We start from the raw sequence: 60,948 nt of genomic DNA on the forward strand, positions 1-60,948 counted from the left end.
TTTGCAGTGAAAATCAAATGGGATAGCAATTGGCAGAATGTTGAGAAATAATGTAGGTATTCAGATGTCTAAATTAACGTCCCGTAATCAAGATATCGATAATTTCACAAAACAGTTTTTTCCGAGGCAAGATTCTCGAAAATGTTCCCCCAAAACGGGCTTTTAAAATTTAATCGGTACTGTATTTGGTTCTTCCCCATGGCAACATTATCTTTAATCGATTTTTAGTACAATACAAAAAGGAAGAAAACAATCACTCGGCGTGGTTTTATACGGAGCGCACATTTGAAAAAAACGTCATGGAAGGTGTTTTTGATCTTGTGAACATGGTGCGTAAAACGGCTTTAAACGAAGGATTTTCAAATTTATTCTAAAAATTTGTATAAACACACAAGAAAAATGTTAAGCTACATGAAATGCACCAACATTTCACTTGCTGCGATATTTGATTACTGAGAAAACTCTGTTTTAGAGAACAACTTTATACGTCTTTTATACGTTTTTTATACGTTTCTTCGTGTAACCTTAAGCTATTAAATAAGGTTAGTTTTGTTTTAATGAAGTAGTCTAAAGCAGCTTGGACCACTTTTGTGTGTTTGTGTAGCAAAAGTGACTGAATTGAATTGAATTATGAACCATCTAGTCGGTGCTCATAAGATGGGTCATTTTAAGCAATCATTAGATTTTACTGCCTGAACAGAACTCTTGTCAGGCGGCAAAACTCACTTCCTGGGACATAAATATCACACAAGGTCATTTTTATTGAACTCATTGATGAACCATGTCAGCCTGAGGGAATTCAATTTCTGATTCTCTTAAGGTTGTGAAACGTAATGATTGGGCATTTAAAGCGGTATTTTAATTTATGATTAAAGTGAAAGAAAAACATGAAAAACCTTTGCTGTTATTCTGAGATCTTTGATGTCAATACGGTAGTGGGATCCTTATAAATGTTACTGATTTTCTGATTCACCCGCTCAATGTTGGAGATCTAATTATACTGACATCTCATTGACCATGTCGGCTGGTAAGGCAAAATTGTGACTTGGACAACTTCGTAAAGAACACTAAAATGTGAAGTCTACTGCCTAGATCATTTTAGTTCAATTTGCGGGTTTCTAAATTAAGCAAAATGATCGACGTATCCATTAAAGACCCATATTTGATTAAAGCAAGCATGTGTCTCCATAGACTATAATGGCCTCATCCCCAATGGCATTGTATAATAACCTCCAATAAACACAACATTTGACCTCAACTTGCAGTATGAGTTTGGTAACCAAATTTTCAAAGGTCATTCTATGAATGTACAAGTATATGGGCGTTAAGGAACTGTGTCCTGACAGATGAGTGTGTTACATGATATCCTAGTGCTACCTGCCAGTCATTGACACAAAACTGACACCGTCTATCATTTGCAAAGTGCAAATACGAGAGTTCTTTATTTTTAATTCACTCTGTCAATTTAAATCATACATTGCTCCACAGTCTATTATAATTGTACGTATAATTGTAAAATAATCGTAATTATCTGCAATACAAATGGTTTAATTAATGAACAGCTGGCATATTTCAAAATTAGTTCATACATAATTTGGATTCCATAATCTTGATCATTGTTTTGGAACTGATAATACAAAGGTGCAGGGGATAACTCAAAAATGTACTCGAATGAGTTTAAACTCGTTGGCGTACTTCTATCGAACACTTATCATGCTTATGATGTAGGTTAATTCGTAGTTTAAGAATGTCAAAATGAATTATCACAATTTAGATCAATGGTCTTCCTGGAAGGAGGAAAGTAAATAAATTAATTATCACCCAGAGCTTCTTTCATCAATTCAACTGCTTTTCAAAAGATAATCCAATATAGTCAAATTCTTATGGTAATTTACAAGATGGAGAAAAACAAGTGTCACTTATTACTGACACGTATATCAGGAACACGGTACTGGACGTACGTCTGTTATCTTGATCTAAAATCTGACACTTAACGCGGTAAAACTCAAATAAAAAGCTTATTTATTAATACACTTTTAAGACAATAAAGGTTCATCCTAAAGGCACTAGCAGTGATTTGTTAATCCAGTGCACTGTAAAATTCTGTACACATCAAAATTCCGATTTTTGCATTTTTGAGTTGATCGAGGGGCGGTGAATCGGTAGATTCGGCGGCCTTTCTAACACAGTACCCAGGGCACGTACCCCCTTTGCACTACCCAGCTACGCCCTTGAGTATTGTGTTAAGCCTACACCTTATAAAACAAAATATAGACGGACAACAAATAAGGTAGCTTTGGTTAGCGACATTTAAAAGTTATCGATTCGTAGTAAAGATTGGATTCTACATGTAAACTACTTTACCGCAGTATTCGCTCAGCAAACACATCTTTGGAGAGATGAAGTTGGTGAGTTAGTGCTTCAACCCCGGGAATACTATATAGACTGATATATACCTATCTTGTTAACTACAGGAAAGGTCCTACTTTCCTATTATTGATGTTTATGTTTACATACTTTCATAAAGTGCAGAAACCTCGGTGTATTAAAAGGCAAACCATATAACTACAAACACGAATTCAGGCTCGTGAGATAGGTTGCATACTTAGTATATTCAGTGCGCATGCGCACATATAGCCACAAAGGATAAAAAAGAGAGAATTTTTGTTGTCTTATAGTTGACAACTTCATTGGCCTTTGTCATCATTTTTTTGTTCGTAGGAATATATCTTTGCAACGTTATTGCTTGTAAGTCGTTGTGCAATCTTTTCGTTGGGTGTCACTGAGATTCACAACACATTAATTTTATTCATTATTCTCTCTTCATCTCACCGTCAACTCCCTCCTTCATCACCTATTTCTATTTCTTTATATCTATCTTTCTCCTTCTCTCTCTTTCACTCTGATGCACCGTATGTCTCACGTGATCACGTTCTCTCTCTTTTGACCTTTCTCATCCACTTTGTTTTTACATTATTATATTACTTTGGATGTAGCGGCTGTGGTCTCTGCATTATCATCATTATCTGAGTGATAATCTGGCGAAAGCAATAATGATGACATTAATCACAATAATAGTATGCATTAGCAGCTGTATTGATATTGCATATTTTGCCATACTTTTCTTGCAAAAGTAGCCATATACGAGAAGATACCAAAATGAAAGTGATTACTATCGATGACTTTTTAAGGTAGTGAATGATTAGGATATTGAACGAGTTAGTTTATCAGAGCGTAGACGTAGCAGCCAGATGTACATGATGTAGGCTAATCATTAGCAATCAACGCTGTGTTTTGGCCAATCATTTGGCTTGTACGTCGTATACTTTGCAGCACAAGAACTAAACGACCCAACAACCTTATTCGTCAGACGACCCCCTCCAAACCACCAAAGCTCAAAGTTGAACCGAGTTATGTGGGCATGTGTTTTTGTAATCAACACATTTAATGGTCATTTCAAGACTGTAATATCAGGTTCGCGGAAAATGCGAATGTAGTAAATTGAAAGCATCTGAATATTTCAATTTCAATTCAATTTATTTCATCAATCATCAATCAATATAATAAAATCAATAATACAGAAACATGATACACAATAGAGTGATTAATACAGTAATATTACAATGGAATCAATCAATTAATATATTATAGAGAAAGTAGTTGCATTTTGATACAAAATGAGTACAACAGTAATCAATTAATATATTTTTGGGAAATAGTTCCATTTTGATACAAAATGAATACAATAGTTAATATTGTTAAAATTAATGATACATACAAGTACGTACCAGAATGAGCTATATGGACATGTGCGCGAGAAGCGTGCGAAAATATGCCATTTCAATGCTGAAATGGGCCGAAATAGGGATAATTGTGGTCTAAAAAGGCCAAACGAACGATCTCGGCGAAAGATGAACATCACAAATGTGGTAAATGTTGTTCCTGTAGGTTGTCCCTGTGGTCGGTACGCCACTACATGTCATGTCAGGGCGTCCAATGGATGGGCTGGTTAGAAAAATAGCACTTGCGAAAGAAGACAAAGTAGCCCGTCTCGGACGTGCGGACGGGCTCTATTCTACACGCTGCCATAGGGATATGAAAACAACAAATCGAGTTGTGTAAATTAACCAAACATGGAATATTAGCAGACATTACACCTGTTTCATGTGATATTTATTTCTAAAAACGTTTGATTTAGTCTTAATATGGTGATAGTTCTTCCGATACGCCAGTGTCAGAGTATTGTCAATCATCTGAATTATCATGTTATTACATTTTGTAATGGCTTATGCATCGATAAACTTATTATAGCCAACAATACATTATGATCGTCAAGTATTGTATGTCTATAGGTAGTTGGCACCACTTTCTTGAGGTTTGGATAATATCGCTATAATATTAAAGATCTATGACATAACAAACAAACAAACAAACAAAACACAATATAAAATGCACTTTAAAAATAAACATGATAAAGAATGTGAAAATAATTTGCTTAAGTAACGAATAAGTATTATTAAGTTATTAAAAAGAGAAAAGTCTAGCGTTTTGGACATCTGCGGCTTAATTGGACAGTTTCCGATCAGTAGATGTTAAGATGCAAGTATGGATGCCGAATAATTCCGTAATGGCGAGAAAAGTGTTTACGTAAAGAGAATTTGCAGACCAAAGCTGCACTATGAATGTTAGTTGTTTTGGACATCTGCTGCTTGAAGGGACAGGGTTTCCGATGAATAAGTGTTTTAGAGGTTAGTTAGTATGCATTCCGAATGATTCCGTAATGACGTGAAAAGTGCTTACGTAAAGAGAAAATATAAGTTGTTAGAAAAAGAAAAGTATTTTGCAGACCAAAGCTGCACTATGAATGTTAGTTGTTTTGGACATCTGCTGCTTCAAGGGACAGGGTTTCCAATGAATAAGTGTTAAGACGTTAGAATGCATTCCGATTGATCCGATGATGAGAAAAGTGACGACATATTAATGTGAGTTGTTAGAGAGGGAAAGTGTTGCCAACCAAGGCTGGACGCTGAATGTTATGTATTTTGAACATTTGCCGGTCGAAGATGATGTTTCTCACTGGTAGGCAATTTGAATAATTGCATTGACCTTCATATAGTTTAGATTGCCAGTTTAGTTGGTTAAGTTATCTGCACATCATGAATGCATACCAGGTGGAAATGTAATTCTAAATTATTCAAAAAGAATATGTATAATAATGGTCCTGATGCGTTCAACCAGAGCCGAAAACACGTGTTGCGTATTTCGTTGTGAACTCGGTTTTCCCTGTTTGTAATATTTTGGAATTTGAATGATCCCCTAACAAAGGGCATTATAATGATTGACCGATTATTGACGCTAGGAATAACTACTTATATAGCAAAAATACTTTCCGATTCCTGTTCATTCGCATCTTCAACTGAATGATCTTTTCTAATAATCCTTAGCCGCACAAGTAGACATACGTCTACCATGTCTATATATCAAATAGGTTCCAATCCATTACTATTAGACTTGTTTTCGCTAATTAGCTAATTTTCCCGTTGAGTTCATTTAACTTTTTGCAACTCGAATTGAGTAAAAACGGATATGCACGTCTTTATAAATAATTGTTGTTTTACGTTAAAACCCATTTCCAAGCTTTGAAACCAAGCTTTAATACACCGGTAAGTGATGATAAATTAGTACTATACCCAATTAAAAATATCGGCAAACAAAGCCTTGTGGATTTTGTTGAATATAATTCCCGTCAATTTCAGCAATACCTCAAAGTGATACAAATTCTATTCTAAGGTCTAATCATTATTTATGACTCCTTTAAAGTTTGACTGTAGGGGAAAGAGTTGAATTTTTTTTGACATTGATTGACATATATCCTCGCAGCACGCAGCTGCTGTTATTGGGATCCATGTATTCAAGGCAGAGTCCTCACCATTCTGACCCAAGGGTGGTCCTACTCCCTGTACATAGGCAACGAAGTGCGCCTGATTGCCCTGGACATCAAAGGCGCATTTGACAAGGTCTTGTCTGGCATAATGGCCTTTGCTCAAAACTCATGGCAAAAGGAGTATCTGGCAACCTTTTATCGCATGCGTAGTTCCTCACTGACTTGTTTCGAGAATTGAGACGCGCTCAACTAATCTTCGCTCAACTAACATGATACGAAATATATCTAGTCAGCAAGTATTTGCCAATTTTAATCAAATTAAATCCTACATTTTACAAGGAATTACCTAGGGGTTAAAATCGATCAGTCCCGTTGTTGCTATGCGCCTCCGATTGGTTCAAATAGCGAGTCTAAGTATCGCGTCGACATGCACGCGCTAAAGTGTGCGATATCGTGTCCTAGCACACGAGTAAGAACCAATAAGATTGCAGCAACGTTCTCAAGTGTTTTTAAATTCTTAAAAGAATATGAATTATTATCTCTGACTAATCATTTTGACTTGATGGTCAGGGTGCATTTGCGTATAATTGGAAAAAGTCTGTGACAATGATGTTCATTAAATATGATTTATGATGGGTTGTCATTTCAGGACACCGTTTTGGTCAACTTGGTATAAAGAAAAAAACCGGTAGGAAAACTAAAATGCGAAACATGTTGACTAGATTCTTTTTCAATTTGTGAGTGTCTAATTAAATAAAATGTATCACTAAAAACTATATGGAATCATCCCTAAATTTAACTTCAAGCTGTAGAGTGTGCGTTTTTGTATGCAACACATTCAATGGTCATTCTATTTACAAACATATTGAGGTAAGAGAACTGTGCCCTGAAAAATGAGCATGTTTAAGGCAGCTGTGTACTCTCAGACATGCATGTAGTAAAAGTGCCATAACTTTGTAATTATTCACGCAAGACATATAAAAGTATACATTTTTATATAGGCAATACATCAATGAATCTTAATATAAATATAGATTTGGTGTAAAACAACAATTATGAAGAAAATCACAAAAAAGTGAGTTTTTGGCAATTTTTGTTCGGTACATCATAACAAAAAAACACTCTTTCCAAAAATGTTTGTTTTGTTTTTTTCTTAATCTTCAGACATCATTCCAAAAACGGTTTTTTTAGTTTTTGGATATTGGCCTTATTTTTTTAGATATTGACCATATAAGGCATCAAAATGAACTTTTTACAATTCACAAACGCCTATTTGCACAAAATGATGCCTAAAATCGGAAATAGACCAAATATAAAAAAATGAGAAAACCGTTTCTTAAGTCGATCATGCTTTTTATGATGAGCATAATTGCTTACCTATAGATGCTGTATATATTGAGTTATCGTGTACCTAAATCGTCATTTTACCGAGAAAATGAACATTGAAATAAAGGCCGTTGAAGTTTAAAGAGGTCACATTTTGCACTTTGATCGAAGCTCACAGGAGAATGCGGCAGTTCTCGTTTTTCTACCTAACATTACGTGAACATCGGGTAAATCCACAGCCCCTTGAGAAGTTTGGGCGAAATCTATTCATATCTTGTTGTTTAAATCGGGGGAAAGAACTTGAAAAAATTCACATTTTATCAGCTAAAACGGAGCCATTTGACCGCAAGGTTTTTATGAAATCAGTGCTTCCGTGGTGCTTCCATAAGATGCGCCGCGCATGCAGATAAGCGTTGCGTATGCGTAGCGTATCTGTGCGTTAACAAATTGCGCGTCTACAAAACGCGATGCGTTGTTGCGCGCGTATACCCTGATGGTACAACAAAGATTTTCTTTCCTTTTAAATTGCAGAAACGAGTGAAATAGTGAAATAAAATCCATAAAATAGAGCATTTGGAGTTAACAAATCTGGATTTTCTTTCCTTGTATTTATAAAAAACATAACAAAGTAAATACATTTCAAAAAAGCTCAATTTCGCGAAAAAAACAAAAATTGGATTCCATAATCATTTCAGAAGTGATCATACAAAGGTGCAGGGAAAACAATTTATACTAGAGTAAGATTATTACTTATATAGGTAGGTTAGTACGTAATTTAAGAACAGCTGGATGAATGATCACAATTTAGATCAAAGGTCTTCCGAGAAGGATGTAAGTAAACAACTTAATTATCACCCAGAAGTTTGTACGCTTCTTTCATGATCGTTTCAACTTTTCAAAGGATAATCTAATAAAATCACATTGTTATGGTAATTTACAAAAAGCAAGCGTCACTATCTTTTATCGTCACTGACACTTAAATACCGTATCACGAACACGACATCGCACGCATTTGGTTATCTTTATCTCACACTTACAGTGATTAACGTAATTAAATAAAAAGCCATACTTGTTCAAGACATTATAAAGGGACTACCGGTCATTTGCTAAACCAGACCACAGTTCAATTAATCAAATTGCAGATTTATGCATTTGTGGATATGCTAAATGCTATTTATAGAGAAATTGACGTGAAATCAGAAAGACAAAATTCCGACATTCAAAATTAAAAGAAGCGTACTTTTATTATGCTTAACGGACGTATGCGAGCACGCTGGGTACAACAATTTGTACTCAGAGAACAGGTCATTTACAATGTTTTATGAAATAGATATGAAATACTAGTATCATGATGAAATTGCCCTATATATGATTGTTGAACGTTTGGTGGAGAAGTCGACCAAAATTGCAAAGAAAATCCATGATTGTTACTTGTTTAAATGAACACCTTTTCACCCAGCAGCTACAATTTTGCAGAATTTTGTTTAAGAAAATCACCCTGCACGTATACCTATATCACAATATAATAATGGGCAGTTAATTTTGGAAGACAATAATGATGATGATGTTACCTTTCATGAAAAAATACAAGTCCACCTGATACTGTCCAGCGATCCACCTTTACAAGTTTTGCAGAAATAGATCTCATTCAGGTGGGTTGGAACGAATTTTGATAAGTAAGACGATTGCTCTATTTTGATTGACTAATTCGATCGAATCCCACCATTTCAGTGAGTACATGTGAATTTGCAGGCAACCGTGGCAAGTTGGTTAAGCATTACAATTGTATCTTATCTAAGATTAAACTTGTCTTTAAGTGTGTCATAGTATACTGCTTGGGGAAATCTTTAAAACCATTCATCATTTTGAGGGAATTGTGATCAGCTTTAGGCACAGTGTCTCATGGGTCTTGGTTTAGATGTATGATTTCCATTCCATCGGCAATTCAGGAAAGAACAAACCAAGTACTACTTCTATCTATTTCTTGCAAGATTAGTCAAATAGTTATGGCATTTCTCGAATTTAAGTATCTCATAAATATAGACAAATATTCTACCTACCTATTTCAGAGAAGGAATAAGTGAGATTTTATTTCGTCAACTGATGCAGCGTAGACTGGCACACAACTCGATCGTTAGGCCGCGCGCATGTTACCATACGTCGTTATTGTTAAAATTGCTAAAAATTCAGTGCTCAGTGTACCGTACAAAGCATTGTTATGTATTAATATCCATGTGCAGCTTTGGTTTATAAACTGGGCTCAAAAAGAAACTTTTCACAAGGTCATATTTAAAAATCCTGTCCATAAAAATAAACCAGCATTGCACACATGATTACTTCAATACTCTACTCTAAACACTGTTCAGTATCCAAATAGTTGCCCAACTGACACAACAACAAAATGCACTGACATGGAACAGCTTCCTGGACCACATTCACAGCCCAATAATTGGCACCCAACACAAGAAATCTGTGAGTAAGTGGAGTTGCATGGAACAAGACCTGTTTCTTGAAGAAAGTGTTTGAAAAGCAGAAGCATACTATTCCACTTACAGGAAATTGTCACCTGTGCAAGGATCGTTTACGTATTCTTACAGATTTCTTTTGCTGGGTGCCAATTATTCTTTTTTAAAATTTTTTTTTTAAAGATTTTATTTCAAACTCTAATGGTGACCCGCAGGTCAAATTGCTAGAATTGTACATTAAACACACGTAAACAGCCACAATGCAATTTGCAGGCAGCAGCTTAATCAGCGCCAATATTGCCACATTGAAACAAACAACTATACAAACATCCAATCCAACCCAACCCCATCCCCCAGTAGGCAATGAGGATAAAGTGCCTTGCTCAAGGGCACAACACGTTGGCACGAGCGGGGGTCGAACTCGCAACCTATGGATTATGAGTCGGGCGCCTTATCCACTCGGCCACACGTGCTCCAATATGCGTACGCATTTATTGCTGCGTAAAATCTTGCGGATAAAGATGAATATTCGCCTGTGAATGTGGTCCAGAAAGGTGTTCCGTGTCAGTGCATTTTGCTGTGGTGTCTGTTGGACAACTGCTTGGTTACTGACATGTGTTTAGAGTAGAGTATTGAAGTAATCATATGTGTAATTTTGGTTCATTTTTATGGACAGGATTTTAAGATATGACCTTGTAAAAAATTATAAGTTTCTTTTTGAGCCCAGTTTATAATATAGAATGGCGACGTTATCGATTCGTATTGAGATTATATTCTAAATCATTTAGCCGCAGTCTATATAGTATACACAACTTCAAAAAAATGTTACCGTTTCAAAGTCACCTCGGAAATATTATGATTATATACCTATTTTGTCAACTATGTTTACATACTTTCATAAAGTGCAGAAACTTCGGTTCATTAAAGGCAAATCATATAACTACAAACACGATTTTATGCTTGTGAGACACGTTGCCTATATTCCTTCCGTGCGCGTACGCATTAGGCCGTATAAAATTAATGTTTTGGTTCTCGTCCAGAGGATTTTCATGAATTGATGAGGGAGGGAGGTGTTTTTTTTTTTTTTTTTTTTTCAATGTAAAATTAGCATTGTCAGTAGTTTTCGGTCTTCTCCAACAGTGCTCGAGGAAACGATGAGGCCCTTTTTTTTTTTTTTTTTTTTTTATTCTGAGGCATAAACCCCCTTGAGTTCCTCAAGAAGACTTGGAAGTGATGCTTGTTCTCTAATAAACTTATTTATATGTATGAAGATTTCATAAATCATTCCAAAGTCTAAAAAATTGAAAAATCTAAAAAAAAAAAAAAAAAATCTGACAAATCCCAGAAATTGAGGAGGAGGGGGACGAGAACCAAAATATTAATTTTACACGGCCTTATAGCCACAAAGGAGGAAAGTAGAGAGTAACCTCCGTTCAAGTAGATTGTTCTCCTAAAGTTGACAGCTTCGAGGGCTTTTGTCATCCGTTTGTACACAGCTATCAATTTATTGGTTTTTATCCGTATGAATCAATCTTTGCTTAGTTTAATATGATGTAGATTTAATATGAGTATGCTTTTTGTATTGCTGCGTAAAATCTTGCGGATAAAGCTGAATTTATACTCTATCGCTGAGCGACGAGCGATTGGTATTTGACCAATAAGGTAGTGTGCTTTTCGCAACGCAACAAAAAGTGGTCTACCTCATTGGCTAAAAACTAATCGCTATCGCTTAGCGGAATAGTATAAATTCAGCTTAAGTGTCGTTTAAGGAAAGTAACATATTACTTTTTGTCAAAAAACAACTGCTTCTGATCAGTTGTCGATTTTGACAGAAAGTAATTTTTCTTCGGGAATTCTTCCCTCTTACCTCTGCCTCTGTTCATCTTCCTTCGATTTCATTATTTATCGCGTCCGTTAGTCAATATGTCTGCTTTCTATTATCATTCCAGCTTCTAGCTTGTGTCCTGCTTATGAGGTTAAAGATATTATCGTTGTGAAAGTAACATCAATCATTTAGCACGGTCACCCAAACCTTGGTAAAACTACTTTATTACTTGTAAGTAATTTTACGCTAAAATCATTGGGTGCTTTCATTGAGATTATCCTCATGTTATCTTTCATTCCCTATTCTCTCTACATCTCACCGTCATCCTCACCTTCCGTCCCCGGGCTTCCGTCCTTCACTCATGTCTTTCTTTCTATGCATCTTTTTCTGTTTGTTCCGTATCCCTCTCCCTCTCCCTCTCTCCCCTGCCTCTGCCCATCTCCTCTACCTGTCTCATTTGATCACGTTCTCTCTCTCTCACTCACTCTCTATCTCTCTCCCTCTGGCTTTGTGTTTCTCATCCATATCATTTACAAATTATATTACGTTGTGTGCAACGGATGCGTTCTCTTGCATATCATCATTATCTGAGTGATAATGCGACCAAAGCAATAATGATGACATTAATCATAATAATAGTATGCATTAGCAGCTGTATATATTACAGTATTCTCCCATACCTCGCTTGCCAAAGTAGCCATATAAGAGTCGATATCAAAATGAACGTGATTAAGATTCGATGACTCTTTTATATGGTAAAATGATCTAAACGCTCCAAACTAGAGTTAGGAAATTTAACGAGTTAGTTATTAGTTTATCAGAGCGTAGGTTTTCAATAAAGACGTGTACATCGTCGACTACAGTCTGCTTTATACTAGGCTTGAAACCCGCACAAATAGGCCTACACCTTTAACAATGATAACACTTTCTCAAAAGCGGCGCTTACACATGATTTTCTATTCATTACTTATTGACAGTCATCTGCCATCAAAGCGTTAATATGCTGTTAGGTCAGTAACCAATCAATTTAATGGCCGAAGCCTTTTGCCCGAAGTATTGGTACACTTTTATCAATAGCCTATCGCACAGTGTCATCGACCCTATATCTTCATGGCAGAAATCGCCATGGTAGGTTGAATCCACAGCCACGATTGGCCATTTGGTTCAGACCTTTGAGACGAATAATTAGTCGAGGGACATGACTAAGGCTACTCACAATAGGCGGGTAATTGATCTTGGTTGTGCGTGAATAAGCTTGTATACCCCATTGAGGTCAATGGTCATCGACTTTTATACTGCCTAGTGAGTGCAGCTGTACTACACGATGTAGTCCATACAGGACCAACGCAATATAAAATTAGAGTTTTGGTCCGATTTTGAGTTCAAAGCGCACGGCCAATTTTCAAAGCGCATTCTAGCGACCATCATATCTGTTCAACACGTATTTTCAAGTGTATGAGACCACATCTGGTTTCTTGAGAAAAATTCATTTACGGGAGATATTCATCATTTTCTAACCCGGTATCCGAAGATTTTCGTCTGATATCAAAATCGTGCATAGCAATTCACGTGTATCGATCCGTGTATTCATTTTAGTGTCTCTGCTGCACCAAATAATTATTAGCCAGGCGGTGTCGGTGTGTATCGGCTATTTTTGCATCAACTTCAAGGGAAAATGCGTTAAGTGATCTATTCTTTTTAATTTAAGGAGCCAGAATCCGCGTATTCCACGTAATTGACAGCATGTATCACAGTAAATTGAACACATAGCCACGCGTAACGCTCTACGTGGAACCCGACACGCTGTGTTGTAAATAATGTACCCGTATGGACAAATCAAACAACGCGTATTGGAATATTATACCCTCGGGACATTTAAATAGTACTGTAATGAATGACTACTTATCATGCTTATCGAGTTATTATTCAATCGACAGATCATTAAACAAGTCGATTGACCTCAACAAGAGTTTTACCATAATGAGACTGTTTATGATCACCATGATAATTAAGCACACCATTAGGCCAAAAAAGAAAGTTGTTTGCTTGTCCTCGTCCGACTGACCGCCTCGGCAGTCCCGACCGTAGAACATGTTTTTTTTTTTAAGTGGTTTTTTTTTACAATTTCCCCGAAAATGTCATGAACTTTCTGTTTGAAAAACTGAAGATTTACTTGATATGTTGTAAAAAACCACTTTCTGCATGTTTTCCCCTGTCAATTCGTACCTGTCTGAGGGTTTCAATATTTCGTATTATCATTCTCAACGTCTATACAAGTAAAACACTGTTGAACTTAAAAATGCGGTATTTTAAGTCTGCCAGACACGTACATGTCAAATAAAGTTGGGTTTACCTTAAATTTGTCTTCGGTGGAAATTCTGTGGTCAGTGAGTGTTTTACATACAAACAAGTACTTCACATTATACTTTGGTGCATGAAAATAAAATATAAGAAAAAAAAATCTCGACCGATCGACCCAACTTCTGAAAGTGATCTATGGACAAGCAAACATTTTTTTTGCCTGAACTGTGAACTTAGATCTGAAAACATGGACCATATTATGAATGCAGTAAATCTGACACTACGATCTCAAATATTACAATCTGTGGAACGCAGCGATTAATGCTTGTACACTCATGCAATGACCTTTGAATGTGTCGAGTACAAAAACTCATACTCCATAACCCGGGTCAACTTTTGAACTATGTTTATTTGGAGGGGTTATTGAACGACGTCATTAGAAATGCGTCCATTTTGACGTAACTAACAGTGCGACGCATGTAGCTAGGCAGGTATCAACCTAAATGGGAGTTAAAACAACATGATAAGCCATAAAGATATGAAAACAATCGCGTTGTGTAAATTAACAAAACAAGGAATATTCGCATGGTAGTACACATTATTATTAGTGCTTCCTATACGCTAGAATCAGAGTATTTTCAATCACCTAAATCATCATTTTATTACATTTCGCGATGAATTATGAATTACTAAACTTATTTTATAGCCACTATTGCATTAAATATTATTTTAATGTGGCATGTCTAGCAAACAAGCATCGCTTTCATAATATTGCTATAATATTATAGATGTCCGACACAACAAACTGATTATTTGCACAAGTACTAAAACCTTTTAAACCTTTTAAACATATAAACATACCAGTACAAAGCAATAATAAAATGCACTTTAAAAACAAATAATGTGAAAGGAATGTGCTTAAGTAAATACTTGTAGTTGGTAAAAGGAGAAAAGTGTTGCTGTTGCCAACCATATTATATGAGCTGGGTGTAAAATAGATTGAAGTAGGTCTATAACAGCCACCCAAAGTCACCATTCAATTATTCAGATCGTTTTCAAATTTGCATTAAATTGCGAGTCAAAATAATCTTGTTGTCAGGATTAAGTCAGAAACAAGTGAAATGAAAAGAAAAAAAAAATGATATTTCTCCATTATTTACAAACACGTGACTATTGCTGCCATATTTTGTTTCTTATTATAACTGATACATGTTCCATTGCGACTGAAGAAGCTTCCTAAGTAGCTTCCTAAGTTTCATCAATTAGTCGGAGAATTAACTCGTTCGAAATGAAACCAATTACATTTATCTTGGATAAGAGATTTGAATTATTCACGAAGCATTCAATTCGTGGGTAGATTCACAATTTAAAAAAATGCACTCAATATTTATAATAACGCATTAGCACAAGAGACGAAAACAATGATCTATATTTCAGCGTATTTGTTTCCGGGCGTAATGATGCCGTGTTTTGTAATAACATGATTTAAAGGCCCTTTCAGTGATTTCACAGGAACATTAAAAAAAACGGAAATTTGTCAGAGTTGCTTAGAAATAAAGAATAAGTCTACAGAATTTCATTAAACCACTTTTCCCTGAATACATCGACAAATTAGTCAAAAACAGAAGTTTTAGAAAGGTTTTCTACTTCAACTCAGATCGACTCGAGAAAATCGAGATTTTCGTACAGTGCGCCACCAATCGACTGGAAAAACTTCCTAGTCCAGTGTTTCTAACACGGGGAAGTAGAGTCTAAATTGATTTAAAACAGACGCTTAATTTTTGTAGTAGAAAACAAAATAAGCAATTAAAGGTCACCGAGGCAAACTAACGGTCAATTCAAATATGAAAAACAGTTAAAATTGTGTATTTTGTTTAAAATAGTAGCTACTGATGTAATAAGTAGTAGAAACAATACGCAACGCGTGTTGGTACGGTGGAGAGTGAGCTTCTTTCGATCTCGAGTCGGACTTTTGTACTGTCAGTATCAAAAGTCCAGATTCATGTAAATGCTTTATTTTGTCTAAAATACACGGCTTTCGACCGAACCACTAGCAGGCTATGTTAGCACATCTATGCCAATTACAAAGGTACCAAAATCTGAATTTTGATGATTTTTACGATCGTCCGAATGAGCAAATCACTGAATGGGCCTTTAATTGATAGTACGAGTTTTATCATTTCATCTCTAGTAGTAGATCGTGATCTATAAATCATGTTCACATTTTGCTGAAATATTACTTTCAAATTACCACTTAACAATGCTTAAGGGTGGTCTTAACCCTGGAATTATGGAAACTTTTTGGGCTTCATAACTGCTAAATTGTTGGTCTAAAGTATGTAAAAGTATATACATTTAGAATGGAAAAGACTTGATGGGTAAAAATGCTCATTTTTGGAGAAAATCCCTCAAAACGGGCAACGTAACCATGGTAACAAAAACATATATCTAAGACCGTGGTTTTTTTTTTAATTTAACCAACTAAAGCAAAATGGTTGAAAACCTAAACATAAACATAAAAAAGCCTGATTTTCACCAAAATTTCAAATATTTTTGGTGACGTTATTCAAAATTCAAAAAATATTTTTGTTACTAAAGAATTTTTACTCAAGAATGAAGACACGACCTTAATCTTCCACACATGGAGTGTGAACATTTGCCCACTCCGTTTTGAAATCGACACCTGTGGATATCAAATGAAATGATCCATATGCACACTATGCAGAACAAAACCGGAATTAACACAGTCGTAACCATTATGTGTTTCTTCTTCATCATGAGTCTGCACGACTCGGACGAATTTATGTTTAAATTAGGAGTAAAATTGTACAACAAAGTATAAAACAAAAGGAGTTAAAGATGAACCACCGTGAATTTACAGCAATTATTGCCGCGTAACAATAATAACTACATGATAGGATAAAAATGGAGGGAATTATCAGACCTATCCATCGAATTATTTCCTTCATTCAATACCATTATGCATTCTAGTAGAAAACTGTGAAACAGGAAATCGATTTTAATTTCAAGAGATATTCAGTGAATTTAAAGAAACAAAATAAGACTAAAATGAAGTTTTAGTATTTTCAAGTTGGTTGGCAATGCCGATTCATGGTTGAGAATTATATAACATCACCGAATTGTATTTCAAGCGAATCCTCTTATAATTTACCATCGTCCTTGGTACTTATAACTGCAAAATAAGAGAAAAATGGGAGAAATAATTTATTTAGTATTTTTATCAGTATTTATTTTCAAAGCGTAGGCAATAGTCTATCATGTTTTGACCAATAACGTGACTCGTACTTTTCGGCGCCAATAAGCAACAATCAACCTCATTGAATATAATCCATCGCCTATTTGTGATAATATCGCTGCATGTACCAGTAATAAAAACATCAATTAAATAGAGAGTTTGCGAAATGAAGTTTGCAAATTCACTTCAACTGCATGCAACAGCAACTTCAGAAAAATCAATTGGATTTTTTGCTCAAACTTCTGACTGGTTACTGCACCAACAGCGTCTTGACGCTTAAACTCGGGACATGTGTAATCAATGGGCGATCAGAAGAAGGGCATGTGTAAGAGCTTGTAAGCGACTACATCAAAATGTCTCCCTTTTGCTTCGTGGGTTATTATTCACACTTCAAGAAAAAAGGCGCTTCGTTTGAATAAACATGAATCAACTCGATTAAAGAGTTTAACTTCTACACTACACTATTTTCGCTCACCTGGAACGTTTTCACTAGTTCGACTAGCGTATTCAGCAGATGGTGATGCTGTGATGATATCTTGTCTACGATCGGGATATCCTTCACTGATTTGATCTACCACTACGTATGAATATCTACTCGTATATTAATGAACTTGTTTTACTTCTCAACAAGGATTATATCGGGACCCCCCTCCCCCCACCTGTTATACTCTTCTTACACTGCTACAATCTTAGAATTATCGTGTTGGTCAATTTTACTCCTTGTTTCCATCCCCAGTCATGTAAATTTTGATGGACGTTTTTCAAATAATGTTCTACGTGTAGCTTCAACCGTCCTGTAAGCTATATCCCTCCCCTTCCCCACCAATCAATGTTACAGAGTCCAACACGGAGCCTGATGATAAGACCCCGATCAACATTGTTACGGGGGAAGGGGATCGATTTTAGTTCATGGTCCTAAACTGTCCCAAGACTAAATTCTATGATTGTAGCTCCAGTATATAAACAAGCCAAATTAACACGAACTTAATCCCGTTGCCCGTAGAGGTTTTCATCAAACGCGATTTCGCAAACGGATTTTTTACGTCATGATCACACACAAAAGTATATACCAAGCTTAAAGTTTGGAACAAAAATTAACTTTTAGTTTTGTACTGCATGTGGAAATGTCACTATTGTTCTTAAATTGACGTATTTTTGTGCATAATTTACTGCTTACTATAGATTTTTGCGTTCATTCGACTTCTAGAAGCTTTCATGGCATAGTGGCTTTGAATAGATAATCCTCTATAATCCTGTAGACGTTGATGTTGGTGTTTTTGCACCGCATTTCACAAATTCTCTAATATTACGCTAAACCCGGCGCTTAACGTGGTCTAGTACAACAGAAATTGATTATAAAAGCAAGAAAAACAATGAAATTTGAAATTAGTTCTGAATTATGTGCTTAAAGATAATCAATGCATGACAGTTTTATTAGTAGGCGTTGAATTTGCTCTGTTATTTGCATAGAAACCCTAGCCAAATCCAAGAGATTTACTCACTTGCGGTTTAAGTGCTTCGACAAGTCACGAGTACTTCACGGAATTCTGTTTAAAAGCCCTCGTAACTTCAATTACACTATTGATGAAAAATTACTAAAAGAGATCGATGCTTTTTAGAATATTATCAAGGAAAAAATCACAATTTGATTAGATTGAACTTTTGCTAATTTTCAAATATAGCAATTTTCAAACTAGTGAACTAAAACATGGCTGCATAAAATCAGCATTTTCATCACTGAATTTGATTATGAATTCACACGTATGTGTCGCACATTGAAGTAATATGTCAACGTTCTGTTATATTACGCAAAAACAGAAAGCCCTTTCATAACGTAAAATTAGATGTTTAATTTTGTAGCACATTTTTATTTTCCCCAAAATTTACAGTATCTTAGCTTGGCATTACTGGCTAAATTTTACGTCGAGATTTTGAGTTAAAGACAATTAGAAGCCCAATTGGGAAACTTTTGCAAAAAAAGTTCATCATTTGTTACTGACTATTGATAACCATGTAAACCTCAGATCAATGATAATTTGCATCACATTTAAGCCCAATCGGCCCATTGTGACATTTCACCTCATTATTTTGACCTTTCTTGACCTTTGGCCTCGGATGATCTTTACGGTTTCATACTACCCAAGTATCAGGGATCATTTTCCGCAAGTTACAACCCAATTTGAGTAACCTGACTTTTGACCTTGGATGACCTTTGCGGTTTCTAATTGGAGCTACTTTGAATTTGACCTGATCTTTGACCTCACTTGACCTTTGCGATTTCATACTCCTCAAGTGCCGGGAATTGTTTTTCCTGAGTTACAACCCGATATGAGCAACTTTAAATTTGACCTGACCTTTGACCTCGGTTGACCTTTGCGGTTTCATTCTCCCCAAGTGTCATGGATCTGGCCATGCTGTCTTTCTGCGCTTTCCCCAATCTTAGCGAATGTTACCACAACCCTTGCGATACAAAGAACATTATATGTTGATACCAATGTGTATTCACCATTATTGCACCATCAGTTGAAACTAGCATTTACTACATAGTGAATATTATAGTGCTGTTCCATTACACAAGATCAAACCTTACACGAGATTAAAAACTAAATTCAAGAGATTCAGACTGTTATCAGGTCCTGAATATTAACAGCCACTATTATTATCGATTTTCTTAAATGCATCATGGGAAGGCATGATTTCCTGTGATCTAAATACTAGCAAAATAACCACAGGAAAGCCCAACACACATAAAGTGCTTCATTTGGCTCTTATTACCATATATGCCTAATGATAGCTGCTTTATCCAATTTTTATACAGAGATTTTCACAAAATGACTTACATGAACTTTCATCCCAAATTGTGGTACAACTTATATATTGCGCTTGGGCCAGTGGTTCTGCTGTTTGGCGGGCATAGCGTGTAATTTAAAGGAGCAGTAGCATTTTAAAGATATTCACAAAATGACCCCTAATAAGTTATATTAATCTTGGGTCCGTACTTCTTGCGTTCAAGTTTGGTCAAAATTGGTGCAAGCGTCTGGGACTAGTAGTAATTGTCGGTTCTACTAAAGAAGAAAGAAGAAGAAGAACATTTTGGAGCTTCACAGTACAGGGTGTATCAAAGTTAAGTATACAGTTTGAAAAATGCCGCTAGATTAAAAAGTATGAGGTCTTTGGTCAAAATTATCTAGTTGATAACTTAATCAACATCTTGATTAACTTATCAACTAGAGAACTGTGTACTTAATTTTGATACACCCTGTATTTCAGGCGGTCATCTACAATTCATGCATTTATTCTTTTGAACTTTTAATTATGTAATTATGTAATTATGTAACGATAGAATGAAGATTGACCTAAAGTCACAACTTGTATTGATTTTCATAAATGCATCATGGGAAAGAATAAAATATGAACACCACCCCCACCGCACAAGTATTCACCATTATTGCACCATCAGTGGCAACTATATATCATTTACCACATACCCTTAGTGTGTATTTTCATAAATGCATAATGGGAAAGCATAATTTCCTGTGATCTACATACTGGTAAACTAACCACACAATGGGCTATTCCATTTGAAATCCACACACACCCTCCGGAAGACATGACTTTAATTTCCTACACAGGAGTGTGAATTGCATATATGAATACAAAAGCCACCTAAGTCCTGCTATACATAGGCCTGTCATATGCATGAAAGAACAACTCAAATTCATCCTCTGTGTCTATTGGGCATGTGAAAAATAGCATGTATGAAAGAATCACCCAATTCCATGATTTGAGTCTTGTAACACATTGATTGAAATCCAGTATGTATAAAAGTCCACTTGTAACACATTCATTGCTAGAGAATGACTTTTGAACAAAAAATGGGTTTAATAAAGGAAAGTGTGTGGTTTATATTACATGGCAGAATGCTTATCAACATTATACATACATGTGTGCCTTATTTTGTATTATTTTACTAGTGGTAATCTCATTCTAACATTGTTGTCTTTGTATATGATTCAAAAAACCACCTAAGTCCAAAATTTAAAATGAACCCCACGTAGTCCCTGAAATGCTAATCGTCATACCTAATACAGGTTAATCCACTCATTTGCACGTAAAACTTACCATATTGACCAGGTAAATCTAACTGAAGGAATTAAAATGATACACGGGTTTTTCTCTCAAAATAACTTCGCATGGACTTAGGTGGCTTTTGTATTCATGTATTCAATTTCAAATGGGCCTACCTGAATAGGAGACTCCATTGAAATATTCACTCCCTGTGTGGAAGATTCAAGTCATGTCTGAATTGCATTAAAGGGTGTAAAACAGAGACAGTACAGCTATTGTCTATGCTTATCTCTTGTTATGTCTATGCTTATCTCTTGCTATCAAATAGCTGTCTCCCTGCACATGTGAGCTATCTGCCGCCAAATTGCTGCCTCTACTGATAGCTGCTTCATTACATTTCACACAAATATGACCCCTATCAAGCCTTACATGACATTTGACTCCAATCTGTGGTACAACTTACGTTTCCACTGAGTTACAGGCCGATCGCAGCAACTTTAAATTTGACCTGACCTTCTATCTCGGATAATTCAGCAGAGGTAGGCCTTGAAACCACTCCGCAACTAGCCGCTATGGTGGCTACAGAGATCAAAGGTCAGGTCAAATGTAAAGTTGTTCCGATCGGCCTGTAACTCGACGAAACGATCCCGACACATGGGTAGTATGACAATTCAATCGAATGAATTTGAATTGTAATATATTAGATTAAAAAATGGCAATCTGATTCAAATTAGTCCAATTTTAAACTGTTAGATTAAGAATTTTTAATCGAAGCTTAAATTTGTCCCTCAGCACAATAAAATAGATTATGCATAATAATTAGCATGCACTTGCGACTAGTATTTATAAGATTTCTGAATACCAAGCCACATAAGATTGCTTGAGACATATTTTGCTTTTCATTTCAAAGTGATAAGCTTCAAAAGATTATTGTCTTCAATCGGGTATTAGCAGCACAAATCATTGTAAATCCGTGTAGCCCTCCTTTCGCATACCACCTCACTGTCAATGCTATCAGAGTCTATGATTGTCCTGATGTACGTCTTAATCCTTGCCTCTGGCACATTCTGTCCATCATGGGAGAAGCTTATCTGAATGCACGATCCAGCTTAACCACAACAAGTAAAATATATTACCGCTTATGTCAAAACAATCTTTTTGAACAGTTTTCTATTTTGGGAACCCATCCGATCGTTATCTCTCCAAATCCACACATTTCATTCATTTTGTCACGCGTTTTCAAATGCAAAAGATCAGCCATTTTCATAGACTGAATGAAGGGAATGTTACGTTAGTAAATTAAAAATATTCATGATAATTAATCTGTGTTGGTATATTGAAAGTTTAACTTTTTGATCCAAACATAAGAAATTATTCCTACCTCGGAATTTTGAGATGACTCTCCATCTTTCATCAGCGAGAGTGAGACAGTGATGTGTATCATCAGATTGTGACCTTTTGACCTTAGACTTTATCACATTCTCATAGACTCCTGGAAATTTATACATGCCCCCGTCTTTGTTGAAAGATGGCTGGTTAACTTTGATTTGCACTGCCTCCTTGACGCCCGGTTCAAACCATCTACTCCAAAGCCTAGACCTGGTAAGTCTAAATATCCAGGTCACTGGCTTGAAACTTCTGAATTCGAAGACGTGGTCTCCTATGTTCTAGAAACTGGTTTAAGGAGCGGTATGTCTTCCCTATGTAAGCTTCCTTACACTGGCCAGATATAGTTTGGCCTTAACAGGGGATGTAGTACACAGGACCAGCTAAGTCCTTTTTGCCTGTCTTATTCTTTGGAGCGTCTCAGTGTGCGGCTTGGTCTAAAGTTCGTATTCGTATGTGATAAAAGTCCTCCTTAGAGCATCACATAACCTTCTGGCGTGTATCAACTACCCAAGACATAATGGGTGTTACAAAACACTCCTTAAAAACGTGTTTGATGACTATCCCGTACGCGTTCGAACAATAGTTCGATCGTATGAATGAAATGTTTTATTTAAAAATATCCGATTTTGTCAGTACATTACAATCGTGTTTGAAAAACATTTCAGGTGTCCTCTTCAGTGAAATATTACAATATTGCTTTCAAGCAATATGAAGAAAACACTTGAGAGTTGAATCAGTAGCAGGGTCGTGTTTTTTACTTACATTCTTACAAAATATTGGTCTTACGTTGTGGGTGTCGAAATTAAATGACTGTATTTCCGGGACTTTTGTACAAGATAAATACCATATAACTCTGTGATTGAATTAAGTATCCGTGGAAACATAGGATTCATATTGCATGTTCGATTGGATTGTTGTAGCACTTTTGCAACGTTAAAAATCGTTTGTAATCTATTTTAAAACATAGATGAATCTTTTTAAACCGTATTATATGTGTTGCAAGGTTGGCATGAAACATTGAACGGTTATTTTATAACTTTTACATTTGTAGGAAATTATGTTTGAACTTTAGAACTTGTAAAACCATCTTTTGTGAATTGAGAAACAAATCAGTTTTAGCTGATTCTATTATGTTAGAGACAAATTCTTTCTTTTGATTATTAATGCAAACGAATACAAAACAGTATGAAAAAAACAGATATCAAATACCTAGTACAAAAATATTTTAGATGGTCAAGTGGGATGTTTAAAGTTAACTTACTGAAAGTATAAAACGTCGTATAAAACACAATAATAACTACTTCGGAGTGTTCGATGGGGCACGTCAATATTTTCCACTCATTAGAGAAGATGTGTAAAATGTTTCCTTTCATTTTAATGCTTGATTTCGTGCAGTAGTCCCACAATATGAAGACCTTAAGGGCTGGGGTATGAACGTTTGGACAGTATTTATTGTGGGACATTAGAGCACATCAGACATATCGAATTGCATTCTGAATACGAAGAATGTCATTCTGATATCAAATAATTTTATTTTTGAAATTCGCAATTTAATACACATTTTATGGCAAATCATTAAAATTGATATTTTTGATATTTAACAGTACTTGAAGTAAACTTTATAAATCTGATGATTTATACTTAAAGTGTATGTAGGTGGGATGAAAAGCCGACGATCAATTGAAAATTTTGACCTTTCGTATTGAAGATATGGATTTTTTTCCCAAAACACCAAAAAAATTAGGTCTTTTGGGAAAAAATCCATATCTTCAATATGAAAAGTCAAAATTTTCAATTGACTGTCGGCTTTTCCTCCCTGCTACATACACTTTAAGAATATGTCATTAGATTTATATAATTTACTTCGAGGACTGTTATATATCAAAAATTTGAAAAATATCAAATTTTTATAATTTGTCATAAAATTTGTATTATATTGTGATTTTCAAAAATGAAAATTATTTGATATCAGAAAGACATGCTTCGTATTCAGAATGCAATTTATAGGTCTGAGGTGCTCTCATGTCCCACAACAAATACTGTCGAAACGCAATAAACGCTCATTTTAGATCCCTTAACAGACCTTAGAATTAAAAAATTCTATATGTAGGTATTTATGACTGAACGAATGTGGTGGAATAATTGATTTATTTATACTCATCGCACTTAATTGTTTCTTCAAAGTGGTGAAATCAAATTAAGATATTGAAGAGTAACCTAGGAACTCCTATGATAAGTCACGTATAGGTGCGTATTTGTTTCTCAAAAGTATCTTTTCTAGTGCTATAATTATAAGGACTATTTATTCATGTGCATTTGTTTCTATATATATATTTGTTTTGTTTTATCGCGTTAACATAAGAGAGAGCGTAGAAAGGGGCGAGAGAAAGAGGAGTAGTGAACTAGGCACACAGGCGGTCGGACTGAGGCAGACTCCATTGTTTTATAGGATCAATTCTCATTAACATCTTAAAGCCTTAATGTACGATCTTTTTAAAATTTTAGATTTTTCTTTTTTCTTCCAAAATGATAAAATAATTAATATGTAATCATTATGAAAGTTCTCAATACATTTGGACGCGAAAAACCGTTGGAAATTTGCAAAGAAACAACATCATAAACTTCACTATCACTCGAAATATATCACACTTTTGGATTAGGACTGCGAGTACGGCTTCAGAGTTAGTCTCCTACGCAGCCAGTTTGTTTACGCTCCCTCCATGTGTGGAGGGAGCGTAACCAACTTGTGGAGGAGCGTAACCAAACTGGCTTCGTAGGAGACTACGATTTGCGATCGTTCTGACATATTATCATAATCTGAAAAATTATGATAATATGTCGGACCAACAGAAAATCATTCCGTTTTACTACAAATAGGGCGAATTTGACAGTTTGCTCATATATTTAAGTTGGAACATGTGTAAGCATTACAAATATGCCAAAAATCGGTTTTGAAAAAAATAAAGGTATATTCTGAAAAAAAAAAAAGATCGTACATGCATTAAGGCTTAAAGTGTACCAAGGACATGAGACTAACTTGTATCAATGTATTTTATAACGCATTATAAACACTGTTAATTCTAGTGAGTGGGCAAGAAAGGTCATCTCCGCACAGGCGTAAAACACAGACATCCTCGTGGCTTACAACTTACAAACTTAACAGTAAGATTATCTTGACCGATGTTGGCGATGCCTCTGGTTAGTAAGAAACCTTCAAATCTAAATTTGCTAAGATTTTTTATATCTCAGAATAGAATGCCTAGCAGCTACCTGGCATTTCGTTAAACTTTCATAAACGAGTTGTTTGTTATTTAACACTCGTTTTAAAATGTTCGCACTGTGTTTGGTATGTTAAACTTAGAAACAGATAGAAAAGTACCGTCAAGATATCTAAAATTGAAGCATGGCAATTGGACAATGGAGAAACAGTTTGGGTTAAAACATGTAAAAATTAGAGGGGAAATTCTTCTGATGGACCCAGTTCACCAATAAAATTTTCGTGTAACGAGTTTTAACTCCCGGCCCTTTCCCTTGTGAATGTTAATCATTCACAAGGGTTGGCTAGTCAGAAAGGGCCGCGTTAGGATTAGGGTCACGGGTGAGAGATAGTGTACTAGCAGGCCTGACGGACTAGCGAACCTTAGGACTAGTACCTTACGACTAGCGAAAGGGGTAAGCCTTTCTTGGTTAAGGTTAAATACAATTGATTTTCAAGGCTTGATTCCAGAGGGGCGTAAGTTAATAATGGAAACAGCCATGCAGAAAGAATGAACTCACGCGTACAATAGTGTATCAATCTGAACTAGGGCCACGGACAAACCGCGGCTCGTGAGTCATCCTATATGTTGCAGGGATAGGGAGGGGGCGACCATGATAGGACCACATGGGCTGATATGGGGGGGGGGCGGGGTGATTGTGGGCAGCCGTTTTCGACAATTTTCCTTTGGATTTTCTAAATTTTCAATTTTAAAATTATCCTGGATGATATCTGTCGTGAAATAAATCAATGCTTCTATAGGCTATAATAGGCCTAGTAGGCCTTTTTATACCCTGATTATGCAATATATAGGCCTACAACAATAATTACAACAACAATAACAAAACCAACAACCAATATTTTGTTAATCTAATTTGTAAAAATATATTCCTAGGCCGCGCCTATTAAACTAGTATAGCCTAAAATTCCTGAATTATATAATTAAAAAAACCGGGCAAAAACAATCAATCGCTGCAGTCAGAAAGAAAGAAACGAACAAGAAAAAAGAAAAAAAGTGAGAGAAAAATAAAATAAAATAAATAGAATGGACCACATAGGGACTCGAACACGTACCAAAGTTTTCCAGCTCAAAACTACAGTATTATATATAGTCGAACGTGAGTCCGGCGCGCTAACCGATTGAGCCACTGAGTGGCATATGAAATTGATTGATCTCAAACTGACTATTATGGAATAGTGCATGACAGGCTCTTATGATAAGCAAGCTCATTGCCGCTGTAAACTGATGTCGGAGGTATCGATGGCGAAAAACCTCGTTTTTTGCAAAAGTAGCTTGAATTTGGCGTGAAATTCAAATGGTAAAGTAAGCGACAGACATTTGAGAAATAATGTAGGCAGTTAGAAATCAAAATTAACGTTCCACAATCCAGATATCGATAATGTAACATAACAGTGTTTTGTGGTACAAGATTCTCGAAAATTGTTCCCCAAAACGGGCTAATAAAATTTAATCGGTACTGTATTTGGTTCTTCCCCATGGCAACATTATTTCTTTGGTCGATTTGTAGTACAATACAAAAAAGGAGAAAACAATCACTCGGCGTGGTTTTATACGGAGCGAACATTTGAAAAAAACTGCATGGAATGCGTTTTTGATCTTGTGAACATGGTGGGTAAAAATGATTTAAATGAAGGATTTTCAAACGGATTCTAAAAATTTGTATAAACACACAAAAATAATGTAAAGATACATCCATGCACCAACATTTGACTCACTGCGATATTTGATTGCTGAGAAAACGCGGTTTTAGAGAACAACTTTATACGTCTTTTATACGTTTTTATACGTTTCTTCGTGTAACCTTAATAACCAATAACCACCTCGTCCGCGTGCCAAGGTAATCATTCCATAACCCTTAGATCGTACCTCTTAAGCTAGAAACGCTGACCTTTAAAAAAGACAAAAAACAAAACAAAAACAAACAATTATAATGGTAACAACAGCACATTTTGACAAATAAAAAGATATGTAGGCATTACATATTATAAACGTGACAAAACGTGACACGGAATGAATGTGTATGATGTATAATACATCATACACATTCATTCCGTGTCACGTTTTGACTGGAGAACTCTTTGATGTTCATTGATGCATGTAAAGCGCGACCTTCAACCCGAAAAATTGGGAAGGCTATTTAGCATAACAAACGGTTAGTTCCCGATAGATGCACACAGTCTGTGTGTAAATGGTATGTCATGCTACTTACTATGTTTTCGATGTGATACACCAGACTACAGATATGACTACACGGTATATGATATGACAGAGATTGCACGCTTAGGACGAATCATTTTACACACGAGTAAGACTTATTATGTGAACATATTACGTCGAGACTTATATTGATGAATAAGTTATAAGAAGGTATAATAATAATCAGAGTTCATGTAATGTTTGCCGCTCTAATTATTAGATTTAGAGCTATATACATGTATAGTAGGCTACATAGAAAGTGATTAACGTATATTATATGGGGTAGTGGGTAAGTGGATCTGTAATCAGGGAAGTGCGAATCAATGACCTATTTTTATATCAATTTTGAAAACACGACGCATTTAAGTTGAATGTATAAATGCGTTTTTCTCTGCTGTTTAATAAATTTACTTACTCAATTTATATTAATAGACAAGATTAAAATAATATATAGATGGATATATGGAAAAGATTGGAAACATATATAAAAATCCAGACGTAAAAGGGATTTGCGTTTTCACGGGAAAATTATTTATAACGAAGTGGGCAAGTTTAAAACTGTACAATGTACACTTTGGTAAACCTATACGTGTTGTAGATCAATTCGGATACGGGTTTAGCTACGTTTTCAAAAAAAGCAGTTTAGTTACCGGTTTTTGTACAATCGTATAAGGAAATACTTTATTTCCTTAGAATGTCACTGTATAATATTACAACTTGTCGCTTTGCACTATCGCTTCTTCTTTTGGTTCGCCCGTTTTCTTGTTATCAAAAAACGATGAGATATTCATCAATGTTGTCAATGTTTTCAGGGCATGAAATGAATATCATTTGGATCGCATTGGAAAAAAATCTAATAACGAACGGGCCGTTTATGTCAATTCTAAATTCATGCAATTTTCAGGTCTTAAGATATGTTACTTATTATGCGGGCATACAATTCTCAACCTTCACGATATGAGTATATACGAGAATGATATAGAATTGTAACTTATTTCACTGCCGGTCTTGCATTGCTGATAAATATATAAATAAATATAAAAACATATCGGCTTTATATATCCCCTTCTCAATAATGTTCAAAGCCATTCACATTTGTTCTGCTGCCACTGAGCTCCACTAGGATATCTCACACTATGTGGCTGTCAATACCAACGACACCGGTATGACTTCCCATAACAGATCCCCGTTATACACTTGGGTGAGGTGAAATAAGCCAGATTAAGTGTCTTGCCCAAGATCACAATACGTTGGCCCTGATGGGATTGGTACCCACAACCTTGCGATCTTTGAGTCGAATGTCCATAAGTGGGGAAGCCGGTAATCGAATACGATCTACAAGATTATATGAATATTTCTGTTCAATTTCAAAAAATAATGTTTTTCATGGTTATTATTTTTTCATTGCGATATGATTCAATTCATATATGATGATTGATGACATCATTATTCAGTTACATATTTGTGTCACATAATTTATCATATTTAAAGGATAAAAAACATATGGGTTGATCTGGCACTAATCCCCATATTTATTTATTTTAACCAGGGGCTACCAGGATACCTGGTCCCGAACTGACAACCAGTAAAATATCACCAAACAGTCTTAAACTATTTCAAATTATACGCTCTTTGAAATAAAAGTTGTCACATAAGTGAAAAGTGGGGAAAAACTGTTAATTTACTTTTATAATTCTTTTATAAAAAGGATCCTCTATGAATCCTATGTGATATTTACATTTGTGCATCGAGACACATAAAAGTATATTTATATCCTGATATTAACTTACATAGAGTCGATATGTGGCTCGATCACATAGACATAAACTCAATATGACTGTATCACATTAACTTATTCTCTCTTGATTTGCTTGAAGGGAAACTTCGTTTAATAAACTTCTAGCGAAGATTCTTCGACCCAAGGGTCTGAACTTAAAAATCTATACCGCCTACCTAAGGCAGCATGATTGTGTGTATTTGTCTCCTGAATCTCATTCCTTTCCGAGGAGTTTGCTGTCATGTCACTCTCATTTTGTTGGCAAACACATGTAATAATAACAAAACAAACATCCTTTCTCCTCCTATGTAAACACGAGGAACACAATGACTTAACATTTCAAGGTTTCTCTTTCTGTGTTTTGTTTTTTGTAGGTGACGCATTTATTTAACCAAGAACAAGATCGGAGCGTCAAGCTCAAGGAGGATGTGTGTTGCTATTTGAAGGGTGATATTACAGCTCAGTCGTCATCACGTCTCTCTACACAATTACTGACGGATGTGCCAGCTGGAAAACACATAGACAACAGATAATCGTGAAACAGAAGAACAGAAGTGATATACTTTCCTATATTCTAGTGGTTATTCAACAAGTTGGATCATTTCTCTATGCTTATATAGAATTTGGGATGTTTCTTTGAACAGGGGTCGTTGTGCCGTAGTTTAAGAGTGCAGTGCATTGCAATGTAAGCCATTTGTTTTTGAAGGACCTCATTTTCTGACATTTTGGGGATAAAGTGATTTATGTTCAGTTTACCGTGCTAAAACAAACAATCGTAAGACATTATACAGGGCGTACTCTGTAATTAATCGATAGATTTGTTTTTATTGCAAGTAGACGCAGACGATCAAATAACAAAATGGTTACGATTGCGCGGGAAAGTGGCGACTTCGCGTCATTAGATGGAACTATGGAGACTTATACAGAACAATTGGAATCTACAAATACGACAAATGCAACAGAAAAGCTGCTGGCGATACAATATTACCCTCTATCCTATCAAATAGTTGCAACAATCTTGTACCTTATCGTTGGTGTTGCTGCTGTTGTAGGAAATATGATGGTTATTTTGGTGGTGTGCAAAGTGCCACATATGAGGACACCTACCAATTGTTATTTGGTTAGTCTGGCGGTATCTGATGCCATCACTGGATTTATGACCGTCTTGATTCATTCCGTGCCTGAAAATCTCATGCCCACAGGAACATTTTTGGCTGGAATAACATTGTGCTACATCATTATTCCGCTAGAATACATCGCTTTTAATGTATCTGCATTGTCCATCACTGCATTTACTATAGAACGATACATAGCAATCTGCCACCCAATGAAAGCCAAACTAATCTGCAGTGTATCAAGAGCTAGTAAAATCATTATTGCCTTGTGGATTTTTGGTATTGGGTACTCTGTTCTGTACATTATCATAATCAAATATACATATGAATTAGGGATGACGGACACTATTACCACCGTTGTTGGTATAAAGATCAACCTAAATTAATTCAGAGTATCTATCTCATCGACGTTGCACTGTACTATGTGATACCAGTAGGGTCTGCTGTCATCTTATACGGTCTCATTGGTAGAGTACTATTTAAGAGTACCAAAATGTCCAGCAATATGCAAAGTGGGTACGAACCTGTGCCTCTAAAGTCACGACAGGAAAATGGTGATTGTGACAGCAAAGCCGCCAGGAAGAAATTGAAGAAAGAGAAGAAAGAAAAGATGGCGAAGGATACTACCGTGTCATCGCGGAAACAGGTAAATGATCTTTAAATTGTCTTTCTTCGTGTTTATGTGCATACATTGGTGTAGCAGCTAGGATATGTGTTATGCATATTGACGAATCGGTAATCTCACAGAAATGTTGATCTTTCATCATTTAATGCTATGTGACCCAAAGGATCGCTGATATTCAAAACAAAATTAGCATTTAATAATCATGTTAATAAAAATCATAATATTAACAGTTTTATATAAAGCATGGTATTTTGTCTCTAATAGATGCAAATATTTGTCTCTAATAGTATGATGTGATTTCTGTTAGTTTTAGTCCTACATTCTCCTAGATAAAATACATTTTTTTTATTGTGAATTGCGTCACCATGGTTACTGGGCAAGACAAAATGTGCATATGACATTTGAAATCGAAACCTCCTATATAAGTGGGCACAATTTTAAAAGCCAGTCCAATATGCAAATTATAGCCCAAGGACAAAAAAACCCTATTTGTTCACTTTGCGTTCAATAATATAAGAAGGGCCCAAGTACATTTTGGAATTTTGTCTTTGTAGGCTCAAATGAAACAGAATACGTGTTTATGATATGTGACCGTACACGACGAATGAGCCGTAAATTCCTCCTCGGGTCAATTTTGTTTTATTTCGTGTTTAGAAAATATTTATCATAAGCTTTAAAATGGTATATCATTTGACTTCAAACGATATCCAGAAGTGGGGTTATGGTTTGTTGAACTTTGCTCCTTCAACAAAATGGTACCTTTTTTCGTTTCTACATTCCTGGTAATAAATATCAAACAGTCATAATTGGCGGTCATTTCAAATCATTACCAAGTCAACGAGGTTCAGGAATCCCATTGTTAATTGCTGGTTATACATACCTAGACACATAAAATGCTTTGTACATGTTGTAACCCACCACTTGAACAGGATTTAGCCAAAGCAAACAAAGACCAGAGCTATTAAGAATTCTATAGAATCTAGGGTAGAAGCTTAGTATCCTCTTCAACAATGGGATTATTGATTGGTATTTGACTATAAAAATGAGATATATGTCGAACCAACATGAGGCACCGATAAATACGACCTTCATGCACATTTTACACTGTAACTCATAATACAATTTAGGACATTTACCGTGTAACGGCTCATTCGTGCTGTACGGTCACATCTAGTACTTTTCTTTAAAAGATTGTCATCTTTGGTTTCGTTTTGAAACGACAAAGACAAATTCCAAAATGGACTTGGCTCCTTCTTTATTCAGATATTCAATTGATTTTAACCAAGAGATGAACTATATTGAAGGGACGGACGTCACAACCCACATTACAATGAGAGTCCATGAAAGGATTCAAAATGTAAAGGTCTTATATTACAAGAACGAAGCATTCAGTTTTCAAAACGTGTTCTAATTCAAAACGGATAGACAAACTATATTATTACAATTGCATAACTTATTCCATCTTGTTTGGTTCAGAGACACGTTGTAGGAGGTATTGGTTTCAAGGTCAAATACATATAATATAGAAGATTTTCCAGCTCAGCGATTAAAGTTTAGTTTTAAACAAAAGCTCAGTACTAACAGTCATTTTGCAGTGTGTGGTTTTAGGTCATGGAAAGTTTGGTAAAAATTGTTATTTTTTACACATTTTTATCTAGGAGATGAAGGAGCAACGTTACAAGGTACGGTAATAAAAAAAAATACGATGTCTATTTTCATAAATCCTATGCACTATTCCAGGGGCGCTTTCGCGTATTATATCACTCATACATACATTCTAGACAGTTCATTGGTTGATTGCCATCATCATTTTTACCATCAGCCTCCCCGTGTGATAGTTTTTATTATATGCCTCAAACATAGATTCCTATCATCTGATTGGTTAAAAGTTAATTAGCTATGCCCCTTTTTAAGAATTACGTCACAACTGAACTTTTGCCCGGGCAATAGTTCAATGTCATTTTACTATTGCCCGGGCAATCGTCATTTAAATCTTCTTCTCGATTGAACAATATCGCTGTTTACAATGCGTCATGACCAGGTGTGACATTGCGACTGTAGCAGAGACTGATTCTGTTTTGCCGACGCAACACCGAGGTCACTGAGCCGGTAAAAACAAAACAAGCAAGCAGAGAAATTGTGGCTAAAAAGGACTGAGTAAGTAGCTAAGTAGGCCTACGCTTCCAAGTTCCAACGTGTTGATGAACCGGGTGAATATTCTTCTTGCTGTATTGTGCAGTGAAGTGAAAACACGAATGGAAGCTTAAACTCGTTATGGCATAGGCTAGACTCCAGTCACGAATACTGCGCACAGCCGTTCCACTGTGCTGTATACAGGGATTGAACATCTTTAAGGAAAGAGTTGATAATAATAAACAAATGCAATTCAAGCCAGTGCTATTATAGTGCTACTGCTACATAATGAGGGCTTAGCCTTGCATGCTTGGTCTACGGTCTGGAGCCCAATCGTAAATCTCATGATCTCTGGAAAAATGGACATGCCCTAGCCTAGCATATTCTTTTTAACCAATCACATGACAAGAATATATTTTATTCGGTATATAAAACAAATATTGACTGCTTTATATTCGGGACATGGTTAAAATTATAGGCCTGCGGTGATCTCAAAACTATGACTTTGCCCTCGACTTCGTCTCGAGGCATAGTCATGGTTTTGAGATCACCTTGGGTTTATAATTTTAACCGTGCCTCGTATAGCAGTCAATATTTTGTATATCATTATAGTGCTGCGCTGCAGTGGGCCTGGGCTAGGCCGTGCGCTGATGCTTAGACTCACCAATCTAGTTATAGGTGGACCTCAAAATGTGGAATGTTGATGAAAAAATGTATTTCCTACTTTAATCAGTATTTTTAAGCAATAGAATTTATGTATGAGTAATATAAAAAACAAATATTTAATATAGCTGTCTTAAATTCGTGTAATGGTCCAATTATAAGTACTCGGTGAAAGATGTGTTGTTACATTCCGGCTCGTGGAATGGAACAATCCATCTTTTACCTCGTGATTATATCTTAACCATCACACTCATAGATAGTTAATATTTGTACATCTTCTCCGCGTACGAATTTCAACACGATGCATACAGCCAGACGTTCAAATCCCGGACATATGAATAGGCCTATCGCCAGGAAGTATAGCCTTACATCCTTCGAGGCCCCCCCCCCGGGTCGAGGCCGCGTATTGTGGCACCTTTTTTACCAGCAATTCTTCCAGTTGCTAACATAACCCAATGACCGTTCGTAGTTGGTAAACGACTGAATATTTAATGGAAGTAGGCCTAGTCCCTGGAATAATGCATTGTGCAAAATATGGTTACAGGTCTTTGCAAGTAGTATGGGTAGCCCTCCGTTTTTCGCCACTCCACTAGTTCGACATTGTAAACCCTAATCCTAGCCCTATTGCCCTAACCCTAGGCCAAGAAAAAAAAAGTTGTTTGCTTGTCCTCGTCCGACCGACCATCTCGGCAGTCCCAACCGTAGAACTTTTTTTATTTTCCCAAAAAAGTCGCGAACGTTTCGTCTGAAAAACTGAAGATATAAGGGAGCGATCGTTATTTATGGCAGGGGGGAATGGGTTAATAGGGGCGAACACGAATTTTTTTGTGGTCTTGAGGGGGGAACCTGAAATTTTTAGTTGAACCAGGAGGGGGATTGTTAAATTTTAAATGGAGAAAATTGGGAAAACAAGGGGAACGCGAAAATTTTGAGCGGACGCGAGGGGGAACGCGAAATTTTTGTCGATATTTTTGCCAAAACGATCGGTCCCTAACAGAAATGTTGTAAAATACCATGTCCTGCATGTGTCCCCTGTCCTGTTGTCCATGGCCGAGGGTTTCGATATTTCCTATTGTTGATATCAGCATAAGTAAAATATTGTTGAACTTAAAAATGCAGTATTTTAAGTCTGCTAGACATGTAGGGTTTACCGTGATTTTGTCTTTGGTGCAAATACTTTGGTCAGTGGGTTTTACATACAAACAAGTACTTCACATTATACTTTTGGTATTTAAAAAAACAGAAAAACCGACCGAACCAATTTCTGAAAGTGATCTTTGGACAAGCAAACAATTTATTTGTTTTGGCCCTATTGAACGTACTCCAGTCTTTGTTGTTGATTTACGTGTCGAACAAGTGGTGAAATGCGGCAGTGTAATTATACACGCTCTTTTGCCGTCAAAAAACAGGAGCAATTATTTACGATCATCACTGATTATGTAGTGAATCTAACCCCAGGCATGCATAATTAATTGTAATAATATTGCAGTGGCACGATCAGCTTAATAATAACAAACACTGTGTTGTTGTTTTACCAGTTAACATCAACATGCTGTGTTATAAATAGATTCGATCTATGCTAATTGAAGATATCAACAAAATCAAAAACAAAAGACATGTACACTCATTGGTCGGATGTTGCCAATTTTACGTAATGTATATCAATGTACACTTTACATTGCTAAACCACAACAGCCTAATCAAAATTCAGATTTGGGGCATTTTCACAAGAAGCAAACCTGTAATAACGCTAGGCTGCATCAAATTGATTGGTACCCGTTGCTTATGATATTTATTGAATAGACTGCCTCTTCCAAATGCAACATTTGATCTTCATGAAATGAATAGAGTTTATATTATAGTGTCATGACCTGTAATATCATTAATCTATAAATGATGTGCATGTTATGAACTTATGACATATATTGATGGGCCAATTTTCTTTATATTCCGATTATGCCAGTATTCAGCCAGTATAATTGAATAGTTTTAGTATACTTCATTCAGATACTGCAAGTTCTGCAACTAATACAAAAGATATAATCATATTGCCTTCTAGTCTTTACCACATCACTAAATGATCTCGAATACTTTGCCTACCTCATATACAGTATATCAGCATCATAAAGAGAGGGTCCCAGATGGAACGTGGTTCTCGAAACGAGTCACCTGAAAAGCGAGCATCCGTAACACGAATGAGAGTAGGCGAATGCTATATAGTTTCATACCATGAATCATACATACATTGGGTCTTTTCAAGTTTTCGGTTATCCAGCCTCGTCAAGGTACCATGTCTAGTTTGGTCCTATGGTACTGTATGCTCCGAGAGGTACCGATGGCTCTTTCTATCGTACCCTGAGCATTTGCATAGCGCTATCGGTTTAACTAAAAACGATAGCGCTACGCAAATATTCATGTTCGATACAATTTATAATATATCAAGGATACGATAGAGCTATCGGTTATCTATCGGACCACCGATAACGCTATCGGACCACACTAGACGTGACGCATAAGTACATTGTTCTGCTTGAACACCGCAATTCTCGCTATTCACAATAAGGGCGCCGCCAGCGGTTTGCGATGTAATCGTGATGTATCATGGGAAAAGGTCGACATCCAAGTCCGCACAATACGAATATTACCATGCTATTACATAGGAACACGTGACAATATTTTTAGTTTGTCAAAATAAAGGTGTTACACGCGAATCGATACTCAATAATACTTAATAATGTGATTTGAAATGTGCACAATTAATTTTTCTCTATCGATTTGCGTGTAATACCGTTATATTGACAAACTAAAAATATTGTCACGTGTTCCTATGTAATAGCATGGTAATATTCGTATTGCGCGGACTTGGATGTCGACCTTTTCCCATGATACATCACGATTATATCAAAATCAAGATTACATCAAAAAACCTGCTGGCGGCGCCCTTATTGTGAATAGCGAGAATTGTATTTCGTCTTGATTTTATTTTCTGGGTGGATTGCACCACAATTAGCCAATTACCAAATAAAAGAATTTTGCAGTCTACTCTGAAGTATATACAAAGTACCGACGCGGACGCACACATTGTGCCGACTTTGAAGGCACGCATACCTGCAGTAGAGACACAGTACTGCGCACTGTTTACGCGTTGTATACGCGCGAGTTGTCACTTTGTACTTCAGAGTGGATAAACTGTAGGCGTTATGGTTTCTCAGCGGCACACATTGGGGCTCCTCACATTCCCCAACCTATCAATCGAACATATGAATCAAATCTACAAACGCGAAAACTTGAAAAGGCCCACTCATTTCAAACTATTTACCATATATCTACCATGACTAATGAGTGCTCTCGAAACAAATAAATAATGTTCTCATCTTGTACGGTTTATGAAAGTTTCATACTAGAGGAAGTATCAAGCCCGTCTCGTAATTTCTTGCGAGAAATGGCGCAAATTTAGCACATCCCATGATTGGTCACGCAATAGAATAAACTTTTGTATCAATTTCCGGAAAATTGTGTTACATATGTGAAATGGAATAATTATATCGGTTTATGTCATTTTTCATGGGTCATTGGTGACAAAAGTGGGTTAAATGGACAGAAAGTTACCAGAAAATAGACATGTGGTATCATAATGCACTACATGTACTTACATTTTGTTTGGCGAGTTAAAGTGAGCTACAGACTCCATAAACAAATCGGTCAATGGTGTGCTGAACTCATTCAGATTTGACATCTGGGCCATACACGTCTTGGTGTGGCTGTATGGCAAACCAGTGAATTGGTCGTTTTGGTGACAGGAAAAGATGAGAGCGTTATTATTTGTGGGGCACTCAGTATAATACATTAACTTACAAACTGCAAATTTCAAGAACTGTGCTAAAAGTCTCACTTGATTTGATTACGTTAATAGCTATATTTGGCATCGTGTAAAACGGTAATAGGCACAAGCAAGTCTGGAATTGGTTGAGTGGTTCTTGGATCATGTGTTTGGACTATGAAGCCTGTAATTACGAGTCAAAGTAGTATTGTCTGGGAATTTTTTCCTTACAAGCTGTTCAATTTCCACTAAGCTCAAAATTCTGTTTGGATAAGTATGATTGTCCTCTTCTTGTGTGATTGGAAATTGTTTAAAACCTTGAATTATTGAGAATCTGTCTGAGTCTTTTAACATGCCCAGAAGCAGTCTAAGACAGAGACTTCAGATTTATTTGAAATCACCAAAACCTCATGTTGAATAAATCAAATTATGAACACATTTTGGCGATCGTTTTATACACGCAGACAGTTTGTTTCTTTAAGTTTGCAGTTAATCAAATGACATACATTTCTCACATTTCATATCACCACTGTTCACGAATCTTATTTTACTTAAAAACCTATAAGCATCTCGTCATTAGCTCGCTATCGACATCATCTTACCTAAGAAAGTATATACTACTCCCATCAATCCACAATCCATTGACATCACTCAATCAGGATATACAATCATGGGACTGTTTTTATCATAAATTATTCAAGATGTTTCTGAGATGTTCACTTTTCAAAAACTGCATTGCTTGTTTGAGACATTACTTGTAAGTAAAGGGTGATTATTAACATAATCACCCTTTATGGTTTTTTGCAAACTGACGAACATAGATTAATATAAACAGTCCTATTCTTTGGTACTGACTATAGGGACGATGTTATCGAGTTGTTTTCTATCTATTGGAAAGCCACTTTTACCATATTCGCTAACCGTCCACCACTTAAGGAATATCACAGGTTGTGATTATGCGCTCATTGCGCGGTCATTAAGTTTGATGGTAAAACCTCGAACTAACAACACACATGAATGGAAATTGAACCAGAAATACTTTAGTACTAGTATTTCATTGTTTACAATTACGTAATCCTTACTCTTTTCATGTCTGTTGACAAAGCTCTACCCAATATATAGGAACCGTGCAAGGGGTGAATAGGGACGGTTTATAATGATGTGATATTCGTCAGTTTGCGGAACCCACGAAGGGCTAACTTCATTAGCTGCAAAGCGCACAAAAGTGCACAAACCTTTGTTTGACCTTAGCAGTTAACCCTTTTGTGCACCAGGCAGCTAATGCAGTTAACCTTTCTGTGCTATATAATAATCACTCTAACCAGCTTGTTCTCATCATTTGCTGAATAACTATATACTATAATCCTGCATAAATCAGGGACACACGATTTCCGTCAACAAAAACTGCAGATTGCGGGAAAATTGTTGTTTTTGTGAATGTACAGTATTGTTCGGATTGCTTTTTTCGCAGATCGCGCGAAAATATGAAAAATTCACAAAAGATGTTTGCATAGAATATGGTTTCCAGACATTGCTTTGCTGTTAGTTTACCCTGTACTGGTGATTAAAATACGATTTTTTAACCGTGGGATTTGCAGACAAAAGTACAATGTTCAAATGAGCGGGAAAATAATGATGCCAATTTCAATGTTTTACGAGGAAATTCTCGGCGCGAAATCATGTGTCCCTGATCATTATTAACACATTGTACTAACCTTTATGCCAAATGTTTCGTGATTTATTGATTGAAAATGCCATACATGCCTAATTTGCCCACGTCATGTGCACGTGTTTATGACTTTGCACGTGTGACAAATACTGAATAACATATAACTAATACTTGTTTGACCAATCAGACCACATAGTTGGCATCACTTGTATACTACAATACTAGACAAAATAGGTTGGAATAATAAATAGAATATGCACCTTGTAATGACCAAATTTGCGTTATTTTTAGAAAGATGAAATGGCGCTTTCTTTAGTGTCAAGTCTAAACATTACCCCTGCCCCACCAATCACTGTTGGGTTCTACTGAGCGCACAGGAACAAAATGTCAGGATTCAACATTGAACGGGGGCTCATTTTCAATTCCGTACTAATTTTATTCCAACCCTTTTGTAATAACTTGTAAAGGCACACGAACGACAATATAATCATTGGTAGTGTTGTCAGAGGTTTGAATTATTTTTATTTTCCACCCGACTTACCCGGGTGAAAAATCCATTAAAATATGAATTAATAAAATTTCCGAGGCTAACGTTAAATAGGGCGCCTCCGCCTAATGAATTTTTGCAATAACCTGTATTTTTGTACATGCTACCTTATCAATTGAGGCACTCATTAACGCCACATTGAGCAATCGCTCTGCAAGATGTAGCGTGTTCATAATACTTTTGTTGTTTGGTTCAAATAGTTGACCTGTCACATCGAAATGAGCGTAAAGTCGCAAGTTGGTAGTTTCGAACCTGGCTACTGTGTTGGTGATCTTTGTTTCCTTCGTGAATGGCCCATTGTGCCCCCATTCACAAAGGACATACAGACATACTTCAGACTCTGACTTAAACAGGTGCACGGCAAGCATTTGAAGCCAACAACTCAGTCGGCCTGGATGTCTCGCAACTTTATACTCAGTTCATTGTGGCGGGTCACATATTTCAAACAATTATTGATTGAAGAAAAGGCTTGATATCGTACGTGAAATATATTCTCGGTAACAATATTCAAAAACATTTTTTCAAAACCTTTTTGAAGAATGCCGGTCACAATTCGCCGTAGAAGTTGTGATGTAACAGGATTAATTACCATAGTGAAAACAACTTTTTAATGTATTGCCCTGCATTATACAAATTCAAAGTATAGACCTCTGGCAAAGGCAACCGTTACTTAAAGTTTCACGGAATACCCTCACTTACGATCATTGGGTAAACCGATCATCAGACGGATAATTTGTCATGATTTCAAATGTACAGAAATGTTTATACAAGTATATACATTCTGTGGTGTCGAAAACATGACAAACCAAGCTCAACCAGAACAGTCTCTACTCCAAAAGTAGTCGAGAGTGCTCAACCACTAAAAATAGTGGGGGCGTATTATACCAAGTTTACTTTACAAGTGACTAACTTTGGAATTTAGAGTGCATTATAAGTAGGCTGTACTCATCACCAGTCATGTCTTTTTATAATATGTGCAATTATATTGAATATAATACCGCTCTTTTCAAAGGCACTAATCGTACAGGTGCGAGTGAAATGTATATGGTCGGACTCTGCATAATGTGAAATTTCTATAGAATTACGATCCAGTTCTATATGCCTATTCTTTGATAATCAATAGTGCAATGCAGAATTACGTCTAGTGCAGGGCAATGCATTTAAAATTGTTTTCACATATCGCTATGGTAATTAATCCTGTTACATCACTACTTCTTCGGAGAATAGGTGCGCGATGTTTAGGTTAGGTAAAGCCTTTTGAATTTCCCTCCATTCTTCAAAAAGGTTTATATTGAGGTATTGTCCAGATGCAACATTCCAGCCAAACAAATATACTATACCTTCAAAGGTGAGCGAAGAGATTAGGGAAGAGATTAGGGCCTCTGTATGTTGCACAGTACTGCCAGTATATTTTAAATGCATTTATTTTTCTGGCTACACGTGGCTATTTACAATCACCACTTTCTTTGCATATCATAATCTCTATTATCACTTTCTACTGCTGTAAACAATAAAGAAGCAATATCTTCAGAATTGGGACAAAAGTTGAGTTCTTTACACGGAATAATTTGTTCTCATGGTGCATTTTGATATCACGCTTTTGCATTTCAGTCCGTTCAATTATTCTTATCCGTTTCACTGAAAAAAGAAATGGTACGATTTCGTAAAATGACAACATGTTTATTGACTTCCTGCAAGCACGCAATAACGAACAGCGCTAAGCCTCTTCCTTTTCCGTTTCGCTCCAGGGCAGGAAAGCGTCTAGGAGTAGCGAATTACTCAATTGTCATTTTTGAAACATTACCTTTATTCGGATAACTTTCCATACATTTCGCAACTCAAATTGTATGGAGTTAAGTGAGATATACAGTTAGGTATGTTAAATATGCAGAAAGAGTGTCCCCATTTGCCTCCTATAATTTAGGTGCAAAGATATACCGTTTTTGCTGCGTGGTATATTTGCTTTAATGATTCTTTTTGCTTTCTCCTCTCCAGGTTGTGAAAATGTTGGTGGTAGTGGTAGCTCTCTTCGGTATCCTATGGGCTCCTTATCGCATACTTGTTGTCTACAACTTTTCAAACACGAACAAGCAGTACTTTAATATGTGGTTTCTCTTCTTCTGTCGGATCTGTATATACATCAACAGCGCTGTAAACCCTATTTTATATAATTTCATGTCTGTTAAATTTCGGAATGCATTTGCATCTTTGTACAGATGTGGTCAACAAAACCAAAGGGAGCTATATCAGGTTATTCACAAACTGAAAATACCATGTTGTAAAATAATTTTGGGTATCCGAAGTTCCGAACATGATTGGTGCTTAACGATGTTTTGCTGTATTGAGGTGCACGTACATGACCACAATTTGGTGTTTGGGCGCTGAAAATCGGTACTTAAGACCGATTTCCATTCATCAGTGTGGCCGAACTTAGCTATCAGCTTAAAAACAAAGATGACCAATTTTGATCTGAAACAAACCAAAATGAAGATGCAAATCAGAAATTATGGCAATTGCTATCCAGGGGGACAACATGCCTAGGCTGCACAGCAACAGACGCCAAATCATTAAACCGGGTGTAGCGTGTCATCGTGGATTGCGGCAAACATTCAAATAATATGAAAAGCAAATCTCGAATAGAGTGGATATAATATGTACAAGTATGACTGCTTTATCATGTTTATAGAGATTTCTAACAATTGGCCCCTTCCAGCCGTTGATGGCGTTTTGGCTCGGTTTACTCCAATCAGGCCGGAATTTGCGAAGCAGACAACTGAAAGCGAGGACGATTGTGACGCCATCAACGGCTGAAAGGAGCAAATTATAAGAACACTATAACTTGCTTTCTAAAATTCGTAAGTGATGTGGCGATTGATGGAATACGGTAGCTAGAAGTAATCATGTAGTAAATATATAACGCTGACTTAAAAGTAGCATTAGCCTTGTAAATATCTTTATTATTTATTGCATAAAAGAAAAAGCCTTGCTTGAAATTCTCAGTTGATTTTACCCTCATTATATGAAGACTTGGTTATAACGTTCTTCCAGTTTTTATCCATCTAAAACACATCTAAATATTATCAACCGATATGATATTATTGATGACACCATCATTTCAGCTCTTTCTAAAAATAGCTAAGCCCATTAAGAAAAGTCAAAATAAGATTTAAAATAACACACTTTACCATTAACGTTTATGACCATGTTTTGCTGCTCATATTTAGAAAAGTTATTTACAGTCTAATAAACTTCATGATGCACGGTCAATAGACTTTCTACTTGCGAATTAATTTTCCGCTTAAAAAGCAAATTGATATTTCTGGCGGATACTCTAAAATTAATGAAATTGTAATAACCATTTTTAGCAGTCTTCAGAAAACGTCAATATACTAGTATCTGTTCTGCGCGATTTTTTCTAATAATTTTTTCTTGATTGAAATTATATCGATTTCCACAGAATATGGTATTATTCGGACGTAAATGAGAGAAATTAGACGGGAACCTTGGCCAGTTTTATTGATATTGGATATCGCAGTAATGAGTCTATCAGCACAGCGATGTTTAATTCAGACCAGTCTAAATAGAAAAATCTAAATGAAATTTACTATCAAGCCAAATGTTCCAAATCACATTCTCTAGCGGCAATCATTACAAAGGTCCCAGGTTCGAATCATATATGGTTAGTAGAACATTTTTAACTGGCTATCATCCATGTTGTGTGGTGGGAAGTATAAATGTATTATACTTTGACATAATGTTTAGGAAATCAATCAGTTATCGTAGTTTTCAAATGTAGTGAGATGATCACGAGCAGGATGTAATGATACAATGACACTAGCGTAAGTACACTGGTCTAAAAATGAAGAGGTCCTCGGTTCAAATCCAGATTAAGGATGATTTCTTCGCAACCTATATGGAAGACATAAATCTCTCACACGGAGGGTGTATATTTCAAATGGAGTCACCCATTTAGGTATCGGCATTTGAAATTCATCCTCCTTGTGTGGAATGTTAGGGTCATGTCTTCAATAGAGGTTTTGAACTGGAATAGCCCATTGATCCGGATTATTCAGCATCAAATTCATCGTGCAGCGACACTTTTTGCAGGTCGCTCGTGCTACTGCTTACCACAATGAGCAAATAACAGTTTCCATATCTGTGATTAGCTCACAGACAATCAAATAATACCTAGTGGACAAATATTAATCAACTTGTTACCTAGAAGTTATTGCTTTCGTCTACGACATTAACCATTGGCCAATTGCACGCAAACCTTGTATTTTGTATTGGGAAACGGGTCTTCGAATTGCTATTGAAATCTGCAATGAGAAAGACGACCGATATAGCAAAGCAACATCATTGTTTGATTCTGAGCAGCCAATGATATCAGTATAATAAAGTCGGGTAATAAAGGCAGCAATAAATGTATTCAAAAAACGTTAGGGGATTTCCCTCAACAAATGCCGTCTAAAATACGAGTGTATGCCTTAGAATTGTGTAAAAAATTACTTCTGTGCTACCAATGATATCAATAAAAGCAGCATTAGAAGTATTCATATAACAGCAGGGGATTTCCCTTGATTAATTCCATCTAAAATACTAGTGTTTGCCTTTGCCTAGGTTGCATTTAAAATCTTTTAATTATGACATTCTCGTAACTTTTGCCCTACTTTAAGTCAATACCAACTTTGCACATAGTATTTACTTTATGAAGTTCGTTGCTTACATTCAGCCGCAAGGAAGAATTTGAAACATGTAAGAACAGGGAATAGAACAAGTCGCGTCTAGTCCAGTTAGGTTACACAGTACAATCCTGTAAGACGACGTCCTAACATTGCACTTATATGGAATTAGAGTAGAGCCAAATTGATCTACCCTGCCAACCTAAGGGTTTCACTAAGTTGTTACAATCGTTGATAGGAAAGTTACCTTTAGGGACGTTTTACTGATGTTACACAAATCCGACTGTGAAGCAATTTAGGGTTATTAGAGTACACCAACAGGCTACATTTTATCATTCATGAGAGTTTGTCATCTTGTCCGAAGATTAAAATTGGTTCATTTTGTCATCTAGTCCGTTGTCTGAGGGGTGGAAGCTCTATAGTCCGAAGGTTCTTTATTCCGACGGTTCTTTAGTGCGAAGGTTCTTTAATCCGACGGTTCTTTATTACGAAGGTTCTTTATTCCGACGGTTCTTTATTTCGAAGGTTCTATAGTCCGAATTTTAAAAAAGGTTCCCTAATCCGAATATTAAAAGAGGTTCTTTAATCCGAATTTTAAAAACGGTTCTCTAGTCCGAATATGAAAATAGGCTCTATAGTACGAATTTAAAAAAAGGTTCTCTAGTCCGAATATAGAAATAGGTCCTCTAATCCGAATTTGAAAAAAGGTTCTCTAGTCCGAAATTGCAAAACGGTTCTATATTCCGAAACGGATACCGTGTTCTTTAGTCCGAATTGGTAAACGGGTTCTATAGTCCGAATTTTATTTTTATCATTTGTTTCAGTGGCAAATCATCACTTGTTAAATACAAATCCGCTGAAGTTCAACATGGTTGGTTTCTCTAGATATTTTCTGTAGCGTACATTGACGTTCACCTTCATTCTGGTGATATTTTCTTTATTTTTATCTGTTTTTCATTTGATTATAATATTATATACTAGTAATACTCTACGATGTATTCGGGCATTGTCGAGTTCAAATTTTCATAGCGCCATCCCGCCATGTAAATGCTGCGGCTGTTTCATTTAAACAAATTTTAGTCATTTAAACAAATTAGTTTACAGAATAGTTAAAGTATAGTTTTATCTTGCGATTGGGGGGGGGGGGGCGTGCCCGGGGTGTAAAATATTTCAATGTACGGGTAGTCTTGTGATTAAATGATCATCATTTTCGACCAGTTCTCTACCCTGAAAACCCGTTTCTGGCAATTTTTCAATCCGAGGGTCTACTTCATTAAACAATTGTGTTATACAACTTTTAGTAGCGTCATCTCGTTTGCCATAGACTCTGCTTTAGTATTATCTAGCTAGAGGGCGTAGTATATGTTAATGTTTTAAAAATTCGGACTATAGAACCTTTTACTGATTCGGACTAAAGAATACGGTATCCGTTTCGGTCTATAGAACCGTTTTACAATTTCGGACTACAGAACCCTTTTTGAATTCGGATTATAGAGCCTATTTCTATATTCGGACTATAGAACCCTTTTAAAATTCGGACTATAGAGCCTATTTCTATATTCGGACTATAGAACCCTTTTTAAATTCGGACTATAGAGACTTTTTCATATTCGGACTAGAGAACCGGTTTTAAAATTCGGACTATAGAACCTTCGACATAAAGAACCGTCGGAATAAAGAACCTCTTTTCAATTTTTTTTTTTCGGACTAGAGAACCTCTTTTAAAATTCGGACTAACGAATGCTATGAACACGTGTTCGGACTAGCGAACCTTCGGACTAAAGAACCTTCGGATTATAGAACCTTCGGATTATAGAGCAGTCCCCGTCTGAGGTCGATCCCGTTCGCGTGAGAGGTCCCCTAAGTTACTCTTCACAGTTATGTAGTAGCCCATGAAACTTGATAAAAAATGGGAGGGTAGACTTTGTGTAACCCGGCAATAACTCCGCTAGAGGGCGGCGTTTATATAGCGGGCGTTTTTCAAAATGGCTGCCAAATCCCATTAAATTACGTGTTAAGGCTTAAAACAAGTACAAATTAATGTAAACAATACAAAATATTATCGCTATTAAGATATCGAAGACCAGCATATTGACGGGCTCCTTTGTTCAATTGCAATTCTGGTATTATTAAAAAATTAATTTATTTTTTGCATTTTTACAACGTTTGGTTGCTAAAACGACCCGCTTATTTTTGCTTTTTCAATTTGGAATTAAAATTTCACCTTTGGCATGCTTGATTGTTCATAGTTTTAAAAATTAATGCGGGTCTAACAATTTTGATACTCAAATTAGCAGTGTGGAAAATATCACAATTGAAGTTACGTGTCGAAAATTATAGACTTTCTTTGTATTGCATTAATACGATCAAGATTTCAACCCGAGCTTGAAACGGACTTGAAAACAATTATTAGAAAGCGGACCCGAACACAGAACAAGACATGACATGACAAGGACCAAATTTATACATGACATTCAATCAATTCGCAACGCTAACAGCATGACTTGATCGTTAGTCGAAAAGATGAAAATATTCCAGGTAAAATTTCCGATGGGACCAAGAACCAGGAAAAAACAAGCATAAAGCACTTTTCAGTCATATCCGATACGGCTCGACGCTAGAGTCTGGTTATTGTATACTGCACAAAGCCTCATTTGTTGTATACGATGGAACACCTTTCTCGTTGATGTTTATCGACAGCGATTGAACTGCGTATTTCCTTTCCCTCTCTGCGCTTCGCTTCTCTCTGTTGCTCTGTTTTTTCATACTCGTCCTCTTTTTGCGCGGGACAAGTGCAACCAATATTGTACTGAATAACGTTAAAATCGTACGAGAGAGGAAAATGACCATCGCTATGATTGACGAAGACGATTCTTGTTTGTATATGTGAAAGCCCTTATAGAAATGTCGTTTGATAATCTTTTTTAAATGGTTCATAATGTAAATGTCTAGACTATGAATTTGAATAATAATAATGCCATTCGACGGGTTATTATCTTCATCTTTTATGAGTACCTGTAGATCTAAAAATGTACATTTGAAGCCACCAGTCGCTTTATAGCTGAGAAAATTGCATTTAGAATGCCATTTTAAGTAGGGTATATGAGAATAAAACCATTTGTGGCGTGGATCTAGAAGGTTCATTACATTCAAAAATATGCACGATACGTAGACCTATTGTTGAACTTTACGTGCATATCAAACACTCAACCTCATCAAATATAGAAGCCATGAACATTAACATGCAAACAATAAATATATTTTGTTTACCATTGAAATACTATTGAATGTATATAGCGTTCAAAATTCAGTCACAAACTCCTTTTTAGCATTTTAGCTACAAAGGATATGCAAGCGTAATTAATAACGTTCACGGAATAACATAATAATTATTAAACGCAGGTGACGGTCGATATTTAGAGGTTAATAACTGCCCATCGGTTATTTGGAGGTTATTGTGAAAAATCTAAACATTTTGCCTCTGGAACCGAGGAATATTCCGAGGTCCAAAGCACAATGTTTAGATTTTTCACATTTTCACATATTACCGATGCAAAGTTATGAACCTCATTCATAACCGCCACTTTCATCTCTTCACTTTGTTAAAATAAAAAATGTTTACTTCTTAGTCTTTTAAGCAAAAAATCGTGTTATTTTCATGAAACAAATTTGTAAAATATTGGTAATGAATGACAATAATTACTTTGCAATGTCTGTTTTACGGTCATTGCGTGAAAGCATCGGGGTTTGTAAGAAGATTATCTTAGGAACCACGCAAAATACACAGACACAAATATAGTCGTTCCAATTGAATGTTGCAGCCAATTCCAAAATGGTTACAATATATTAAATATCTTTAATAAAAAAGCAAACTATAATGCACTATTCAATATAACCATTTGCTCTCTAATAGCATAATTATAAAGTGGACAAATTTACTGAAGAGAAAAGTATATAGACAAATAGTGGCTTTTTCAATTTGTAGATGATGACCAGGTTTACATAACTATCGGCAAAAGTCCACAGGGATTGTGCTTTCATGGGGTCGCAAACACGACACGTCGGTTCAAAAATGAACATTACACTTGACACATGAGTTATGGCAGTCTTTGGCGCGAAAATATTGGGACACTATGTATTTTACGAACCCCCGCTGGAAGATGATTGTGTTATATGTAGCCCAACACGGTACATTGCTTGGAGGGGTTGGGAGAGAGTGGCGGGAATGTGAAGTACGATTATTAATCTTCACATACTGCAGTTACTGTCCGTTTTCCTATACACAATACTCTCACCATTGACGCGTGACCTCTACAAATGATGTATGTTGGAAGAATGGGCACTTGCCTAGTTAACATCACTGTGTGAAAAATAACCAGCCAATATTTAACTTATTCTCCAAACTTCTAGCAAATATATTTCTCTAACATGACCTAAAATTACAGCTAGGTTAGATGTTCAGAAATAGTCGCACTTTTGTAAAATATGAGTGAGGGCAAGGCATAGCTAGCCAACTCCCCGTGTTAATTGAATGGAGATTTGACCGAAAATATTGGTATCGGACCGCTCACTTCTGAAGGATGCCACAAAAAAACGGTACAAGCTACATTTAAACTATTCTCTGGCAATCATCATGATGAGTTTCTTATATATATACTATGCCGAAATTGGGTACTGTAGGTGATTGACAAAGGGTCGCACTTTTCTGATAAATAAGTGACAGTGAACATGAAATATCAGCGCCCATAAACCCAAGTTAGTAGCTAGTTATCACTATCACTTATCATCATCACTTTCTACATTTTTTCTAAACAACATACTGTTTTAATAAGATTTTTTTCTTAAAATGCATGTAACTATAATTATTGTTTAGAGCGTGATGAAATAAAACATCACGATTTTCATCACAAAACAAATATACTGCATAAGAAATCGTTTGTTTTAGAGCGTGATGATGAAATAAAACATCACGGTTTTAATCACGAAACAAAGTAATACATAAGAAATCAATTTTTCGTTAGTGATGAAATAAAACATCACGATTTTCATCACGAAACAAAGTAATACATAAGAAATCGTTTGTTTTAGAGCGTGATGAAATAAAACATCACGATTTTCATCACAAAACAAAGTAATAGGCCTACAAAAGAAATACATTTTTCGAGAGTGATTAAATAAAACATCACGATTTTCATCACGGAACAAAGTAATACATAAGACATCGTTTGTTTGATTGCAATCAACCGCGACAGTTCGTCTCACACACATAACAATGCACTGCGATCAAATAGGTTGATGACAACATTTGATTGAATGGACTGCATTGCGCCATGATTACGGTGCACCGGTTCAAATCCTTTGTTTGGAGCCAATCAATAATTTCACGTACAGCCTCTATGCAAATTAGAGTTTACACACGCTGCAGCTAGCTGGGGTAATCGATCGAAGCTGGTTGCCGTTAGTGATCGAATGCATGAGCTTATTTGCTTTACTGAATCGATTTACTGGATTAATTTCCTGTTAACTGGGTTTAATGCCACAAAGGTCGAATCGGGCTTGCCATGGACCATAAGTGCATCATGAACTATAAAAACATCGATGGCCGTAATTCTCCATTTGCCCATATCCCATAATGCATCGTTTGTCAGTGAGAACTTCTATCTTGTGTAAGAGGTTGATGCTTACCTTTTGTCAAAATCTGTGTGCTGAAAAATGACGAACATAAACAATTGAACTTTACTTTCCATTACAGCCATATTATGAGATACCATAGGTCCTAGCTAAGACGTCACATGTTGTTCAATATGTCAGGAAAATTTTTCTGCTGATGACTCCCATATTGACATTGCTAAATAAGCTGTATTTTCGGCTGTAAGTGGTAAGGGTACATATCAGTATTTTTATATGTGTGACGGTTTTAGAAATTAAAATCATGATACATTATGGGTAATGGGTAAATAGCCAATTGATCCAGATTGGATTGGAGTGGATCAATAAGAGTTGTGTGGATGTCCCCTAAAATGTATTACATCGGCTATAGTGAGCTAATGGAAGTCGTTCAGGCCTTAACAAATTTTATGGCTATGAAATGTTGCTACGAATTCAATTAGGCGGGAAAATATGGGGCTTTTAATTTTGTTTGTTATTTTTGTGCATCACGTGGACATGAATGGACTTCCTTACATCCTAGTTACTAAGGCAGGCATATCCGGTCATCAGTATTATTTTCTACGACCAGTTTGAAATGAATAAACACATACATTATGACTTTTTGCAGCCGGAAACAAGAGCGAGTGAATTAGCCCGTGGAAGTTGGGAAGTGAGAGCTGAAGTATAGGCCAGAAAAAGTTTTAGCTAAGTACTAAATAGGTATTAAAAACTTATAAACTTTATAATAAATACACTCCAGAGCGCTGCGTAATTATTGTCGGTAGGGATTTTAAGTGGGGTGAGAAAGGTCGGTATTTCGATCAACTTTATCGGGTATGAACATGATGAAAGGGTAACTTATTGCTAGTGATGTGATAACAAACTTATCCCATATTACATCTATCTCACAATACACTCCTAGGTCGCGCACTCTCGTTTTATCACACAAGTTTGAACACGGCGCATCATTCCGACATTACAACCCCGAGTATTAACCCTTGTTAAAAATATAAACGTATATATTTTTGTGTTGCACGCTCTACTAAGGAGGTATACCCCTATGCATTTCTATATCAAACCCCTTATGATCTCACACCACCAAATGAAAGTCCCATAGAGATATGTGCTAGATTTGCCTAAAGAAAACGTCATTGTCTTTACAGGAACGACTCAGTTCTTAGCGACAGCTATGATGGTTGAAATCAGCCATTGCCTGATCCCTCTGGCTGGGAAAAATAGGTCGACCGTCGTTATTTTTTACAACAGACCCTCGAAGTCTACGATGTTCGGGATGATGCCTCAACAATTTGTAGTACACTTGCAGGATTTAACATTACTAATCTCGACCAATCCAAATTTAGCCAAAATTATGCAAATTTCTGCTCATTTTAATGCTTAATTTCTGAGGATATTTTCTGAGAATTGAAATTAAGGGCGTACAATCATTATAATACTATTTGGTGTGGAATCTGAAATCTATTTAAGTGCATGGCGCTATGGTTTGTGATTTTAATTTCCTACATTAGTGGAACCAATGTTTTTGGAATCCTTAAACCTGAAATGGTAAAGATTTGATTGGTTCCATATTTTTATACGCCCTTAGTGGTTCCCACGAGGGGTCGAAGGTCACAGTGGGCCAAAACTTAAAAATAGTCTCACCATGTTGTAATGTATCTCAAATTGTTCCTCTCATCACAGGGAATAAAAAAGTCAAGTGTTATATTTTTCTGCGGTGCTTAGTTCAGGAGCTATAAGGTTGAATAGGTGAAATGTCAGGGGTCAAACTTAAAAAGTGTCAAACTTAAAAAACTTGTTTCAAACTCCTCCTAACATAAAAAAATCTAAAATATATACTTAATTCACAATTTTAGTGCAATTTTGCATTGTCATGTCCCCCTTCACATATCATGCAGCCACAATCCAATACTAATGTGTACAAGCATAACATTTGACCCATGATTTTATCCGATTCCGAGGAGTAATTTAAGACAAATTTCGATTGAATCGGTACATTTTGAAAATTTGGTTTCTGTGCATGAGATATTTGACATTTGACCTTATTTACTCTATAACTCAAGAACTTTTTAATTTTTTTACTTTTTTATTCCTAACAATGAGAGGAATAATTTGCGGTATATTACGACATGATAGAACAAATATTAAATGTTGACCCTATTATGACCTTCGAAACCAATTCTAGTTTTATCCTTTGAGGTGTAAGGATGCCAAAAAACATTGGTCCACTAATGTAGAAAAACTAGATGCTACTCAAAAGTCACCCTTTAGCGCTATGCACTATATTATCATACAGGGTAGGCATGGGTCACTTCTATCCAGTGATCATTGGTACCAACATGATCCATAAAAGTGGTCCAATTTGAGCTGTATGACGTCATTATATAGTGAGTGCGCCCTCGCAAAATTGGGAAATTATGGAAAATATTGATTTTCAGATAAACAAACATGCGATTAGAATAGTGATTTCCGTTCATATTTAGCCAATCTAAATATTAAGTTTGAATAAAACTATTACGTGGAATATGTTTGTACGAACAAGTTTGACCACCTTATATAATACCTGTGTAATGTGGTATAGGTAAATGAGTGCAAAACACATAGAACATATAAAAAAGACCGACCTAATCACGATCGACATTATGCCTGGAATTGAATAGCGTTCTTTTCTTCTTCTTTTTTTACCTCATCTGTTCGGGTCAAAATTAAATGGGACATATCTGACAGTAAAACTAACACTTTTGTTGAAGCGAAATAAAATTCTATTTGTTATTGGAATGTTACAATATTGCCTTAATCTGACCTGTCCAGCCATCGTAGGTATTAAAAGAGACTCAATGATTAACATGTTTGACCGCAACTATATATGACGATATTGACGATAACCACTTTGACAAAAGGCACACAAATGACGACGACAATCCCGCTACTGAAATCAATAAGAGGCCTCCAAGCGATTTACTCATCTCTTTATCTGTTTCCTTTATCTTGCCCTGTCGGTTTTCTTTGCATTTGTCTTTTTTAATATCTATCTATTTTGTTTATTCAATACATCTGTCTCCTCTCTTTTTTCAACTCGATATAATTGTCCTTTTATAATTGTGCTTTGTTCTGACGCCCTTGATTTACTCTACATCATCATCATCATCCTTCGGCAACTAAAAGTTACCTCCAGCTACATATGTCTTGAGCCATTGCTGATAGTTTACCTTGGCTCAGCATGCTGTATGTATCCCCCAAAAGACACTGGATGTATTTCCAGAACAAGGTTCGTTGCCGTCCAGGTTTCCTCTTGCCATAGTTGGGACATACAATGCATACTCTTTTACCGACTCATCGTCAGGCAAGCGGAGTATATGCCCGACAAATATCAGTTGACGAGTCTACTCTCTTGATGTTCAGCATAATACGGTAGCAGGATGTGCCAAATGAGTTGATTTTATGGTTCCGTACACTGGGAGAGGAGGCTGGGGTTGACAGTTGATGGTCATATACTCTGTTTTGGGTGCGCTGATTATAAATTCAAGGTCTGCTGTGGCATTAGCGGTCCTGGAGACCTGAGACTGGGCCCAAGGGGTGGAAGACTCAAGGAGAGCGATATCGTCAGCAAAGTCCAGGTCATTAAGCAATTTGGCCGGATATTTTCTTGATTGACGAGGACAGGTCACAATTCCGGAGTCTGATCCAGACGCATTTCCCAAAAGGTAGTCAACAAGGATGATAAAGAGAAAGGGAGCCAATACATCGCCTTGCAGGACACCTGTTGTTACATCGAAGGGATCAGAGATGCCTCCGTCAACCATAAAAACGCTACTGGATTACTGTAAAGTACCTTTATGGCACTGACCAAAGTGCTTGGAATGCCGTAGTGACTCAATATTGAGAACATTGCTGTTCTGTTGATGGAATCAAAGGCCTTCTTGATGTCAACGAAGGTAACTGTCAAGGGGAGCTGGTATTCCTTAAAGCCTTCCATAATTCTTCTCAGTACATGGAGCTGCTGTGCGCAGCTGCGTCCTGGTCTGAAATCAGCATAGTTGCTTCTCAGCAAGGGGTCTACATGAGGCCGGATTCGGTTTAATAGGATCTTGTTGTAGACGCTACATACGTACGTCCTATAGTTTATATCTTTTTATCTTTTTGCCCTCCTATGACCTTCCTACATTAAGCTGTTACTTAACTTCTTATTCTTTCCAATATATCATTCTCTCTTTACTAAAATATATAAACATGATATCATCAATGCTAAACGATTTATTACCTGATCTAGAACATCCATTTTATTTGAAATTTGATATGACCGCGGCGTAAGCAAAAATTATCAATAGAGTATGTCAATGACACCACGGGCGAGTGTCGAAATGTGTCAGGTGTAAGAAAATGGACATGATGCAGTCATGTCTACAGTAGAATTCATCTCGACCTTTGCAGGACTTAAACCCCATTAAAAGCTATTAAACCAAGATAACACTCATTGAAGCAGCTCAACTGATTAAATCAGATCTTCTCTGGTTGTGTACAAGTGTCTGTTTTCAATGTGCGACATCGCAATAAAGCTGGTATTACAGCTTCAGTTGGGTAACCGATTATAAAGGAAACGAAAGGAAACAATGGTATGTGTACCATTGTTCACGAAATGAGACAAAGACCTGCTTTTTGTTAACCAGCATTCTTCAAAATGAGCAACATAATGATTGTTGACTTAACACGGTTTGGAAATAATTTCTTCATATTTTTGGTGTTATCTGTCGTTTACATATCCTTCCTAAAACACAAAAGTGCGACCCTCTCCAAACATCTAAATTAGCTAAAAATTTAGGACATGTTACAAAACTTTATTTTCTAGAACCTATTTAGAATAATTTAAATGTAGCTTTTACCGTTTTTTTGTGGCATCCTTCAGAAGTGAGCGGTCCGATACCAATATTTTCGGTCAAATCTCCATTCAATTAACACGGGGAGTTGGCTAGCTATGCCTTGCCCTCACTCATATTTTACAAAAGTGCGACCATTTCTGAACATCTAACCTACAACCATGGCCAAAATGTGTTGGGACACTTATGGAAAACGTACACTATAGTATGACCTTATTTCCGTTATTATTAACGTGATAAAGTGGAGGTTTCTTTGGTGTCAAGCCTAAACACTTTCCTAACACCCCAACCCTCCCCTTCCCCACCAATCAATGTTGGGTGCCACAAGGCTCGTGTGACCAAAAAAGTCGAATTCAACATTGATCGGGGAGTGGGGGCTTATTTACATTACCCTATCAAACCGTCCCAACACTTATGGCCAGCATTGTCTCTAAGGTACAAAAATCTAATTTTAAAATGTGTGTTTTGGCCCATATCTCCTCAACCATAGCTTGGATTTTCATCAAATTTTACATGAAAACGGAGAAACTATTTATCTTTTCACTTATATAAAAATTATTGCATTTTCCTCATGTGATTTAGGGATACGGTCACGTTTTATACGCAATATCATGTATTTTACAGTGCGTTCTGAACATTATAGCCTATGCCAACTACGTATTTTGCGTAAAATGACGTTTTATTTTGAAAGAGTAGTGATTTAATCACCAGAAATACATGATATTTGTTGACAGGAATTGATTGAAGTCTTTTAAAAGAGTGATTTTGGGAAAAAATACTTAAAATTTAAAAAAAAAGCTAATTTTAGAAGAAAAAAACAAAACTTTAATCATTTTCATCGTTTGCATCAAAAACGTATGTGGTATTTGCAACGAGTATATCGTGTAAATATAATCATAGTCGGCAGGAGTAGGCTTAAATTACATTTTATGACTGAAATTTATTAAAGCGCTTTCAAAGAAACTTATAGTAAGTATAGAAAGTAAAATATAGGTAGACATACAGAAAAAAAGAAGGACGGACATTGGCAAAAATTAATAGAACGACGAATATAATTTGATGAAGGATATTGCAAAAAAAAAAAAAAAAAGAAAAAGAAATCTAGAAATCTAAATAAATTCAGGGGCTCCGAACTACGGGACAAAATCGGACGGTCCACTCTTTAAAGAGTAAAGAATTTTAATATAATATTACTTTTTTTTCTTTTTACAAACGTGTATATCGTTCGTTTTTGTCCACAAAATCATTTTACCCCGGCCCAAACTGAAACTATAATGTGGATACAAATGCTCAGCCAACACCTGCATGTATGATAAATATTCAGTCTAATGAATACAAATGCCAAAAAGTGTGATTTTTTGACTGTTTATTTCCGTAGAGCTGTATATTTATATACATGCATGTTGAATAGCATTATATTCCACATTTAAGTTCAGTTTAATACAGCTCTGTGGGATAAATGGATACGGCACAAAACAGGCACAGTGGACACGTCTTTCGAGCCCCTGAATTTATTTATATATCTTTTTCTTTTCAAACGTTTTCGTTATTATTTTACAATATCCTTCATCATATCATATTCGTCGTTCTATTAATTTTGCCAATGTCCGTCCTTCTTTTTTCTGTATTTTGTTGCTTCATTTGTGGTAGACTGCGGTAAATTGGGAAAACAAGTGTGCATGGGTTCGATTCCTTTATTTGTTTTTTGATCACGAGATGTTGTGATAACTTTTATTTTCTTCTATAGCTGTAATGTAACATTTAATTAATTGGTGGAAACAATAATTTTCCATTTAAAACCCAAGTTTTTGACAGTTAAAGTGACGAATAGTGAACTTAGACAGGGCCAAAATATCGTTTTAAGACATTTTAAGTGACCAGTCCCTAAATTTCAAATGTAGCCATCCAAAAAATGTTTGGTAAAGCCACATGATAAGATTTCTAACTGCTCCAAATTTGGTGTCAATATCATATTTACTTTTTGAGTTATAAGCAAAAAACTGAAATTAGATGATTTTTTTTCAACTTTTCAAATACAACCATGGACAAAATGTGTTGGGACACTTATGGAAAACGTACACTATAGTATGACCTTATTTCCGTTATTATTAACGTGATAAAGTGGAGGTTTCTTTGGTGTCAAGCCTAAACACTTTCCTAACACCCCAACCCTCCCCTTCCCCACCAATCAATGTTGGGTGCCACAAGGCTCGTGTGACCAAAAAGTCGAATTCAACATTGATCGGGGAGTGGGGGCTTATTTACATTACCCTATCAAACCGTCCCAACACTTATGGCCAGCATTGTCTCTAAGGTACAAAAATCTAATTTTAAAATGTGTGTTTTGGCCCATATCTCCTCAACCATAGCTTGGATTTTCATCAAATTTTACATGAAAACGGAGAAACTATTTATCTTTTCACTTATATAAAAATTATTGCATTTTCCTCATGTGATTTAGGGATACGGTCACGTTTTATACGCAATATCATGTATTTTACAGTGCGTTCTGAACATTATAGCCTATGCCAACTACGTATTTTGCGTAAAATGACGTTTTATTTTGAAAGAGTAGTGATTTAATCACCAGAAATACATGATATTTGTTGACAGGAATTGATTGAAGTCTTTTAAAAGAGTGATTTTGGGAAAAAATACTTAAAATTTAAAAAAAAGCTAATTTTTAGAAGAAAAAAAACAAAACTTTAATCATTTTCATCGTTTGCATCAAAAACGTATGTGGTATTTGCAACGAGTATATCGTGTAAATATAATCATAGTCGGCAGGAGTAGGCTTAAATTACATTTTATGACTGAAATTTATTAAAGCGCTTTCAAAGAAACTTATAGTAAGTATAGAAAGTAAAATATAGGTAGACATACAGAAAAAAAAAAGAAGGACGGACATTGGCAAAAATTAATAGAACGACGAATATAATATGATGAAGGATATTGTAAAATAATAACAAAAAGAAAAGAAAAAGAAATCTAAATAAATTCAGGGCTCGAACCCGTGTCCACTGCGCCTGTGGCAGATGCCGTATCCATTGCGCCACAGAGCTGTGTAACTTCAACAGGCTTAAACTATAATATAATGCTATTCAACATGCATGTATATAAATATACGCTCTACACACGATATACAGTCAAAAAAATACATTTTACGGCATTTGTTTCATTAACTGAATATTTATCATATAGCAGGTGTTGGCTGACATTGTGTTCCACATTTAGTTCAGTTTTGTCCGGGATAAATGACTACGGGACAAAATCGGACGGTATACACGTCTTTAAAGAGTAAAGAATTTTAATATAATATTACTTTCTTTTTTTTTTTACAAACGTGTATATCGTTCGTTTTGTCCCAAAATCATTTTACCCCGGCCCAAAACTGAAATATATGGAGCACAAATGTCAGCCAACACCTGCTATATGATAAATATTCAGTTAATGAAACAAATGCCGTAAAAGTGTGATTTGTTTGACTGTTTATCGTCCGTAGAGCGTATATTTATATACATGCATCTTGAATAGCATTATATTACAGTTTAAGCCTGTTAAAGTAATACAGCTCTGTGGTGCAATGGATACGGCATCTGCCACAGGCACAGTGGACACGGGTTCGAGCCCCTGAATTTATTTATATATCTTTTTCTTTTCTTTTTGTTTTTTTTTTACAATATCCTTCATCATATCATATTCGTCGTTCTATTAATTTTTTTTAATTTTCGTCCTTCTTTTTTTCTGTATTTTTTTTCTTAATTTGTGGTAGACTGCGGTAAATTGGGAAAACAAGTGTGCATGGGTTCGATTCCTTTATTTGTTTTTGATCACGAGATGTTGTGATAACTTTTATTTTCTTCTATAGCTGTAATGTAACATTTTAATTGGTGGAAACAATAATTTTCCATTTTAAAACCCAAGTTTTTGACAGTTAAAGTGACGAATAGTGAACTTAGACAGGGCCAAAATATCGTTTTAAGACATTTTAAGTGACCAGTCCCTAAATTTCAAATGTAGCCATCCAAAAAATGTTTGGTAAAGCCACATGATAAGATTTCTAACTGCTCCAAATTTGGTGTCAATATCATATTTACCTTTTTGAGTTATATATTTATGAATATTATCAATCATCCAGGTAGATCAAATAGTTGACTAAATTATAATTCTATTCAACTGGACTTACTATTTATGATGGCTACGGTATCACGTCATATCCATGACGCATCATCAGGCCGAGTGATCTTGAATTGGCTCTGTATTGTTGACCTGTGACGTCACGATGGTAGAAGTGACGTCACACGAGAGTCGTCGAGGATCTTCCTGATGGTCGGTTCGTAACTCTTGGACAAGTTGTGGCGTAGTCCCCTCCGCGATTCAAGGTTGGCTCCTCCCTGCGAACATATATCGCTTCTTTCACCCCTCTTTCATACCACCTGTGTTCTTTATCAAGCACAATCACGTCCTTGTCCTCAAAGTTGTGTTTGGCTGCTTTGAGGTGCGTGTATACCGCAGAGTCGTTAAGTCCTGTTGAACTAGGGCGACGATGTTGATACATGCGCTTGTGGAGAGGTTGTTTTGTCTCCCCTATGTAGTAGTTCTCACAGTCCGAATCCTGGCAGTTAATCGCATAAACAATATTGCTTTGTTTGCGTTGCGGGATCTTATCCTTCGGATGGACTAACTTTTGTCTCAGAGTGTTACAGGGTTTTAATGAGACCGGGATCTGGTGCTGTCCGAAGATCCTCTTTAACTTCTCAGAAACATCTGAGACATAAGGGATAGTAATCCCGAACTTGCGGGTGCTCGAAGCGGTGGTGGAAGATTGTTTGGACGATGTTTGGTCCTTTTGCGGTTTCAAAGCTTTTTGGAACGTCCAGTCCTTGTACCCACAAGTACCTAAGGCCGACTTCAGATGTTCGCGTTCACCAGCTTTAGCTTCGTCCGTTGACGGGATGGTCTCCGCGCGGTGAAAGAGCGTTTTGATCACACCGAGTTTGTGGATAAGTGGATGATGGGAATCAAACTGTAAGTATTGGTCCGTATGTGTGGCTTTCCTATATACTGATGTTGTGAGAGTGCCGTCTGACTGAATTTTGACCAAACAATCCAAAAAGGGTAACTGGTTATTGTCCGCACCTTCTTGGGTGAACTTGATGTTGCTGTCAACAGAGTTAATGTGGTCAAAAACGGATCTAGTTCGCTCTTTTGATCTTAACGAGAGTGTCATCGACATATCGGAACCAATGCGACGGTGAAATACCACTGTAAGAGTCTAGTGCAGTCTGTTCAAAGCGTTCCATGTAAAGGTTCGCGACAATTGGGGAAACGGGGATCCCATCGCATCCATGATTTTGTTTGTAAAATTTCCTTCAAACACGAAATAAGTTG

The 60,948-nt window shown here is 36.2% G+C and overlaps 2 protein-coding genes across 2 annotated transcripts; one reads left to right on the forward strand and one right to left on the reverse strand.

Annotated features, from left to right (window-relative positions):
• Positions 1–31,247: 31,247 nt before the first annotated feature.
• On the forward strand, positions 31,248–43,399 carry LOC140136336 (uncharacterized). Its single transcript, XM_072158063.1, has 4 exons — positions 31,248–31,526; positions 33,164–33,187; positions 36,413–36,502; positions 42,333–43,399. Exons 1-4 carry the CDS (start codon positions 31,374–31,376, stop codon positions 42,720–42,722), a joined length of 657 nt encoding a protein of 218 aa, XP_072014164.1. The 5' UTR covers positions 31,248–31,373; the 3' UTR covers positions 42,723–43,399.
• A 10,682-nt stretch (positions 43,400–54,081) lies between these two features.
• LOC140172802 (uncharacterized) lies at positions 54,082–54,486 on the reverse strand. The gene has a single exon (XM_072195929.1). It carries the CDS (start codon positions 54,484–54,486, stop codon positions 54,082–54,084), a length of 405 nt encoding a protein of 134 aa, XP_072052030.1.
• Positions 54,487–60,948: the final 6,462 nt, after the last annotated feature.

Source organism: Amphiura filiformis, chromosome 16 (assembly GCF_039555335.1).
Source record: "Amphiura filiformis chromosome 16, Afil_fr2py, whole genome shotgun sequence".
Lineage (NCBI taxonomy): Eukaryota > Metazoa > Echinodermata > Ophiuroidea > Amphilepidida > Amphiuridae > Amphiura > Amphiura filiformis.

Excerpts from the sequence above, each read along its gene's own strand:
- LOC140136336 (XM_072158063.1), top strand. The coding sequence starts at position 31,374 with ATGTCCAGCAATATGCAAAGTGGGTACGAACCTGTGCCTCTAAAGTCA. Across the intron at positions 31,527-33,163 it reads CCGTGTCATCGCGGAAACAG|GAGATGAAGGAGCAACGTTA; the intron begins GTAAATGATCTT and ends ATTTTTATCTAG. Across the intron at positions 33,188-36,412 it reads TGAAGGAGCAACGTTACAAG|TATATCAGCATCATAAAGAG; the intron begins GTACGGTAATAA and ends CCTCATATACAG.
- LOC140172802 (XM_072195929.1), bottom strand. The coding sequence starts at position 54,486 with ATGGTTGACGGAGGCATCTCTGATCCCTTCGATGTAACAACAGGTGTC.